The sequence below is a fragment of the Acanthaster planci genome, linkage group LG16, assembly GCF_054643075.1.
Source record: "Acanthaster planci isolate LZ-2023a linkage group LG16, COTS_SCS, whole genome shotgun sequence".
Classification (NCBI taxonomy): domain Eukaryota; kingdom Metazoa; phylum Echinodermata; class Asteroidea; order Valvatida; family Acanthasteridae; genus Acanthaster; species Acanthaster planci.
In genome coordinates this window covers 8,578,638-8,639,585 of record NC_141792.1, presented here as the reverse complement: position 1 = coordinate 8,639,585, position 60,948 = coordinate 8,578,638, and the positions used below count along the sequence as shown (strand labels likewise).

The 60,948-nt window shown below is 41.3% G+C and overlaps 5 protein-coding genes across 8 annotated transcripts in view; 3 read left to right on the top strand and 2 right to left on the bottom strand.

Annotated features, from left to right (window-relative positions):
* Positions 1 to 691: 691 nt before the first annotated feature.
* smg8 (SMG8 nonsense mediated mRNA decay factor) lies at positions 692 to 20,493 on the bottom strand. Its single transcript, XM_022253585.2, has 22 exons — positions 20,323 to 20,493; positions 18,406 to 18,511; positions 17,966 to 18,004; positions 17,141 to 17,263; positions 16,593 to 16,676; positions 16,121 to 16,188; positions 15,615 to 15,726; positions 14,733 to 14,798; positions 14,385 to 14,473; positions 13,858 to 13,988; positions 12,528 to 12,733; positions 11,948 to 12,087; positions 11,414 to 11,501; positions 11,020 to 11,175; positions 10,074 to 10,217; positions 9,188 to 9,392; positions 8,822 to 8,980; positions 7,875 to 8,021; positions 7,151 to 7,318; positions 4,974 to 5,157; positions 4,272 to 4,454; positions 692 to 3,817 (listed from the first exon to the last, which is right to left on the bottom strand). Exons 1-22 carry the CDS (start codon positions 20,448 to 20,450, stop codon positions 3,697 to 3,699), a joined length of 2,847 nt encoding a protein of 948 aa, XP_022109277.2. The 5' UTR covers positions 20,451 to 20,493; the 3' UTR covers positions 692 to 3,696.
* A 2,009-nt stretch (positions 20,494 to 22,502) lies between these two features.
* On the top strand, positions 22,503 to 29,860 carry LOC110989307 (OTU domain-containing protein 3-like). 3 transcript variants are annotated; one of them, XM_022253600.2, is made up of 10 exons: positions 22,503 to 22,579; positions 23,545 to 23,683; positions 24,170 to 24,277; positions 24,896 to 25,044; positions 25,479 to 25,591; positions 25,979 to 26,095; positions 27,180 to 27,353; positions 27,786 to 27,888; positions 28,458 to 28,606; positions 29,186 to 29,860. In XM_022253600.2, exons 2-10 carry the CDS (start codon positions 23,580 to 23,582, stop codon positions 29,372 to 29,374), a joined length of 1,206 nt encoding a protein of 401 aa, XP_022109292.2. In that variant the 5' UTR covers positions 22,503 to 22,579; positions 23,545 to 23,579; the 3' UTR covers positions 29,375 to 29,860. The 3 variants fall into 3 exon arrangements, with proteins under 3 accessions (XP_022109292.2, XP_022109291.2, XP_022109293.2); XM_022253599.2 differs by having other exon boundaries at positions 22,503 to 22,660; XM_022253601.2 differs by having other exon boundaries at positions 22,518 to 22,767.
* On the bottom strand, positions 29,861 to 40,245 carry LOC110989308 (uncharacterized). 2 transcript variants are annotated; one of them, XM_022253602.2, is made up of 5 exons: positions 40,111 to 40,245; positions 37,326 to 37,643; positions 35,432 to 36,255; positions 33,568 to 33,816; positions 29,861 to 32,103 (listed from the first exon to the last, which is right to left on the bottom strand). In XM_022253602.2, exons 2-5 carry the CDS (start codon positions 37,627 to 37,629, stop codon positions 31,756 to 31,758), a joined length of 1,725 nt encoding a protein of 574 aa, XP_022109294.2. In that variant the 5' UTR covers positions 37,630 to 37,643; positions 40,111 to 40,245; the 3' UTR covers positions 29,861 to 31,755. The 2 variants fall into 2 exon arrangements, with proteins under 2 accessions (XP_022109294.2, XP_022109295.2); XM_022253603.2 differs by lacking the exon at positions 40,111 to 40,245 and adding an exon at positions 39,771 to 39,984.
* An 8,729-nt stretch (positions 40,246 to 48,974) lies between these two features.
* LOC147796465 (metabotropic glutamate receptor 5-like) lies at positions 48,975 to 54,085 on the top strand. Its single transcript, XM_087147632.1, has 2 exons — positions 48,975 to 51,168; positions 51,976 to 54,085. The coding sequence occupies exons 1-2, from the start codon at positions 49,120 to 49,122 to the stop codon at positions 52,522 to 52,524; spliced, it is 2,598 nt and encodes an 865-aa protein (XP_087003758.1). The 5' UTR covers positions 48,975 to 49,119; the 3' UTR covers positions 52,525 to 54,085.
* A 6,263-nt stretch (positions 54,086 to 60,348) lies between these two features.
* Positions 60,349 to 60,948, top strand: part of LOC110989311 (putative methyltransferase DDB_G0268948) — a 2,867-nt gene continuing 2,267 nt past the window's right edge. The window contains exon 1 of the mRNA XM_087147591.1: positions 60,349 to 60,754. Within this exon, the coding sequence (XP_087003717.1) occupies positions 60,644 to 60,754 (111 nt within the window). The 5' untranslated portion in view covers positions 60,349 to 60,643. The remainder of the gene's footprint in view (positions 60,755 to 60,948) is intronic.

Genomic DNA, 60,948 nt, shown 5'->3' with positions numbered 1-60,948 from the left:
TTACATACTCCAACCCTAAAATTTAGTGCCACTTTCCTTTTATTTTGTCTCATCTCATAGTCGAAGTGGACCACTTTCTGAAGTGTTTTTGAACGAGAAGAATGAGGTAGATGTAAATAGTCGAAGTGGACCACTTTTTGAAGTGTTTTTGAACGACAAGAATGGGGTAGATGTAAATTTTCACAAAATGTTTTTTCAGAAATATTAATATTTTGAACCCTAATAAATGTCTCTGAGTATTTTCAACTGAAGTACACATTATGAAAATTAAGTTAATAAGATACAATTTGTCTCACCTCGTAAAAACAAATTGACAAAACTATTTCAAACAGCAAACAATTGAGGAAAACTGTTTTTCTACCAAGTGTATATAAACTTTCTACCCAAACTGTATGTTACATGTTTCTACAGATAGAGTATGTAACATGTTTCCACAGAAAAGACATAATAAATGTGAAGTTACGGGTATTATTTGGTGCTTCCAGGAACTCCACAGTAAATTTCCAGTTTTGCCGTAACACTTTTTATCTCTTGATTTCTACAAAGAGGAAAAAGAGAACTAAAATAAAATACAAACAAATACGCGGGCAGCACAAGCTTTATTTATACAACCTGTGAAGAATGAGTCAGATGCACTCTCAACTACTGACGACTGATGGAAAATAAGGCTAAACAGATATCACACCCACTCTTGTCAGTTTTATGCTTCCACAAGCTGTTTTATTTCCTTTCTCTGACAGAAAAAAATAACCATCACTGAATACTCCATGATCACTTGATTAAAGTGTTAAGTGGTTATAACGATCACTTGAATTCATGATGCTATCTCTTTTCAACTTTGTACGAGTGGCTAGCTTTGCACGTATACAATGATTTGCAGCAACTGTAAGGTCCTCTATGGGTTTGACCGTGCAGCAGAGATGGTGAATATATCTGAATTAGATGTTTGCATCAAAATGTTCTCTGGGGATGGCCCAATGATGCGGGGATGATGAAGCACCTTCAACACCAACAGTGGCAAGTATGGATTCTGACATATGGAGATGGTCATTAACCTATATCTCCTGAGCACACTTTAAAGTCCTGGTCGGCAAACCTGAATTTATGAGTTTTGAAATCCTCAGGGAAGGAGCAAACTTGTTCTTTCTGAAGAGGAGCAAAAAGTTTGCAGAGGTGAAGCTACATCTGGGGGCTTTTTACACAGAGAAATGCAGTGGACCAAAAATGACTTTCTTTTATTATTCCCCCCCCCAAAATTGAACTCTTTTTCTTTGGAGAGGGGTCGTGGTCCCTATTATCCCCCCTCCTACACCTCTACAGGGATCCACATGCAGTAACAAGAACATATTAGAGCTCAAGATTGATTTCTACAAAAGTCCTGTAGTGCCATTAAGTATGTATGTTCAAAAAGTGAAGGATATTTTTGGAAGTTCATTTCGAGAGATATATTTTTTCTAACTTTGTTTTTACAAGATAAATTTCCCACAGTTTGTTTCCAACATTCTCTAGTTCGTTCTAATGAGATCTATATCTAGAACCATTGTTCCATTTCTGGTAACTAATAATTTGTATGAGATATGTTTAATTTTAAATTCAAGAAGATATACATTTTCAGGTTTGGGTTTATTTCTAAAAAAAAAAAACTTCAAAAAAATATAACTCATAAAAACGAATTTAAAAATATTTCCTACAAATGAAATTGGAAAAATATATCTTGTAGACATGATTTGTTTCAAACCTACCGGAATGAACTGGAGAATATATATCTTGAATAAACAAGGTTCGGAAAAATATATGTAAAAAGGAAGTTGAAAAAAAAATGTTCTTCATAAAAACGAACTTGGAAAAAATACACTTCATAACAACGAACTTGGAAAAAAATATACCTCACTTTTTGAAAATATATACTTGACGGCACTCCTGGGCTTTCACAGATTTCACTTTGGTAAACTACACGTCTGCAAGGTACTATAAAAGAGTGCATATTTCACTGTCAGCAAAGTCGGCCATCTATTGGTCAGTGGCTATGACTGGACTGTCATCCAACATGGCCTCAACTTCAAATCTTACCAAGGGTACACTATGTTCACCACATGTCACAGTAAGAGCTCAATGCCACATTTACCCTGATTTCATGTATTGCTTAGCAACAATGATTATAGGGTAATGTGGTTATTAAAGTACATGTACTTGAAGCAAATTAATGTTACTTTTAATATTTGTCACCAATTTTTAGTCTTCTCACATACTACCAACTAGATTGTCAGAGAAATTGAGGATTACATTACACAAACAACACAATATCAAAATCTCTCCCGATCTCACAATCTTGGGCAAAGGTAGTTTCCTTATCCTCTGGAGATGGCCAAATTTGTTGTAGATTATGATCGTGTGTATGTCACAAATAGTAGCTGTTGAAATGTAGCCACAACACTGGAGAAGAATTCCGAATGCTGATTGGTTCACAGCTGGATGATGAAACCTTGTGCCACAGTGTTTTAAGCACATGAATCCAAAGGATTGGGCATCAAGCTTCGAAGTTGTGTCTGTTGGTTGGGATGAGGCCCACTGTTTGGCTGTGACAGCCCTGTTAAGAAGCCTGTCATTTTGGATTTACATGTAGACCTTCCTACATCTTGAGCTGAACCAAGAGAGAGCACAATTTCCTTAGCAATGAAGGCTCCTTTGGTACTACCTTGCGCATCGCTGGTTAAACAAATAGGAATCACAGATGTTGCAGTGGCATCACCACCAACAAATCAATACTCCAGACCAACACGGCTTTTTTCAACCAATGAGGGGGGTGCTTATGCTCGAGGCGGATACAAACTTGGAGTTGCTGTTGCGTTGAAACACTTTCGTCATTGCTTATTTCAACAAAACTACGTCTATGAGGCAACTATTCCCACTAGGACAAGAAAGGCAATTTTGAGGGCTTTCAATCAACTTGTGAAGACAGCAGTTGAGAAACGCCACACAACATGCTCGTTTTCAGTTTGAAACACGTGGTGAACAAGAACGGTAGTTTAGCGGTGCCAGGTACTGGCATATTGGAACTTCTGAGTAAAGTATACATGTGCCTGTTTCTGCTAAATACATTCATCCTGTGGTGGACAGTTTCTGAACCTTTGCTGATGGGAAGATTCAACATCAGACGACGATTCTGTGTTTGTTTACATCTGTAAGCCAATGATCTGCTTGTTGCTCAGAGGGAAGCAGGCAGCTCTGAAGCAGTTGCGGACTTCTTTGGATGAGAAGATTCATCACCGCCCATATTGGAGTTCAATCTTGTTCATTATGAACATCAATGGCCTGTAGTACCTTTCGTTGTTCTTGACAGCTATGACCCCTTCAAAATGCTGCCTTGATTCAACAAACAGAGGTCACATTGCCATTTTGGTTAACTAGTGCAACATCGGCAGCAGTATTCTACTGCACACGCCCACAAAAAACTAAACAAAAATAAAATCCCCAGATGGAGTTGTTCAACAAGTGAGTTTAATTTTGTGATATTTTCCCAACTCTGGCAGGTATTCATTGAAGCTTCACTGCAATGACTAGCGCATTGTGGTCACCTTACCGGATCAGGACACGCCGCTGGGAAGCAACTGACGTCACAGGGAATGACATCTCAGTATCATCGGTTTTCTTTTAACCATGGAAGGAGAAGGTGTGTGGAGCTCACAGGGGATAGTTTCAGCTGTCCGGAGGTTTCTCCAACGTGGTCAGGTACATGCCCCTCAGCAGCTTGGCAGAAGGGAGGGGTTGGTTGTCTGTTGGGGTGCGGACAGGTCCATTTTCATCAACATAGACATAACTAAAAGACAGGCAGTTAAGGGCAGAAATGCACTACACTAATGATCTATTCATCATGAGTGATGAAAACAAGTTGATCAACAATTAATGGACACCCACCTGTAAATTTTTAAAATCCTGGTACTAAAATGGACAACATGTATTGTACATGTAGAACCAAACAATCAACACAGATGATTCAACTTTTATGACAATGCCAAAAACCTTTGGAAGGTAAAATTTTTTGCCTGTTTACTTACCTTCGTTTCTCTTTCTTTTTCTTGGGGTGTTTTGTCTTTGGCAGTTTTTGCTTTATTTTTATTTTTTTTCATTGCATCCACAAGGATGGTGGGAGGAAACAAGACTTAAATTGTGTTTTGAACTGATCATTGAATAGCTAAACAATGTCCAGGGATATGAAACCGGGGGTACTGCATTCCGTAGTCTGGGACCAGAATTGTTTTTTTGAAGGATACGGAAAGCGCAGGACCCAAAAGCTATTGCCGGTGAGTATGATTCCATCTTCGCTGACCTCTGGGTGAAAGATAGGGCAGGGGTGCTGGTCAGGCCTGAGTCGGGGGTTCAGCTTGATGTAGAGGGGTACATCAGGGGTGACAATGAAGGCCCTCATCAACTGACCCAGGGGAGGCTTGGTAGTCCTATTACATGAATGCCAAAATATGGTTCAAATGTCTTATTTGAATTATTCGACTCTTGAAACACTGTGTGCAGTTCATACACGGCAATGTTTTTTCATAGGAATTTCATATAACCATATAATACACAGATGTGTTCTCAAAGTCTCAAGCATTTGAAACCCAAATGCATGTCAAGTAATGGAAATGAAAGGGACCTTTTTTCACCAGCGGCCAACTTCATAGAGCTGCTTTAGCACAGAATTTGCTTAAGCACAAAAACCTTGCTTAAAAAAAGGTTACCAGCTCAAAATTGATGTGATTGTCATGCTAACCAAAAGACAGGTGAATACCATTCCAAACCAATATATAACACATGGAGTTTTGGCTGGAAACCTGATTTGTAAAGCAAGGCTTTTTCATGCTCAAGCAAATTTTGTGCTTAAGCAGCTCTATGAAATTGGCCCATCCCAAGTTGAAGCAGCACAGCTACATGTGTTATCATTGTTATGTGGGAAGGGGGTAAAACTGCAGAACACTCACCGGCATGGGCAGGGAAAGTACAGTGGCATATCTGATGTCACCAATTTCGTCCCCGTGTCCTTGACGATCCCACTGCCGGTCGCTTTAACGATCTTGTCTGGGCCAGAGCAGATGAAGCGATGGCCCCGTGGGCATTCGTACTCATTGCCGATGTAGGCCCGGATGCTGGGGTCAGTGTTGGAGTCTGAAACAGTTCCGATAGATTCATGCCACTGATTAAGAGAGATTATGGATAACCACATCTGTATGAGGATCAGCTCACAGATTGCAAGCAATCAGTGCAGCAGTTCTACACTCATGTGTGGGTCATGTGTATGCACTAATTGCCTCTTTAACCCACAGGGCATTTACAACTTGGCCAAATGCAGGGAATATGGAGCATTGCCAGTGGAAACCAGTTGTGTGGTCTGCACAGTCCTTAAAGGGGGTAGCCCATGTAGGGTTAAATTGATGTTATATGATAATTTCCAGCTGTCTTATAAACAAAAAGTTGGTTTAACCCCTCTTTTATGTCATTAAATCAGCAAAACTTGGCATTTCCTGTGTGCTTTTTTCAGTCTCCGCCTCGGCTTTTCGCAAAAATTTACCGAAATCGGTCGATGAGGGCAGCAGACAAATTGGCAAAAAAATGACGTCATAGGATAGACTCGACTTTCCAGACCAGAATGCATAGTTCCGGCAAGAAAGTTGATTAGTCCAAGCAAGTAACTCGCAGTGTACGGTGAAAACAATTGTCGGAATGGAACACCAACTTTGAAAAATTAGGCTAGCCTATAACCATGGACAAAAACTACCCCCAAAACTGGTGAAACAAATAAAAGACAAGGAAGGCAATCTAGCTTTCCCAGTAAGCAGTAGTCCCTGAAGACAAATCCCATTCCAACGTCAACCTGTTTCGCGTCACCTGGTTCTGGTGAAGAATATCAAAAGCCTTAGTGGTGGCTCTGACGTTATTTTACTCTGTGGTATTGTTTTCTTACGGTTCTGGTGCTAATATTTGATACATAAAATATTTTCATTAATATTTGATAAAAAAAAATCTTTTGGGGGTGGCAAGATTCCTCCCCACTGGACACACTACTGTATTTCAAAGTCCCAGCTGGAAACAGCTGTTTTTAAAATAATACAAACTTACAGAAAGAGTCTGTATCTCTAGCTAGTGGTGTTAGGTGAATCTAACATATTCGGTATCAATTGTAATTCCATTCAAGAACTGCAATTCCACTCAGAATTGATTCCAATGTCCACTGGTCACTAGTGACAATGACATGTACAGGATGCCACCCACAGGTTACATGCAAAGCATGGGTCACTCATTAGAATTCAACATGACATTAAATCACAAAATCACATAGTGGAGCATGACTGACTGATAACCTACCTTTTCCGAAATGGGAAATATTAATATGACAGTAGCATAAGATTAAGGACAAGATCATAAATCTGTGAAAAACCCTTTTTCTTATTTCTGGTCATTTTGGAAATGTGACTGTGTTTCATTCAATATACTGGCTAGAATGAACTATTTCCAATTTTAATACAAAGCAATACAATACAATTTTGGCCAATTTTAATACAAAGCATTAAAACACTCCTTGTTTAAAGGCTGTTCTCAGTTACATGTACAGCTGATATTCGGAATTCAGAGTATCTTTCAGTGGAGTGTTCCCCAATTATCAATTTTGCACTGGAACAGACTTGCTTAATGACAAACACAGAAGAAATTTAGCTGGGTGATAACCAAGCCAGGAAGGTCCTAATAAACTTTTTGCGAGTTAAATTTGAATTGAAAATGGTACACTGAGAATTCAGGTGAACATAACACTTTGAATTCCCCATACTAAAAACACTGTTGCTATACCTCGGGATTCAGGGCAAGCTTTTGCTTAGTTCCATAAGAGACGCCTTGCACTAATAAGACACAGCTTTCAGTAGATAAGAAGGGCACAAAGGAACCAGCCCTTTCCAGAGATTGTGGTCGCTATGAAAAAGCTTGCCCTGAATCACAAGGTAAAGCAACAGAGTCTTTAGTTTGGGAAATTCAATTTGTTATGTTTATGTGCAAACAGATAACTCAGTGTACCAGATTTTATTAAAATTAAACTTGCAAAAGACATATCAAAATTCTACCATAAAGCACAGAATGAACAACAAGGCATCAGCCGATGGCTACCCACCTTTGGCCCCTCTCTTGTCCCGGTGTTTCCCACCTTTCCGGCTACTCGCTCCAGCCGAGTCACTCAGCACCGGCCAAGAAGGATCCAGGGCGCTTCCCTTGGGAATGGGAATGTCCCAGGGAACCAGAAAATTACAGTCCCGCAGGAAACCAGGCTGCTGCTCCAGTCCTAATAGCAATATACAAATTAAAGGATGCAGTGACTCCCAATGGTAATTCAAATCTGTTTCCGTCAATTATCACCAGGGCTAAAGACCTGAGATTGGATATTTGGACACACAACTTCGTTAAATTTCAGTTTTCAGTTAAGCTCAAAATCGCACTTATTTCCCTGTTTCTATCAGAACCACAAACATTACATACAATAGTGTAAACAAGTGAGCTACTTTATATATATCGTAAAATCAGCATAAATCAATTAACATACTTGTATGAACACCAAGGAGCATTTCAATTAATATAGAGTGTGGGGATGTTCAATATAGAAAAGATAGAAAAGCCTTAAAGTTGATGGAAACAAAAATAAAGAGAATAAAGACACTAACAGGCAGATTACACTTAGCTAGGACCCAGTCTCAATTGGGTAAGAGAGACAGAAACACAGAATAATCAGTAGGCTCCAAGAGCAAGAAATCAAGGGCAAGGATTCTTGGTTAGCTAATCTCAAGGAGGTCTTGCAGAGCACAGACTGTCTCAAACTACCCCCAGAGGGAAGCTGCACCAACCTTTGCTTGGGTTGTACAATGAAGCCTTGCCCAAGCACAGCAGGGACCAGGAGGAGAACAGTGGTAGCAGGCCGTGGGGGGACGTGGAACACATCATTCCCTGCAGGTAATCGGCTGTCGAGGACTCACGGTAGTACACAGGCTTCTCTGCAATAAGGGGGAGCAGAGGGGACAAACGGTGTGCTGGATGAAGAATTACCAAATGAACTCTGCAAATCTAAGATCCTTGCTTGAATCTGGGAAATTTTACTACACACTCTTGGCACAGAGACTATCTCTGGCACTGTGGCTGAGGCTTCAAAAAATAACGAATCCTGAAATGAACTCTGCAAATACATGAGTCTGGGAATATCATCACTGCACTTTTCCTATGGCTGTGAAGTGAAGAAGATACTTGCTTAGGAAAAAACCCTGTACCTATTAAAACATTCTGTGATGTAGAATTCTCATGACAGGTTCTATTTATAGCCATTTTTGGCTTGGGAAATAAATTTTGTAAGCAAGAATTGCTACTTAGCAGGTCTATAAGATTGAATCCATTGCTGCTGAAAAAACTGACTTTATCAATGGGACCTGTGCTCAGCCTTGACACACGAGAGAAGACCGTACAATCAAACTGAAATCTGTCTTAGCTTAGCGTGTCCTGTGTCAAAGGCATATAAACTTGCATACCCATACAAGTTGAGTTCCTAACGAAATCTGTCGTTGTTCTACTCTCTTGTTCCCACTCAGAGCAGATGGTGCTTGGCAAATGTGACTAAGCTGTCACTTCAGCCACATGGAAGTATTCACGGTTTTCCCTTTTTTCACTGCTACAGAGACTAGTTAAACAGAGCTTATCCACTATGAGGTCTTTGAGTTCAAAGGGGACTCTTTACAGGCATGAAAGACTTGGCCAGGGCATTCAGTGACAGAGGGGTGGTCCACACTCTTTTTGAGATTTTTACCTCTGATGGTGTCATGCACTCCATCGCCCATGCTCAGCAGGCTGGCTGCACTGTTGCCGGGCAACCCACTGTGGGCATCATGGGACAGCAGATCGCTGGCCCCAGATTGGCCAAGGCTAAGAGCAGGGCTGAAGGTATTAGGAATACTTGCCGTGTTATCTGAAAACAAAACAAGTTAAGATGACGTGACAATTGGTATTTTTGGGTGATTTCTAAAATCCAGCCTTGACGCAATCATGGACTCCATTCAGTTCAAATCCTGCACGTGAACACTTCTACATCAACCAATTTTTCAATTCTAAGTGTCTATGTCATCTGCCTTCTGTCTCAATTCAATCAAACAAATATTCGAATGACAACCCCTACCGCTCTTCAGCTTTTCGGTGGCCATTTTGCCCAGGCCATCCTCCTTTCCACTCTCCTTCCCAGCACCCTTTGCCTGGTCCTGGCCAGCCAATGCCGGCAGCACCTTGGAATCCCGTCGCTTAGGCTCATACAGCCGGAATGTGTGGTGTTTGTGCTTGCTGCAGCAGCGGTCCTCCAGCTCTTGGAAGAAGTCATAATTGGCAAGCTGCGAGGGGGAGAGGTCAGATTTCAATCTTGAGAGCTATCACTTGGTCTAGATTTTGAATTTGTCACTACCTCCTATGCTCAAAAGACATTGACCTTAAGTCCGGTCTGAAATATAGGCAGGGCATTCTCTTAATATCAAGTTGTTTTTAGTACCTTGCAATTACTTTTAGCAACGTCTTTGGGGTCAAGTTACTCCCACTGACTCAAAAGGTAAGCCCAGCACAAAGCAAGTGCCTTCTTCAATAGGGTTATTTAAAAAAACCAAGTCTTCAACCATGAGATGCTCAAAACAGACGACAAACTAGACTGGAGTATGCTTTAAAGTCACACTTGACAAAAGGCACCAGACTGTTCCAATATTTGGTTTGCAGCCTGAGGGTTCTAAACATCTTTGGGGTTAACTTGCTTCCACCAAATGAAAAATGTCAGCACGGCGCAGAGCAAAGCACTCCAATGGGGTTATGTAAAACAACAGTTTGCCCTGAATCACAAGATATAGCAAGTGTCTTCGGTATGGAAAATTCAAATTGTTATGTTAAGTAAAGAAAAGTACCAGATTTTATTCAACTTAACAGCTTAACTTGCAAAAGGCTTATTGAGTCGAGCCAGAGGAGCTGATTTGACATTCTGGCCACCCTCCGTCAAATACTTAAAACCATTTGCAGCAATTTGGTCTCACCTTCAGCGTGAATGGATCATCCCTCTGCCCGATAGTTCGCCCACAGTTACAGGCACAGGGGGTGCGGTTGTTGTTGGTGTGGGGCATTCTGGGAATCACAGCCTCTGTTTCAGGGTCAGTTGGGCTGTCCAGCAAAAGATGTGCCTGGAGGATACACAGATTTACAATTTAAGTCCTTATAACTGTCACTCACAAATTTTTCTGAAACTCTTTAAGGTCAGTTTTCAAGAGGGAATTGTATCCAATGCAGGACACTGAAATTGTAAACACACCGGGGAGTCAAGTTAGCGTAGTGCTGCTTTCTTTGCCTTCCACTTCTGTGGTCCGAGTTTGATTCCGTGCTCCGTCCACATGTGGATTGGGCTTTCAGTCTCTACCTGATTCCGTGGCTTTTACCCAGAATATTCCTCTGGGCTTTTCCTCCCACTTCTATAACTGTAATTACTTCTCATTTTCTCCTCTCTACAGGATTCTTCAGGCTTGTGAGCTACAGTGGGGCCCTTTTTTGGAATCCTTGGTATCCTTTCTGGAAATAAATGAATAATACCAAATAATAATCCTTTGACTGCACGCAAATCAAGCATCTACACTGTATTAGCCTGTTTGTGAGTGTGTATGTGTGTGTGGGGGGGTGATTTCAGCCACAAACTCTGACCAGGTTTGGCTCTGTGCTTTTGTGGGGACCAGGGAACTTGTCTTCACAAACCAATTCAAGTTCAACAACAATATGGCAGAACAACAATTTTCCAAATCTGATCAATATTCATACTAGTGTTGCTGTCAAGGCTGTACAAGTCCATTCACAAATCCAGTCACAAGTAACATATTGAAGAATGACAAAGGAATGCTTTTGTTACAGTTCATTTGAAACAGCTCAAGACTTCATTTCAGACAGGATGACTTGTGACAGACTTTTGATGGGCTGGGCTACGATGCTGGCCAATACCTTGTGGATGCAGTGATGGCCAGTCAGACTGACCACCTCGCAGAGCTGGCGTCCACCCTGCCAAAACAGCTGGCACTCTGCCTGTAGCTGGTTGGCGTACTTCTCAAAGGCCGGCCCCCGGGCATGCTGGGAGAACACCTTCATGGCTTGGGTTAGCTGCAATGTCAAGTAAGAAAACAAATCCCAGAAGGTCAAAGTACAAATCAAAAAATTTGGAGAGCCAATATTGCACTGCTAGACAGCTAACAGCACACCGACTGTACCAGCCTCACAACATTATAGTTTAAAAAAGCTTTATACATTACCACACCTATATTGGAACATAAAAATTTACCATTTTAAAATATTGCCTACAAAAATGGACATGTTGGACATGTTTAAAGATTAAACTCACCCTGCTAGCATGGACAGTGCTTGTGTAATGTGATGGGGCCCCATCTTGGTATGTCCTGGTTGCTATGGGCAAGACTTTATTACATCGCCTGTTGTCAGAATAAAGGCAAATATTCTTGGAAATATTCTTCGGAGAAAATAGCATCAAATACAACAAAAGCCACATCCAGTATTGGTTCAAGCACAGGCTGTAATCCCTTGGCACAATGCTACCCATTTTTTTCTTTTTAATGCTTTGTGCACAAATGAAGATTCAAGAACAGCTTTGATGATACTTAAAAGTGAAAGACAAAATATATACTTATAATACCCATAACTCTAGTCCCTCTTTTGTCTGATGTACTTGGCATTTTTGTAATGAACGTTGCTGAATGAGCCAAGATCAAATGCTTTCTACTGAAGTAAAAGTGCATCCTCTACCAAAATAATGGTGGTTGTGATGTTCAGCTCTAAATTCATCGGAATGCAGGAAAAGTTCTTACAATGGCTATCAACAGATTCTGTGAGTCCCTTGGGTGGAACCATTCATACTTACGCTTCGGAGAACCGCATGTCCAGGTCGAGGGCCGAGGTCATGGCATTGAAATGGCTGGCGATCTTCGGCTCAGACAAGTCAGTCATGAAGAACTCGTAGAGACGGTCAGACACGGACCTCCACTTGCTGAAGCCAAGAGCCTGGAAAATTGCAAAAGGATTAGGCTAGCTTGTACGGGAAAAATAAATCAATACTTCCTGCTAATTGTGCAAAAAATTCACTCTAGACAGCATCCAGGGACTGCAGATGCACCTCTAAATAGGGCCACCTCAAGGAAAAGGACATTGTTTATGCACCCGGTATGTGTACACAAGTTTACTTAAAGTAGGACATGGGCCATTGTAAGGAATCAAAAGCCTCTTATTTGAAAAGAATATACCTGAGAGTAATACATGAACCAAGGGCAAACATAATTCCAGTAATGTTTAGATTTTTTACTTCATCACAGTTGAATCTTATAGGGCAAATTTCTGCTATTACATATCACTGAATCTCTTCCTTCATGGTTGGTGCTAACAATTATTGTTAGAATGTGAAATCACATATACATGTTTTGTTTGTGTTAATAATTTCCACTGACCTCAAAATGTGGTACTCCCCCTCGTCCAATGCCATCATCAAATCCCTTTCCATCAAGCACCAGCTGGACATGTTCCCAAAGAAATGACCTAAGGTCATCCGGCTGTTTCGTATCCTCCACAGACGGTACTGTGTCCGTGAATATCTGGAACTGTTCCGAGGGTACTGGCGGAGAAGGGCATGTTGTAGGCTGGGATTTGGTGTCACCTTTTTTCCAAGTTCAACAAAAAGAGAACGAAAGAAACAGGTGAGGAAGAGGCTTTTGAAGACTGTAGAGATCTGGCTAAGTTCAAAGATTTAACTCTGCATACACTGTGTGGACCCTCTTCATTCTTAAGTTCTGTCACATAAAGTCAGCAGGGTTTGCACATATTTGCTCATGTTGTCGTCACAGGTTTTAAACAGGCTTACTCAAGGTGGCCCAACTGGGTCAAGAGGTAATGCAGACACTAAGTTTGCAACATGAATTTGAACTTGTATGAAATCGGCTCAACCATGTTTAAATGTATTCATTGTTCCACGCTTAATGTCTTCATTGTACAGCATTAGAACACATCTATAAGAAATTTGCACTTTATAAATGAATAAATTAGTATTATTTTATAATTATTAACTGTCAAAAGCAATGGACATCCACGGGTATATTTCCGACCTCTCTTTCACAGAACTCACTTGATTCGAGCCAATTTACCACTACAAGCAATGCGTTTCTGAACCTTTTATAATGCCTTTAACTAAATCATCAATGCCACTGTTTTGCATTGTGGGAAACCCTCCCCCAGTCAGTGGCATATCCAGTGGGGGGGGGAGTGGCAATTTACCCCCACCCATCAGATTTCTTTTTTTTTTTTAACTATGGAGACTTCATAGTTGAGTAGGAAAGTAATTCCTATTTATTAAACATTAGCACCAAAACCCTGAGAAAACAACACTGCGACATAAAAGCAAGGATGTCGGGACCGTGAGTAAGGTATTCGATATTTTTTACTCCCCAAACATCATGTTGAATAAGCCCGAAACGGCATTCACTTTTGAATTTGCCCCCCTCCATCCCAAACACTGGATATGCCGCTGCCCCCAGTAACCGGCTTGGCAGGCCAGTAACTTCGACCAGGCCTGCGTAAAATGCAAGAACTCACTTGAATGTCAAATTGAACGCAGGCACGCCTCCATGAATAAGCACGAGAAAGGCAAGAAATGAATGCTACAATACTGTGGCGCCACCTATCAAGTGTAATCTTAGGAAAAGGGCAAATTTACATTTTATATCTGTGACAGTGTTTGCGACACTTGCACCTGGAAATGTGCAACAAGCCACTTGCAGTACTTACCTCTCTTGAATGGCTGAAAATTCTTGTTGAGTTCCGATATCATCAATGCAACTGGGTCTGTGGCCAGACACTGCTGATCCAAGAAATACACATAGGCCTGGTTTCCAGGTACGGTAAATAAGCAATGAGATCTGAAAATATGATTAAAGCAATGGTTTGAGAATTTCTGAGGAGTTCTAGTGAAAAAGTGCATTGTAATTTGACACAAGCAATGAAATTATTAGAACCAGAATACAGCCAAAAAAGTAAAGTCAATATAAATAGAAGTAGGTAACTGATCCTACGTGTAGGAACATCACATTTACAGTGGCTGTATTCTGGAAGAGTGTATAAATTTCCAAATTTAAGCCTGGTACTTTCCTGTCCTTATCAATTTACCACTCTTAAATTCTGTGTACAGAGATAATGGTCTTTAAGAAAATATTTGTTGCACAACTGATTCAGGGGTATTGGTGCTCGTTCCAGCTTAGAATGCTCCTGTGATTGAGTTTTGTGAACACCTTGCAGATATAAACGTTAACGCTTACAAATTATTAGTCAAGATGCGGCTCTTGCGTAGGATTCTGTAGATCTGATCCTCCAATGAATGTTGCAAAAGCTTGCGGGCAGACCATCGCTGAAAATAAAATCAAGACTGGTGTCAAATTCTGGAATTAGATTAAGGTGTGAAAAGAAAAGAGAGAATTTTACTAATTTGTGATAACTTGAAGTTGATATCACATTGTGGGATTACATCATTGGCTGGGAATTCTCACTTGGGCACCGAACAATCATTTGGGCATGTCATTCTCATTACTTATTCCAGTTTGGCCAGTATGGTTACTAAGGTGTATAATTCTTCCCTAGGGTGGAAGGCAATGAAGAGGGATACTTACTTTGTACTTGGATTTTGCATTAGACACAGATGCTGTTGAGTTCAGCTCTTCTTCTGTCATATCAGTCTGCAGGAGGTAATAACACAAGATGATCAATAGATACCCAATTTGGTACACACATTTTCGACAAGTAAATGCTGATTTGTAATTGTTTCTCCTTGTTGACTTTCTCCTTGATGACAAGTGATTTCTTTACATACCTCATAGGGCAAAACCTTTGACAACCGATAATGAAACAAAAATGAGTTAGATCACACCACCCCTTCTTTTTTTATCTCTTAACCCTCCTTTGGTTTTTATAGCCCACAGTCACTGGTGAGCATGTATTTTCTATATGGAACTCAAACATGCACAGGTTCAGTGTGTACACAGTAAATTGCCAGCACAAAATGACCCAGGGTCTTTTGTGCAGTCCTCTTCACTGCATTTGGTTTACTGCACAATGATGCACATGAAACAGTGAAGCACAGTTGTTGAGCAACACAAAAGTGCAATCTGATATTCCTGTGAGGGACTGTTGGTGCAGTGCACAACACAACACAGCTGTGCTTCTTTGAGGTCTTCACCAAATGACCCAAAGAGTGACTTCAGCATAGGAAGGTTAACGTAGAAGAGCATGGTCGACTTTCACTTGTGGTTGTCCTTCTTCCTACTGGGAAGTGTTGCACTTGAATCCATAACAAGTCCTCATCAAAGTCCATCATTAGTTCATTACAAAAGGAATCCAGCTACAGTACATGACTAAGTCATGCACTGTTCAAATATGGTGACAAACACATTCCTCTGTCTGTCATGGTCCATCTTTTTACGAAGATAGATCCAGTGAATGGACCTTCTGACTGGACACATCAAAGGACGAGAGAGAGAGTTCCCCCCAATAACCTGTTGGCAGACAAACAGCAGCCTTGGTGTACAGAGTCGGCCGTAGGTCTGGCACTCCTTCCCTACGGATGCTTCCTTTAGGAGGCTGGAGATGGAAGGAATCAACTTCTCCCTGCATATGCAAAAAATGCAAGCTTTTCTCAGCATTTCATGGAGTTAAGGACGCATGGCACACGATTATAAATTGATGCTACTGTTCAGGATGTAAACACTGCAATTTCCAGGCTTGGTTCAATGTTCATGCTTCTGTGTCCATCATTCAGTACCTTTCACCTGTCTTCATTCTATACACCCTATTCTGAAATCGTAAAAAAATCCAGTTTTTATCTTCTCATTTGTTTGTTCGCTGTTACTCAATCTATTGTTAAAGAGTCATACAATTTGCTCTGTGTGATTATTCTGCCATTCTCATTATGGGATGCCCCTTTTACCACTTTCATATTGTATTTACTGTCATGTGATTTTTATTCTATAGCCCTTTCTTCTCGGTTACTCTCTTTGCTGACCTCAAGTTCTGAAGAGCTCTGAACAGCTGGATGTAGCTGGTATCAAAAGTGTTCTTGGGGTGGACGACCTGACGAAACACAGAAGATAAAGAACAACAAACAAAAGTCAATAGAATGTTGTGATAAGCCACAGAAGACAAATGATAACTTTACAACTTGCAGTGGAAAGTCATTTGACAGCTTTTGGAATAAAAATGTCTTTGTGGAGGATTTTCTTTCTATCCATCTGCACTGTGTTATTAAAGTAAGGTACTGTATGTTAACTGGTTTCCTAGTGGAACACTGTACAACACTGCACAAGATCAATTCCAAGAATTCAAAAATTGTACAAATTCTTTCATATACTGAATGAACCTGTTTGTTTTCTATCTGCACCAAGTGGGATTTCTTTTTAACACATTTCCATTTTTGTAAATTCTTCTAATACTGCCCAATGTATCGCATTGTATTGAACTTCATAGCACAGGCTCACCACCATGAGATGACACACAGTGAACATGAACAGCAGAGCCCTGGCATGGCTCGTCCCGTGGTCCTTCCAAAACGCATGGCAATCCTACAGAGGAAACATTTTGAATTACATGTACATATAATTGTTGAAAAAATAATGGTTATAGCTGAAAAGTAACCAGAGTGCACCATATGTACACTGTACATGTGTACACAACGGTGCATTGTAAACATGAACTAATATACATGTACAAAAAGGCGAATGTGAGTTTTCTGCTCCTGCAAGAATGGAAAAGGAAAACTAAGTACATGTATGTTTTTATCTGCCATATCATGGACCTGTCTCGGATGTTTTTCGAATATTTTTCATGTTCTTGACATATTTTCACTGCGCTACATATCGGCAAGTCTCAAAGAAGAAAACTGACCTTTCAAAAAGCAAACAAATCATACACTAAAACACACCAAACAAAGAACTAAAAAGCTATATTGGCTTTTAGCTATCTTTACACAGTGCTAAAACCTGTTAAAATATTACCAAAAAATAGGTATATTTGAGACTAAACTTACTGCATGTGAAAGGTTCTGCTGCATTTGTTGACAGATGCGTGAGAGTATCGCTGTGTCATGGATAGACAGAAGGTGAAGGTAGAGCACCCTAGAATCGGCATCATAAAAGCACTCAATGTTGCACTGGTTCAAAGAATGGAAAAACAGAACAACCGTATCAACTACCCTATGTCCACAAACTTATGTTTTTTAAATCGTATTAAACTAACAAGCTGATGTTAATTAAAATAAGCGAGAACAATTTAATTCCAACTCTCTTGTATCACATGCTGCAATAACTACCACTATTTTATGTACCTTATAAACAAACTTGTGACGTCAAGTCTCATTTTCTTTCCATGAAGTGAGGGTGCTTTGTACCCGAACAACAATAAAGTTCAAGACACTTGATAACAAACACATTGATGTGTTGCAAAACAATATCCAACGGCCCTTCAATGGTCGTGGGGGAATATAGTTCCCCCCTCACTTTTTTTGGGGGGGGGTTGAGAAAAATGTATAAGGTATTCATCAGCAATGAAAAGTGAGAGTAATGAAAAAAGCTAATATGCTGCTATGGTGTAAGGTTCAGGGGTCAAGAAGTATATCTGTGTCATGAACGGTGACCCCAGTGTCATGGCGTCACCACTGACTACATCTATCTGGTTTGGTGGAGTTTGGATGATGAGGGCTTGTTAGTCAAGTTAAATGATATTACAACAATTAGTGATACTTGTAGCCATCAGTAATGGCTAAAGGCATGTTTTTACCATGAACAGTACATGTATCTCTGTAAAACTTGAACAAAATGACTGCAGAACATGGTCAATGTGAACATGTACTTACACTATCAACCTCTGTCTTCTGAGGGCCGAAATCAGGATTCTGTTCAGATTAAGAAAACAAATCAAGTGTCTTAGGTAGCATGTTATCCTCAATCAGATTGTTTATAAATTAAAAAATCAGCTAGAAATTCTGCCAGAGGATGACTACATGAGATGTAACCATAATAACATTTTCCCATGGTCAATCAAAGCGCTTTTGGGCCAGAATACATGTTCAAGTCTTGGCACTCAACAAGATTTCCCATGTCAGGTAGTTTAAGAGACCTCTGTACTGACGGCACCACACTTTGTTTGATATGGTTTCATATGGCACTCAGTCGACTGTGGGCCCCATTGGTTCCACAGAAAAAGATTTAAACAAACTGTGGCATCGTCGTCCATAAAGAAACTCTGGGTTATTCATGTACCCATGATGCTACATGTACCCCCCCTTGTCATTACCTGGAAACTGTTTGTCGTGGTGATGCCATTTAGCATCAGTCCTTTTGCCCTCTGGCTCTTTCCAAAGACTCCGACGACACAGATCTTTTCATTAGACTCTGGTGGGCTGCACAGGAGGAACAGAAAATGGAAAGCCATTGGTAAAATGCTTTCACATGATCAGTGGCGAGTCCCCACAAACATTCTCAACAGCATAATGCAAGAAATGATGATTTCAATTTAGTGTAAAGCAAGATCCATGAAAGATCTTTGCAGTAAATTACATTAAAATTAACCCAAATTGAATATGTTGTGTGGGTTAACCAATTCACTGATAGTTGGGACGATCTCAACTGGAGTGTAGCACTTAGGCTAGCCAAAATGTATACGCAGTTAAAAGTTTTGATCGATGTTGACAGCTTAAGGCTTCCAACCTTTCTCACAGACACGTGTGCTATCCATCATATGCCTTCTCCTTGTACATCTCATCGAGGACAAAACCACATGGGCTGACATTAACTAGTGAATGATTTCACTGACATTTACAATCTCAGTCCAACAGTTTAAGACAAAATACACTGTACTGTATATCATCTCTCTTAGCCCCAGTTTGGGGCAAGTCTACTGGACTCCCTCTGCATGATACAAATGCCGAGGAAGTCCAGCAGACTGGACCAACTGTAGGCTAGTGCCTGCCAGTTAACATGGCAGTTAATAGGGACGCGCATAAATGATGAGGGCACTGCTCATTTGGGAACTCATTTTCTCCAGCAAGAACATGAGGAAATCGTGATAAAATTTTGTCTTTTTCTGCATGTTTTAGCTCCTCTACTTAATTTCCGATTTAATTTTTTTTAATTTCAAGTGAAAAAACCATTTATTTTATTTAAATAATGCATGAATGAGAACAAAGATTTCATTCTTGCAGTCAGAGGTTGTTCCATTTATTGCACTTACATTGTACGTCTGAACAGAGGCGTAACTCTCCATTCACTTTGTACAGGGATTTGCATGTTTTCTTACTTTTTTGCTGCAACATGATAAAAATAACTGAAACCTGTTCGGTACAGTGTGGGAGATTTTCGTAGTGCATAAACACGATAAACAGTGAAATTTCAGGAACATTTGATCATGTTGATGTAAAGGTTAAGGTCAGTGATTCAGTTTTTCCCATGGACCATGATCGCAACACTATATTTGCCCCTTTGACGAGTTTGAGTTTCGAGTTTTCAATATTGAATAGCCACTAGTAGGCCTAAGCCTTTGTTTACGTTTCATGTGCAAGCTCAAAAGACTTAATAGAGCAGAGGGCAACAAATTTATGACTGGGAGTGAGGTGGACATCAGACCCCACAGTTCTGGGGGTAATTCATAACAATGTTGAGTAACCAAGGTAACACGGAACCATGGTAACACTTAGCGAATGGATGCTCACGATTGCTATTGTTGTTTTTGTAGACAATTTGTTCCCGTCTTTGTTCACTTAGGCCTAGGCATGCCCTACATGCACCTCAAATGTAAAGTTAACATGGCAGCAGAGTGGGAAATAGGCTTATTCAAAGTTATTGTTGACCAATCAGAGAGAAGAATCAAGGCTCAGTGATGACGTTCCAACCACGAGAACGAAAAAATGAATTTTTGCTTTTCGGTAAAAATCAACATATCCACACTCACCTAGGTCACCTGACCATGCTGACTTGTCCTCCTGCTCTAGTTCTAGGCCTACAGAAATTCAGCTTGATCTGCATTTGCCCCTAGCCCCACTAGTGTGGCACGGACTATCACTCCCGATCTATCCTTATGGATTGGGAATGAGAGTCCGTGCCACACTAGTCGGGCTACATTGGCCCCCTAACCATGCTAACCTTACTGGGATAAGACCTACAATACGTGCAAATCATCCCAAAACATCATCATACAAAATCCAATCGTACTCACCCAGTATTTGAAAGGAATGAAAGGCGGAACCAACATTTCTTAAAATCTACAGCCATTTTCAAACACGTGTCAAACTCCTTTTTTCTTGCAAAACCGGCTTTGATCTTTCGGTCAATGCGGACATACATGTACAAGATGTTGCAGGCAGATGATCATGACGGAAGGTCAAAAGTATAACCTTTGAACTCTGTATATTCGATGAGTCGAATATGAGAGAGGTGTGTTTCAACGAAAGCAATAATTGATCATAATTAATTATATCCCTTATGATACCATACTTAACACTCTTTACTGAAATCTTGTATTACTTACTTTTATTACTTTTAATATTGGTTTCTTACTGTCTTTTCAAGTTTAATGCATCATCGGTTATCAGTTTTTTCCCGCATGATTTCGGTTGTTCCATTTCTGACACACCGAGTTGTCAGCAAGTTGTGTGCCAGGCCTCAGGCAGCATGCCCGGCCGGTGTCACAACACTGTGTAATGCTTACCAATATTCATCTCCCTCAATGTGAAAGGATCCGAAAAACACGAGTCTCATACCACACAAGGGCGCTGTTGAATACGAAGGACTTGCCCGAGTCCCTTAAGACAGCACTAAATTTCTGGGTTTTTTTTTTTTTGAGAGAAATCATCGTCCTACAACTGCTTGTTTTGTCTCTTTGTATGCACATAGGTCCAAAACATTAAAACAGATTGTTCAAAACCCACAGCGACCCCGAAACAAATGGCTCAGGCTACCCATATGCATGGAACATCTAAATTAATCATCAGCTGCAACAAAAGAACGGACAGCTTATTAAGCCAGGTACATGCATATTAATGCAAATGTCACGGTGTTGTAAATTACTTGTCGTTTTATTGTTTTTGTTTGACAAAAATAAGGCATACAGTGTAATGTCAGTGTAACATCACATTACACTGATGTGTAGCGGGAAACTAAAACTCGGAGGATGTAATTTGGCACTTAATTGCTTTTACACAATTTACAAAAGAAGTTATGAGCATGAATGTTTCATTTGCCTAAGGCTAATTTAGTACTGTCTCCCTGGTGGATGGTGGAATGGTGACTATGGAAGTCAGTGTTGGTGTTAGTATTGAGTGGTTGTGTTAGGGTGATTGAACTTTTGAGGATTTTTGCCCAAGCCAAATGTAACATTAATATAAATCCTTGGAATTCATGGCTATGCATGCCTAACTTTTTTATTGTACCCATCTACAATTGCTTGTACTTATACAGGTAATTCCTGCTACATAAATTTTCTATAGACGTTTAATATAACAGTGGGTCGGTCGACATACTGTACATCAGGAAAATCAGTTACCTGATTGGTGGGCTCTTTCATACTAAACGTAAAAGCATTGCAATTTTTTTTAAAGTCCATCATAAGTCTGATTGCTTTCCTATTGGGAATAGGCTCATTGATATCAGGGATGAAGTCAATGTTGTCCTGTGCGTATATAGCTATACGGAGACAAACAAATGAGCGGAGCCCTCCTTTCACAAAACACCACATCTGTTGGACACCACAGCAAGCAAATAGCAAGCTCACTGACTGATGAGCCTGATGACCAGAAACTCTAAATGTACACTGAAATTCCTTTGGGAAATTGGTGACGGTGTTAGAAAGTCTTGAAAACTTTATTCACCGAAAAATGAAAACAAAATATTTTCATGGACCATCATGCCTTTTACATTTTAAAAGTGAGTTTCTTTACTTTTGCCACATCACAATAGACTCTTATTGATCACATAGCTCATGTGTGTACGTGTGTATACAACTAGTACATTGCACACTTTATGGGAAAAACAAATTTCCAACCGAATAAAGCGTTCTAACTAAGTACTTAATGAAACTGTCAAATCCATAACCCATATGCTCCAACAACCAAAAGAAGATGAAAAAGTAGACCAATGGATGCTCAGTCTTCGACTGTCCTCTTTCTTCGCAAAAAAATACACTGGACAAATAAAAAAGAAAAACTCCGAAAAAAGTGATGAGTGTCAAAATCTGAGATTCTTCAGCATAATGAGCCAGTTCGGTATTAAGGTCTTTCGGAAATAAAGTGCGCGCGAGCCAGCGCATGGTAATACTTAAAAAAAATGCATCACACTCGCTTAACTGGTGCAAGTCTAATTTCGCTCACAAAATGCGTAGGCCTACCGCTTTCGTGCGCCCATGCCTGTCTTTGTTCGGATCGTTTTACGCGGACAGGGTTGAGCCGATCGAAAAGTTTTTTAACATGTATGTACATGTAAGTAACATCGACCGTCGTTTATGTCATGTTTAACGTTAGAGAGGAATGGTGATTACCAGAATCCACATTATTGTCTAAGTAAGTACTCGCACACGTTGTTTATCTACCTAGTGAAAGATTGAGGACTTTCTACCGAATACGAAGCATCACCACCAGTGCTGTGTCACTTAGCCCCACTAACACTAGTAAGATCCTAAGGATGGATCAGGAGTGAGAGTCCGTGCCACACTGGGGCTATGTGTCACTGTGCATCATGATCATGTGGCTGTGTCAGTCATGTGTTCGTCCGTTGTCGGTTGTGCCTGTTTACCAGTTCGAAGATGCTCATTAAATTCTGTGTGCTCCGCTGCTCAACTTTTATCAAATCATCTTGATTATGATAATAACTATTATGGGCGTTTCACAATAGTGGGCCTCCAAGAGTTTGCAACACGTTGGCCAATCACAATGTGCATGGCAAGCAAAATCTGTCAACCCAATCATGCCAATGCGCGTTTGAAAAGAGTCGACAGATTTTGCATGTTGTGATTGGCCAGCGCGTTGCAAACTCTTGGAGGTGTACTCTTGTGAAACACCCGTGTTGATCAGTGCTAGCCTTTGATGGTGGACTGGAGGAAGGGGCATGAGAGGGCAAGGGCAGACATGGCCATGGGGTGTGGGTTGCTCCTGGATGGGGTGCATGTCCTGTACATGCTGTTATCTACAACGGTGTTTCACCTCACTGTGACCGTGGCTTGCAAAAATTCTTGGATGAACCCTTAAATCCGTCCGTAGGCCTACACAGACCAAAATGGAATTGCATGCCAAGCTCACAGTGGGGTGAAAACACCGTTCACGTGTCACAATGTAGCTGTAAAGGTCACAAAGCTCCCGAATGAATGCATAAAGTTATGTCGGTCCATTTTTAAAAGTAGGCCCAGGCCTACATGTACATGTATACACGTACAGTACTCTATCAACAGCTTGCTGAAGACATGGAAGACTAAGAGAAAAAGAGATGAGCAAAGCGAACCGCAGACAAACCAAAAACCTCTCAGCCAACCAGCGACGAGATGCTCAGGAGAGGAAACGAGATGAGAGGGCAATTCGCAACGGTTACAGGTGCTACTATTTCATCAACTCTATTTTTATACCCCATCAGTATTGCTCATTATCATCCCTGTCCGCATCAGTTCTTGAAGGTCACAAGTTTGAATTTTGTAAATTTCGTTTTGAGACTTGGTTTCCTATATCTGTGTGCATGAGCCTTTAAAAAGAATTTGCCTTGTTTTTACAATGCCACATACCGCATGTAGTTTTAGGAGGGATGGACATTTTTATACAGGATGTAAATCTGTTGGGCTGTCGACCAGGGTTTCAAGGGAGAAGGTGGCTGCTTACCTCAGCTAACATGGAAGTAACATGGCTTCAAATCTGTACCTTGCATAAAACCCAGAAAGATATGTCATGGCTTGTTGTTTTGGTTTCCCTGAGATGAGATTAAGCACTTTTATTTTGGAATAATTTTGTTTAATAAAAACAAGCTTAGTTATTCGCAGGGACAGTGAAGTGATGTGCATAACTTGTTTGTGTTTCATTCCCCCCCAGGAAACAGCAGAGAGATGCATCATACCTTGCAGATGATGAGAACTTTGCAGGCTTCGCCACTCAGATACAGACGGTGGGACTAGAACTGAGAGATGTACCAGGGGATGGGTAGGTGGCCAGTTGGCTGTACATTTCTGGTTTAAGTTGCATTCAAGTTAACCTCTTCAATACTGGTGACACATTCAGCACAGACAAATCAAAGTTGATATCAGAGCTACAGTTGTACTACACTTAAGAGCACATAATATGCATTCTTTATATCTGGGTCCAGATAAAGTATTTAGAGATTGCCAGTTTCCAATTAAGTGCAGATCTGGGTTCTCATGGTCATGGGAAATCCTGAAAAAAAAAAGGCCAAGGAGTTTATTGAAAAGTCATGGAAAATTGTGGAAAAATGGTGTCCTGGAATCCTGTTGAAGGGAAAAAAGTTATTGAAAAGCAAAGGAAATAAAGATCATGCAACTTGCAAGGGTTTTATTTTGATGCATCGCTTTAGATGTGATGGCGCAATAGTGGTAACTACAGGCTATCTTTGTCAGTCAGTAGTAGTGGCTATGGCTGTCTTCTGATTGGTTCATAAAACGAAACAACTTTTCTCTGCATGATTTGCATTAGCTTCAGTAGTGATTCTAAATAAGGTGGTTCCAAATCCATAAAACTCATACGTAAGTCTTGTAGTCAAAGAATCGGTCTTGATTTATTTGATGAGCCTTCTTTTTCAACCAGTAACTGTCTCTTCCGGGCCCTGGGTGACCAAATGGATGGTCACGGACGGAACCATTTGAAGCACCGAGCAGAGACGGTGCAGTATATCCTTGAACACCGAGATGACTTTGAGCCATTCGTTGAGGATGATGTGCCATTTGACAGACACAGTAAGACATAAACGAGAGCCAAACAATACATGTATTTAAAAAAATGTTTGGACAATTGTTTCTCCCCCTCTGTTAATTCTCACATTTCAAAGCAACAATTTTACTGCAGAAAGCTTTTGTCAATACAGTAATGAAAGTCATGAATTTGAATTTTCCATGTGTATATTAAAATATTTTCCGGGTAATAGCTTAGTAGAACTCTTCAACCCCGTTTGGAAATGGCCGTCACTTTTAATTGTCAGGCTTTTGTAATGGGCAAAAGTTGGCATTGGACAAGCAGCGTTCTCAGCTGTAATATGAAGGACATAAATAACATTTTGAGAAAAAAATCTGCCCTAGAGATTACATGTATTTTCAAGCAAGCTGTATGAATGACTTTTCAGTAAAATATCCTGTAGTGCAGGAAAGCTTTTCTTTTTTGTCTCTTTTTCCAGTTGAGAATCTTGCCAAGTCTGGTACCTATGCCGGAAATGACAGTATTGTAGCATTCGCACGCAGGCACGGCCTCAACGTGGTCATACATCAACTGAATGCACCAGACTGGAAGGCGAGTGTATCCATCACTCCTTTTTGTGCACGTTTACAGAGTAAAGACCTCTGAAAAACCATACTCGGGATTCAGCCAGTTGACTAGTCCAATCTTATCTCAGCAGTTCCTTTGTCACATCATTGGTCAGTTACTATTTACAGCTGGGTTCTGTTGATATTTCCACTGTAAGTGTACATTTCCACCTCTCGAAATGCTTCAAGACAGCTTACAGTCCATTACAAAGGGTGATCTGATCCCCTCCACAAATATGGAAAGAAGATTCACGGAAGTTACTCTTTAACCACGGAGAGCGTCTAAATGCAACTTGTTTCAGGCATGTTTTCCCTCATCCTGTGATTTTTTCTCAGTCCTTCACACCCCTTGCACCTTGAAATTCTTCCACAGGTAAGTGGGTCCGACAGGCCAGAGGCTAGAGAGCTTCATATAGCATACCACAATGGGGACCATTACTCCAGTGTGCGGAAATTTGGAGACAAGTCGCAAGAGCCAACCAAATTCAAGGTAAAAATGTCATCCATCCAAGGTGGTATTGTAACTATTTAAATGGACCTTGTTGTTCCCTGCTTGTTAGACTCAATGGATAGAAATACCAGTACATCACCGGTATCCACCAGTTCATGTGTTGGAACTCTGTGGTGTGCACTTTTCAGTTGAATGTGTGTGGTCCTGCATTTTCTCTCTGCTAGAGGAATGCAGCTGACGGTTAGTGTAAGACGGACATATCGTGTAGTGGGTTTTAAAACCAATGTTCTGTGTTTCACAGCTTTTTGCAACCTGGAAAAAGGCACACTATGGGGGAACTGGCAAAAAAGATAAGAAACAAAACTCACTTAACTAAACCAAGGATATTCGCAGAAAAAGTCACAAGAAACTGAATTAACAGGGACTCAAATACCAGTATTTGACTTAACAAAAAAGGACAACAAAAATTTATTAATTTAAAGTACCAACAAAATGCAAAAACCAAAAGGACTACAAGCTGAAAAGACTTAACCCAAAGAGACAGAAACCAACATAGCGTGTCATAGTAGATCTCGTGAGAATTTTGGCTTTCAATCACTGACTTTAGAAGCAGACAGAAACCTGACTTGAGCAGAAAATTATACTCCAGCGAGGAGGAACACATACATGAACAGTGACAGTGTCTCTGCTGGTCTGCTCTCCAAACTAAGTGTGGTCAGAGTACAGGGTCAAGTTGAATAGGTAGAAGGGCCAAAGTAAATAAACAGGGGGATACTCCAACAGAAAAATACAGGGGAAATCTGATCTAAACCTGGATTTGTTATAGGGGAACTACACCTATGAAAAGACGTGTATTCAACAACCAACTCATTTCTGGCTCTGCCACATGTGCAACAACTTTTTGTACAGGGTCCATTGAGTATCATGTCAAGTCAAAGAAAAAGATTCACACATCAAAGTAATTGATGCTTGTAGTGGTCTTCAGTAATTTTTTGGGAATTTCCTTATTGCTGTTATTGACAGATTCAACTGTTACAATTTGCAATTTACATTTGCAATGCAATCGGTCATTAGAAAAACCGCAAATTTCCTTTTGAGGCTCTTACCCGTATTGTGACTGTAGTCCTCAGATCCAAGAAAACATGTGGACAGCAGAGAGAAGACCAAGCACAAAGACACAAATGACCATTCTTCTTGTGGTGCGTCTGCTGGCAATGATATCACAGTGGACAGGGCCTGGAGTAATGGCAGCATGGACGATATGGTTGTACGCATCATGGATGCCACTGGGTGTCAGGTAGCCTACTATTAAGAATAGCATTTAAATATATATATATAGTACAGTTCAGTGCCATGACCCGGAAAGGTATGGAACAGAACTTGACTTCTGAGCTCAAAACCACAAACATTCCCCATCTGAACTTTAGCTGAACTATGGCATTGGCTGAGCCTCATACATGTAGCTGTCCCGAATCAGCAGACAGACATGCTTCAAGAGGCCTCATTAGTAGTCTTAACAGGCAACTCACGTCCATGTTGGTTGATCCTAGTCTTGGAAAGTTTGGTCTTGTATCCATGCCAGTCACAGCATGCTGTGCTCTGATGAAAGCAAATACGTAAAGCTACAAAGAAGCACAATGTGTCATCCACTCGTCCCATTCCAAGACTACACAGCACCTTTGTAAAATTATGCAAGATCCCTTAACTGTCCTGGGCTTGTCCTGTACAGGATGCTGGTCTTATCAGCGACACCTTGGAGGACAACCAGTACGATGTAGAGGCAACCATCGACTTTATTCTGCAATTTTTACTAGAGGATATTCAACCTGATGGTAAGAATTGACAGTATTGACTGAAGTTGGATCAAACCCTACGGTCGTCACAGAGCCACATCGCTGTTCTACTGATTTTAGTTGTTTTGAAAGGAACAAATTTAAAACAAAATCGACAAAACCATACAATGCACATAAAATACACAACATCAGATATAGTGTAGAATACCACAAGTCCACAAAGTTGATGTACGTACATGCCTACTTTCAACCAGCAATGTGTTTTAAGAGATGCACATTAAGGGGTGCAAGGTTGTTAGTAGTCACCCAGTCTTAAGCCATGACATTAGGTATTCAAACTGTATCAAGAACATCAGTTAGTCATCCATTTCATGTTGCTGTGTGAAAGGACTTGTGATAGGACTCACAACTGAACCTGAGACAAGCTTGAGTTGACTGCAGCCCTGATGAGTTTACATCTGAAAATGAAGAGAGACTCAAGTTTAGGTCGACATCCCTTTACGTAGCATCACAAAAACCAAAAATCATGGACATATGGTATGTTGGTGTGAGATGTAAGAGAATGTCTCACTTGCTAACACAGAATACATCTTCTCTCTTTTCTGAAGATCAAACAGCGTCCAAAGACGCTACCGGAAATCCTGAAAGCAGCATCTGGTTGCCAGGAGGCACAGGGTCTCGCCTCTTTGGCGCACCTGTCGAAGGAGACTCAAGGATAACCCAGCCAAACAGAACACATGGCAGAGGAAGAGGGAGGGTGAGTATCAGGAGTTGGAATAACGGGCATAAGACAAAAAGATTGCCTCTGACATGCAGAGGCTATTACAATAAGAGCAAGGGGTAATCTATCAAGAGTCGACAGGCTGCAAATTTATTGCAGTTTTTGCTGACTCAACATACGTCTCTAGTTGTACAGAGTGATTAAAGTGAATCCATGTTCTTGAAATACTAAATGCATTGGATCAGCTGGAAAGGCAAACGTTACTGAAAATAGCACTCCGGCAGAATCCAAGGATTGAACATTACTGATCATCGTCATGACTGTTGTGTGACAAAATTTTTAGCTGCAGGTTATATTTACATGTAACACATCCATAGCCATTAGTGGGTTAAGGGTGCTATGCAGGGTGACTCTAAAATCCCATTTTAGAAATATGAAACTGAAGCAAACTTCTAACACCCACAATAACAACCTTAACATACACATCATGTTTCGATTTTAGCAGAACCTTTCTGAAAGAGAAAATTCACGTGTTCCTGTAATCCATGCCTCATGCTTTGGGCCCTTTTACAAGTTAATTATGGCACATTCTGACATGACACATTTACTTTTCAGGGTCAACGGCTGGCCGTCAACAGCCGCACTCTGAAGCAGCTGAAGAGGGCAGAGAAGAAGGAACGGCAGACGGAGAGGCACAAATTGAAAGTATTGGGCATTCAAACAGAGAACAGGGACGAGCATGACGAAGACGCTCAGAGCATCGTGTCTGTTCCCATTGGGCAGATGGGAGCTCTCTCGATATGATAGTTTGGAGCAGGTTACCTTGCACAGACTGTTTTGCATTTCGCAAGCTGTTGAATGGCATTAAGATTACTCCAGTAGTCACACAGTGTAATTGGGTCTTGGAGCTTTGCAGGCAGTAGGATCACTGTGGAATATTGAGAGTGGTGCAACTGGTATAAATTTGCACTCAGTCAAGTGAAGATCTAATGCATCACTGAAGACGTCACACTTTGACCAGCTGACACAACATACCAGTAATTTGTTGAAGGCGCAACATTTTTTGCGCAGGCTGGAAAATTTCCAGTGTGCATCATCCACTGACATGCAGGTCCAGCTGCTGAGGCTTACATTCTGCATAGGATCTCCCGTGCTTCTTTGTACTAGGAAGGAAAAATAATGACATTTATAAAAGTGATCTATGGAGTTTGAAACTGATATTTACCAATGCATTGTACAGGTATATTTTCAGATGATAATAAAAGTATGATGGTTAAACACAACACAAAATGCTAGCTATACTTTGTTTTATTGATTACGTCAAAGCATTACTCAGAGGACAGTTTGTAAATGGATACAGATCAACAAACGTCCATTATGCAGCACACACCGAGGTAATATCAAGGCGTTTGCACGGCTAAAACATGTATAAGTACAAGTAAAACACCGTTTTTCAAAAGAACGTGTCAACTCGTACAGACCAAGTACTCTGCCCTCGGTGAGTTTTGGAACATCATCAAGGTGACGTCCAGAGCTCTTGTGAGTCTAGATCCACACTGCTTCGACTGTTTATTCTACAGGAACATCAGATAGCATTTTTTTTGCATGGTGGTTAGAATTCCCTAAGAAGTTTCTGGAGTTAGTACCAAAGCAGTGTTTTGACATGCAAAGTCTGACATGCTGGGGCCAATTTTACAGAGATGCTTACGCACAAAATTTGCTGATGCATGAAACAACCTTCCTTAAACAAAGGTCACCAGTTCAAACTCTATCTGATTGTCATGCTAACCCAAAGACAGGTACATGTAAATACGATCCTAAAACAATATACATGTACATCACAGGGAGTTTTGGCTGGTTACCTGATTTATCAAGCAAGGTTTTCTTGCACTTTAGCAGCTCTACGAAATTGGCCCCTGATTTCCAGTGTCTGCAACATACATGTAGCTACTTTGCGAATGGCACATCCACATCATTGTTAGCAATTTCATCAATACAATAAAATGGAATGGATAGCAAGAAAATTAAGTCATTTAAACTTACGTTTGAAATATACATGAATATATGACAAGGGTTACACTTGTCTAATTCTGACTCAAATCATACATGTAGACACAACCGTTCAAAAATATGTCTAATACTTAAAAACAGCAACAATGATTTAATTATCGGCAATTATTAAAGGCATAATGTCAATTTACACAAGTTTGAGTTAGTAGCTTGTCATCTATCCTCTGAATTAAACCTACACTTTGCAGTGAATTGAATACTTGAACATTACACCACATGAAACCATCCACTGATCTACATGAATACCAATCCTGTATCTGGAACATTACAAAATGTCTCTGGCAAGATCTAACTTGTTCATTTCGTAATTTTTTTGTTCAAAAAGCAAAATTGTTGTGTTTTCCGTAAAACTTTCCAACAGGGTATTAACATTGGCTTTGAAAATGTCAATGATATTTTATTCTGAAATGGGATTTATCAGACAAGCAATAACATGTACATATACATGTTTGCACTTCTCAATCGATGACCATCATACATGTAGATGTACAAAGCTGTGCTCCAATGTAATCAGGTACACTTTAGTATCACTTTTGAGTACTGCAGTTTTTACTGAACTTGCCATTTCAAATATGACTGTTTTTTGGTTTTTATGAGTATTTCCATGAAAATGAGCAAAATTGTAATGTCATTGTGGGATGAAAGCCTACATGCAGATGTTACAATGATTCGTGCACAAAATGATAGCTTTATGCTTTTAAATTTTTCTAACCCAAGTTTTTTCATCTTTAGCAATTGATTAAGTTCACTGCAATAAGCAATGAAAAATCCCTTCCAAGAAATGTTTGCAGTGGGTAAAACCTGGCCTCAAGCTTTTGAATAGTAAAACCTATGTCTTTCCTGGATAACATCACAGGAACAGAGCCCTCAGTTGTCCAGGAAAGTTGGATTCAAGTGTTCATAAAAGTGCACTTTTCAATACATTCAACCTAGGAATGTCAAATAATTTTCACAGATTGTAGAACTTTAAAAAAATATTTTGTCTAATAAAAATCCATTGCTGCTACACCCTCAAGATGACTTGTGTTGGGCTTGCATGGACTTGTGATGGACTAAACCTACAGTCCTCTGTACCCATTACCATGGATGCTGGTGGGGAAAAAAAAAGAACCTGATCAGCCCAGCTTGAGATGCTCGTAGTACTTGGTGATCATCTTGGTGACTTCCTCCATCAGCACTTTCCTCTTGGCCTTGTCCTCTTCACACTCCCCCGCCTTTTCCTGGATTTTGTCCGGGTGGAAGTCCTGGCACGCTTTCAGCAGGAGCTTCTTGCGAGCCTTGCGGACATCCAAGTCCATCTTCTCTGGACATTCCTCGTTCTTCTTCAGCTCTTCCAGATGCTTCTGGGAGAACTTTGGGGTCTTGGGAGGGGCGTGATGCTTGTACAAGTGCTCCAGGAGGCTACTAGCACTTGTATTGGCCTTCTCAAGGGCAGCTAGCTCATCTTTTAAAGCATCCAGGAACTAATTAGGAGAAAAAACAACAACAACGACAAAACTTGTCATTTACGAATTTTACTAGCTCCCCCCCCCGGCTGGTATAACTACTCATACAAACTTTCTCTGTCTCTGAAGCCAAATCCATGCAAACGTGGTTAGAGTCCTCAACAGGAACACATTTTAGGAACGAAGTCAAAATGTCTTCGACAGTAACATGAAACTCACCCCAAAGGCAACAAGAGTATTACCCCAGTTCACAAACCCTACCTACCCAAAACTCAGATATAGTGTCACCTTCAATGTTAGTACCACTTACATTTAGGTTTTATCTTGCATTTCAACAAGTGCCAGTTCTCTCATTGACCAATATGTAAAATGCAAACCTGCCATTCCTTTTATACCACCATGACGTCAGGTGTCCAGCAATATTGCTGAGAGAAATGAGCTACATATAAGCAATGTTGCACAGTGTAACACAGCAGCAAGTAAAGAACATTCTAAATGCAGCCAAAGAAAGTTCATCGAGATTTGGGGCAGAGATCACAATTACATTTCTTGTTATGAGTTTAAATTTTGTATATATTTGAATGCATTCTGAAAACACTGCATTCAAGAAATCAGAAAGAATTTTGAAACAGAGCAAATTGAAATTTACTTACTGCATTAGTAAGTTTGAACATAAATTCAAACACAGGTTGATTAACCACTTCACACTGAATGGTATCTACATACACACAGGTATTCTCTGTGTGGAGAACTGGTAAACACCTGATAACGAATTCTGCCTTGCAATGTCTAAATTTATTCTCATCCTTGTTCAATTCCAACTGAGTTTGCACACACAGAGACACTCCAAAGTGGCTTTAGGGGTCGAGCACGTTTGTTGCCAAACACAGCTGTGGCCATGGCCGGGCACAGTAACAAATACCACTTTGCAACACAGTTTCTGAAATTGGATAGAGCAACAATGCGGTGAAAAAAGTCGCAAAAATACTTACTGGCCTCTGAGGGTCTGCATTTGTAAAGTCCAGCTTTGTGAAGGACTGTTGTGGTCGGTATATATGTTTAAAAAGTTGTTATTTTGGATTGAAAATTATCCCAGTCCGGGGACAAGAGCAATGTGGAATGATACCATCTGCAAGTAGTCAATATGAAAAGTATTTTCTTTGCATTTAGTCTTCTGTGTGGATGGATGCCATGCTGGTTTCATTTAACATGTACAATACTCTCACACCTGCATGGCCATACATTGCATGAAAATCTGTTTTTATTGCCTTGGGACAAGACTGAAAGTACTTTCCAAGATTGCAAACAAAATTTATCATTTGTAACTGTCTTTTAAGCAAACAGCCTACAACTCTTTGTTCATCCACAGGATGCGGTGGAAACATAACCAAAAACCAAAACCCACGAACAGCAATCCGCAAACCCCAAACCACACTACACTACACCATATGTACATGTACATGTAAATCTTGATTATCTGACCTTTCGTCTTATCTTCTGCTGGGCTGCTTCATCTCTGCTCCGCTCTCTATTCTGGATGACCTGATAGCCCTGTACACACTGCTGGTACCACTTTTCTGTCAGGAACGTCTTGGGCTGAGCGGCATCGACGAGTTCCAGGCACCGCTTGTAGTAGCCCTTGGCCTTTGTCACCGAAAACAGCACCTTCTCGTTGATAAGGCCGAGGAAGCTGAGAGCAGCCGCCTCCTGCTCAAGGTCCAGTTCAGCTGCCTGCAGAGGGAAAGAGAGCAGCAACAACCAGTGCTCTGACCTATGACCTCCAAGGCTGCAGGTCCAACACAAAACCCTTTGGCAGGTCCAAGCAGTCACAAGGCCAGTCACAAGTAACAGGATGGCCAATGACAAACGTTAAGCTTCTGTAACAGTTCACTTCAATAGCTTGTGACTTGGCTTGAGGCCAGAATTCTGGCGATGGAATTTGATAGACTTGTAGAGTACTTAACTGGTGAGAGTTTGTGATGGACTCGGATTAAAATAAAGACTTCAATTTGAATTTACCACTGACTTATCAAGTGCTGCATCCTAAACCTCTTCTAAAAGGAAGAAATTAACCTGTAAAAGAACAATACAGTTGACCCTCGTTATTATGAAATCCTCAGGACCACGTAGAAACATTCATTGTATCCGAAATTCGTTGTAGGCGGAACACAGAGCAATGGCTTCGGTGCATTGTTGTACAATACCATGTACATGCACGTGTATGCATGTATGTGCATACCAATGAACGCGTGGTTGATGTTACATCAAAAAGATCTCTTGGTTATAATTAATCAAATATACTGTGATGTGTTTCGAATAATAAAATTCAGTGTCACATGAAAACATGTTTAACGTGCATGTGAGATTAAAAAAAGCAAATACACGTACATGTGAGAGCATCGACCCAGGGATTTTTAAAAGGCTTTCAATCGCCATGGATGACAACGAAGCTAAACGGCATGCACATGTAGGCCTGTGTGTACCTTCAAGAATGTGAAGACTCATCAACTGGAGCCTCCATTCATGTGAGTAGTCTTTCCAACACAAATTGTGTCATGGAGAGACATTTTTATTAAATTTTCTGTCTGTCTTATGATTTTTGACACTAGTTGCATGACACAATTGATCGATAGTCCGAGTTCATTCGCCCACTGTGCCACGGCTGCCTGCGTGCGAGATGGTTGCTGAAGGAGCATGATGTAATGAAGGAATATGGCGATTGGATAGTTGTGTCTCGCAAAGGTATGTCATGAAAACGCACAGTCTCATTGGCCGGTACACTAGATAATTTTGGAGCAACATGAATAATGCAGTGTTGAGCGATTAGTTCGGCTCATGAGATGTGAGAGAAGTCAAGCGAATTAAATTTGGCCGTATTTTTGACATGAGACCAATTTTTGTGAAGAACCTACACAAAATTTGTGACGGCAGTATGTTTTTGACTTGCAACAGTAGAGCTGCATTCGTATAGGATGTACATGTACTGGAACACTCGCAACCCTTTTTGGCAGCAACTGTACATTGACTGGTTGCCCCATTTCCCTCATGCCTTCTTTGGCAACGGTTCGGCCCGGCAGGCACCAGTGTGATGCACTGCGCACATGTTTTCACCGCTGCGATTTGCAAATGTTCGTTAAAAATGGGTCGTCAACAATGGTTTTGCAGGCAACGGAGTCACAAAAACCATTCGTTGTAACAGGAATTTCGTACAATGCGATTTTGCTGTAACAGATTTTATCTCCATAGAGATGTGCACGACTCGTGTTTGCAATAACCCGAATTTAGTTATAGCCGATTTCGTAATAACGACAGTCGACTGTATCTGGCTGAAGCCATGAAAGCTTACTTTTAGGCTGGCTTCCTTAAACCAGTCCACAGCCTCCCAGAGGGCAGTCATGTTCAGATTCTCCTCCTGGTACAGGCTTTCCAGAATCTTCTCACCACACGTCCGTGCCTGGACTGACTCGGCCGTTGAAATGTGGTAGAGAGCATCCTGCTTCAAGACCCGGAGGTCTGACTCAAGATCCTGGGCTTCCTGGTCCAGGTTCCATCCTCTCAGGAGGCTCAGTGCCTCTTCCACTGGCTGATGTAGGTCATGCAAGCACTTCAGGCACTCCCTGTAGTCACCTCCCTCAAGTAGGCGGATGGACTCTTTGAAGAGGATGTCAGCGATGTTGTGCTTTGCCCTAGCTTGGACCAAACCGGCAGGCAGGGTGCCAACAACCTGGTACAATTCTCGCAACCTCTCCTTGACATCACTGAGGCTGTCGATGATCTCTAGGACTGCATAATAGGACAACTCCATCTCCTTCCGGAGTTTCTCCTCCCACGCCCCGCCATGGACATCGCTCCCCCTCAGCAGAGCCTGGCTCATATACTTTAAGGACTCTTTGAACAGCTCCAGCGCAGCAGCCTCATCTGTGCTGCACCGTGCCATTCGTTTTGTGGCCATGCCACAGTTCTTGGTGGCAGATGACCAATCTGCTTGTTTCGCAGGACCATCAGCCAAGTTTGCAGCCCTGGTGTAGAGCTGTAAGGCATCGTCTAGCCTTGACCTTTTTATGATTGGTGCTATGCCATCCTGCAGGGCCTTTTGGTACATTATGTTGCCCTTTTCTCTGAACTGGGTAGACATTGACTTGCCACTTATAGAAGAACCTGATGCTGTTGCTGTGGTATAAAAATAAAATTCAAACATTTATGTACAGGTAGATTTAATTAACTGCCTGCATAACAGTACCTAATTCACTTTAAACTACCACCACACGGCTTGGTACATGTATAAACTCTTATTGCAATTAATGTAGCAAGTGTTATTAACTTTCCCCAATCCTACTATAGGTGTGAATGTCATCATGATCATAGTACTTCAAAGTCTTGGCTCCTTGTGGATTGTAATTTATAATTTAGCATTGAAGCTAATTCAAGCCAAGAATGCAACATGCTTTTGCACATCTCCTAAAGCAAGTACCCACTGAGACAAAATTGACACCATTTTGAAGCTCTTGAAATGGCCTTCATTCATAAAATAAAATCAACATTAACCCACATACTCTATCAAAGAAAAATTATGCAAATGTATGACCTTAGACCTTAATTTGTTAAAATACAAATTTATCAAAATTTTTTTATTGTGAGCTTAAGATGTAACTTACCTTTCCAGAAAGATTGATTTGAACCTTGGCAAAAGCTGAAAATGTTATTATATGCATTGTACATGTGCAGTGTAATGTACATGTACACATGTATGCGTTATTAGGTATCACACAAACGCGAGAGGAACAATGTGCTAGCACGCATAAAAATGTTACCCTGGTAGTACACAGTATAATTCATGACATGACTCATGAGGTCATCCCTCTCAGAGTTAATAGCCCCAGAGTTAACACGTTTTGAGCCAAACAGGATAGTTTTTGTATTTCTTGATGGTTGCATATGTACACCCATATTCAAAGTCTCAAGCTCATTTTTTCAAACATTAATTTTACTTACCTACCGACAGTGTTTCCCCAGCTGTGTCTGTAAGAAGCAGCTCAATATTTTACAGCAAAAAAGGACTTTAAACATGTTCACCTTTATCTCTAACTGGTAAGTTAAAAATATTGGTTGTGCACTTGTGCATCACTGCCAAACTCACCATTCCCTGAGTTCAAGTCATTCAAAAAACAGTTTAGATCAACAAATTGGCCTTTTCATACGTATAAAGAAGATGTGTCCTCAAAACAGAAGAAGTCACATACCAGTGGGCCTGTTAAGGGGTACTTCATGAAAACCACTCTTGGCTGTAGACTCAACATGTGGTGTTTTTGCTTGGTCCTGTGGTCTGGCTGAGTCTGCTCTGTCATTCCGTGGATTGCTACAGGTTGCAGTCTCGACGTCTGGTGATGAGTCGGTCCGACTTCGGCCATTTGAGGATTTTTGTCTATCCTTTTCCAACTTCTTTGTGGGTGCTGCGAACGCGTCCTCACTGCATGCCTGAAAGGAGCCCCGTCTTGCAGGGGGAGGGGAAACTGGCCCGTTGGCAGATCTCTTTTTCCGGGGCATCTTTTGATGGCACTCTGATGAAACAGCAGACAACATGTCTCATTAGATACCGGTACATGTACAAGTATACATGTATATGCAGTTACATGTATACCTCGGTGGGGGGAAGCAGGAAGTAGGAGGGTTTGGAGTGAGGAAGAGGGTGCAACAGGAAATCACTTGCATGTCAAAATCTGGACAGCCTGGATACCTGTAAGAGAGGTATTTTTAAAGTACAGGGATTTATCACTGGTGTCTATGTGGGAATTTGTTTACTGGGGTACACCCTAAGCCTTTCTCATTGTCCAGAGTTCTTTATTATATGGCCAGTCTTAATAAACCACTGGCTAGCTGTGCACCACACGGACTCATGCAGTACATGTACATGTTCACCAGTCTCCATAGCAGATAATTCACAAGAATATACCAAAATTGAAAAAAATAAATAACATAATTTAAAAAAACGAAGTACCGGTAACACTGTTGGAATTTTTTTAAATGTTATGACTTTGTGACACAAGAGGTACATGTACATGGTATTTATGAATGGGAATTAAATAATAATGTCCACCGCCTTTGGCTTGGGTGTTATCAGCATCTTTGTCTTGATTCATCTGGTTAAGACCAGCCACAATACAAGAAGGGGAAGGTTTGCATTGTAACAATACCGGCACTGTCAAATTTAATTTTTAGACCAAATGCCCAAGGAGTGTCAGGTCTTTGAAAGGTAAAACAGCTTTTCAAAACTTAACAACTGAAACTGTAAATTTTTGCATCCTAATCAAAGCAAACACTATCCACCCCTCATGGATATCACAAGGGGTGGGGAACATTTGGGGCACCCCCCCAACCCCCCCCCAAAAAAAGGAAAAAAAGGTGAAAAAAAAATAAACATAAGAGATAAAAATCACCACTTCGCATGAAAAACCCCAAACTCTCATGTTATGTGTTTGTTAGTTCATAACAGATGAGTAGTCCCTCCCCCAAACCCCCATCTCCTCTCTCCCTCTCCTCTCCCCCTCCCCCCGTGAAAAATTGAAACAAAAAATTGACAATCGTCCTAAGCTTGAATTTAAATACATACTGGTACATGTACACAGCACATCAGGGTAGAATGTAGGATTTTATGCACGTTATAAGTATCTGTTGCATCTGAAATTAAGTGGACGAATTGCAATTGAGTAATTTACATTTCAAAACATGTGTTGCACATCATAGAGAGTTTTCCGGGGTACTGGGTACTTCTTCCAGAACTATCAAGGTTTATACAAACCTCTATGCAAACTCCCATAAGCAAGTGGCTGTTTTCTTGCGAGCAAATTTCATACATGCCTTCTTGGTGAAGTTAGATGTCAGATGAGGAGGTTTATTGATCTTATAAAATGGTGAAATTCCGGAGCATTTTGCCCATCCACACTACCACTGACTACAGAAAATCTGCAGCATGAACTCTCCATGACTGTCAGCTGTGTCATAGCTTGACCAATCACAACACTATCTTTTCCTTTTGATTTCCGGACCCCATCCAAACGAAGGCTGAGCTGTGATTGGTCGTTGGAATGGATGCAAATTGAATTAATCACAGAACACCTTTCATTTGTGGGTGACGGGAAAACAAAAAGAAAAGACAGGAGCTGTGCTGCAATTGGTAATGCTATCACACAGCTGACAGTTATTGAGAGTACATGCTGCTGATTTTCTGTAGAGTGAATGGGCAAAATGCTCAAGAATTTCACCATTTTAATGAGGATATAAGGTAAATAAACCTCCCCATCTGACCTTTAACTTCACCAAAAAGGCATAATGTATGAAACTGGGTTGCACAAATAGCTGTGGTGGAAGATTGAGTTGGCACAATCAGAACAACCAAGATGAGCTGTGTTGAGGAAGCCTAATGGGAGTTTGTACATTGTACATGTATATGGCTATCTGCAACGCATAAACCTTACAGTTCTGGAAGTACATGTACATGAGCAGTTTTCTTGAAAATCACAATGCAATCGTGATTTCCACTTAATCATAATGAAAGTGCAATTTGTAAATCACAATGAAATCAAGATTTACAAGTTTAGGCCTAGGCCTATTGCCTAGCATTGTAGCAAGGCCTAATCAGTAATCGCACTGAATAAAATTGCAATGGAGGGATCACAAGATTACGGTACCTGGATTACTTTTTCAAGTTTTTGTTGTTTCAGTTGGAAATCTATGATCAGAAAACCAAATTCACCCAGTAGTTGGGTATTATTTCCAGTTCTCGTATTAATTCAAGTTCTGCTCGTTCACTGTTGTTGTCTTGAGCGCATCTACGTCAAGGGAGGGAGCACAACATGCTATCAGAACACGCGCAACACACGCAACACGTATATGGTGGCCGCCCATACGCCATGTAAGTTCTAGGCCAGTAGACGAGGCCGCATGCCAGTGGGACAAGTTACGATAACGTTAATTCGAATTCTTGTCCGGAGCCCAGTTTACTACATAACTGTGATATATATTACTTACAATTAATATTAGCCTATGATGTCAGAGCTGGGGATGCCAATATATCGGGAAATTCTGGTTAGTTTTTGTACTCCTAAAAGAGCTGCAGGGGTTGTACCTGTCAAAGGTTCCGAGTCAACTCGGACCCAAACCAACTCGGACCCATGCCAACTCGGACTTATGCCAACTTGGGCCCACGACCAACTCGGACCCATGCCAACTCGGACCCGTGATTAACTTGCTGAAAATTGATTTTGTCCACTTTTACATTTAAGCGTTTGGTAAATGACACTTTTGCACTGCATGCTGCCGAGATATAACGTCCTCTTGAATAAACGTAATGCAGGGAAACAATGGTACAGGCTTCCCAGAATTTCTCAGTTTTCGAGTTTGAACAGGCATGGTGGTTAGAAAACCGTACAGGACTAGATTTGATATCAGTGATGTCTTGGAACAAGTGATAAAGTAACCAACAAGTGTCCGAGTCGTATTTTTATGGAGGCACATTTCCTTTGATTTCTTATTTGCCGCTTGTAATCTGGAATCTTAATCGGTTATTAGCTTCCGAGGTACCGGCGTGATTGACCACAAAGACTGATTTTGTCACCTTCCATTCTTGGAACCCTATGATCGGGGAGTGGGGGCTTGGGACAAAAAATGGGAGCGACTTTTGGAGAGTGATCGGCAGTATCAAATCATTGACGCCCTTTCTCCAACGTTTTTTTGGCACCTCCGTCAGATCAACAGAAGAAATCCAATGAACTTTCAGCAAACAGCCCCCAAAGTCTTTGTTGCAATGGAAAGCCACAGGTAGGCCTTATGATGTACATAAGAGATGCTGCATGCGTACAACACATACTGCAGATATACCTCAATATTTGACCTTTCATAGTGTCTCATGGTGTTATCCCCCACCTCACTTTTAAAATATTTTTGGCCTGGCAAGTCTTACACGTCCACCTCCACCCCCCCCCCGAGTACCGGCAAAATTTAGGCAGATGGAGGAATTCTTCCATACAGGCCTAAACTGACTGTCCGAATAACGCAAATAGATTGGTAATTTCGAACAACGCAAATCAAATCATTTTAAAATAAAAATGTGGAATATTTCCTATTGTCTTAAACTTGGAGACGGTTTTGAAGCGTCGTATGTCTGCTCACGAGCTCATGATTAATATTTTGTGATCCCACTTCCATAATCACGAGGGATCATAGAATTATTTATATAAAACCCAAATTTGGGATTGATAGTTTCCAGTTCAGAGTATTTCTTTCACATCATTTAGGAAAGCCCCACATTGCGGGCCTATTTTCGACAGAGGCGGGCGGCTACATTCAGAGCTGAGCGCATAGTTTTACTACTATTAGGGGGGTATCTTTGGGAAAAGGCGAATAAAAAAAAGTTCATAAAATTTAAACAAAAAGTGATCGATCTGACCATACCAGTAATTTGAATTTCCAGCAAAAAAAATGAAGGCCAACCTCTTCGCAAGGTTCAAGAGTCGGCGCTATTTTGGTCTACGGGCGCGTATTTGATGTAGTGCAACCATAAGACTCATGCAGTGGGTCCGAGTTGACTCGAGGTGGGTCCGAGTTGGCGTGGGTCCGACTTGGAATGGGTCCGAGTTGGTTTGGGTTCGAGTTGACCTGATCCCCTGTCAAAAATGCACGGGTTGTAATGTGCCGCACGTACGTACGGGCAAGCTCACGGGTGAAGTGCCCCAATTCAAGGAAAATTCTCAATCAGACGGAGGCACACAAAAGGTACCCCCCCTACAGATTCTTTCAAAAAGAGGGGTCTGTTTGGGCCAAGAAATGGTGACAATGTGCCAGTACGGCCCGGGATCATCTCTGTAGATCCAAGGGCACCCATCGTGGGCAAAGCAGACAAAAATGTGATTGAAATTTTGTCAGAAGATCCCTAGAAAGTGAGGGATTTCATTTCAAGTTGAAAAATGGCCGCTGAGAAGACTTGCGAACGTTGACTTTTCAAGGGGGTGAGTTTGTTTTGGGCGGATATTTAAAAATTCATTGGTTAACCTACTAAAAATTGAAAATCAAATGAAATCTGAAGGACCAACCAACACATTGTTTTTTGTTTTGCCATGGGGCTCCAAAGCTAACGGCCAGCAGACAGTACTCACTATTGTTTGTCCGTTGGTATTCAAGCTAGTTTTGCAAAAGACTCCAAATTGTTTGAAATTAATCATGCACTGTTAGTTAATGTGTAGAACAAGCAATCGGTCAATAAAGTTAAATTTACCAGATGTAAATACTACAGTTTGTTTCTTGCGTCATAGGGCCCTTCCGGTACCCCTCTGCCGAGACACAACGGGCTCGGAGGTACATGTATGCGAAGGAACCAGCTTATGGGTCTTCTTGACCGTGAGTTGAATCCCAAAGTATTTCTGCAATTTTTTATGTTATCTTACATGCCGCCCTCTGTTGTCTGGCATGTACTTTTAACTTATATATGATGTCATCTAAATTCCTTGTCTCTGTGAAGTGGAAAAGACTACTGGAAAAGTACTGTAAGTTCGAAGTTAAATTAAATTACCTTAAATTCAAAGATCTACATGTGCTGTTTCAATTCCAAACACCACTACAGGACTTGCTCTCTCAAATGTATTTAATGTTGCAAGTCTTGGCACATGATATAGATTTCAAAGAGCGGCATCTGCATTTACTTTAGGCACACAATGCAATCGATCCACTAAAACGTCCCCATCCCTGTGCACAAAAAGAAGTAGTTTTGATCGGTGAAAGTTGGTGAAAAACTGTGGGAAGTAAAAATAAAATCATTCCCAAAAATTCAGCTGTATAGCGGTCTTCCAGAAATCTTGATTCAAAGGCTTATAGGTGGTGTGCATAAATGGAAGGGTCAAGGAGTACAACTGTTAAACGTACGTACGTAGGCCCTGCATCTACATCTTCGCCAAGTGCTGACGTGTTACGTGCAACGGCCTTGTCACACGGGGCAACTTATGGGCAATTTACAGGCACTTAATCAACGGCATCAAATTGATCCCATATTGCCCTGTGAAGCTAACTTCGTAACAGCAAGCAAACCCTAGGGAAGCATCAACACGCTTGGGAAACCGGACTTGAATAAAGCATATAAAGCGTGGCTGTGGATTTTTTATTCAAATTAATGGCTGCGCAGTAAAGTCTGACACTGTTCGTCAAACCTGAGAGATTTGCACGGTGCATTAAGAGTCTCCTCTTCCAGCTGGCAACATTTTCCATAGGAAAGTACGTGGTGTATCTTCAGATTGTTGTGTAATTAAAAAAAAAAAACCTCGTACAAATTAAACCAGCCGGTATAAAAAAGGCACTAGGGACGGATTTTAGGGAAGGCCTTAAGAGTCATTTTACGTAAATACCAGACATATGTGTCAAAAAATCATTTTTTTCCCTATACTTTGTTGGATGAAAGGACTTGGGGTGCAAGTGAGCGAAATACAATTTTCGAATCTATCCGTATCCCGTTGCCATGGAAACATCTCATGTCTTTAGGGAATTTTAGACCGACTTATTGCTCTGAAAAACTGGGTTTTGTAGCTTACATTTTAAAGTCAACTTTACCAAAATGCAAAAAATATTTCACAAATCCACTTATATCACATTAAAGTACCATCCTTGCCTCTACTTAATCCAAAAAGTATCGCTTTAAGTGTCAACCATATTCTGTTTGCATTATTACATAAAAGTACGTTTTTAGAACTAGTCTTGCAAAATTCACATTTTTACCATATTTTTGACCCTCAAAACGTCAACTTGTCGGGGTTTCAGAACATTTTCCTTTTTGGTTGTGATTAGTACAAAATTTGAGAAAAAAAGAAAGGTACGGTTTTTGATCCTGGTACTGTTGCGTAATGAATACATAACAAATCCCACCGAGCCCTCGCCCGTGATTTGCCATTACTTACAAATCTTTAAAATATCAACATGCCTTTCATACAGGCTGCATTACCCCTTGCCCCTTTATCCAGCCTCCAGCTTTCTTGACCGTTCCTCCTGCATTCGTCCATGCTTAGTTGACTCCCCGTTTTCTTGTTTGTCCCTGTCTACATGTCATTTTGCCTTTAAGAAAGATTATGCTAAGATTGAAATGTCAGGCGCTCTCCGTATTTGTTCTCTTAAAAAAAATACGGTAGTTTTAGAGGTCCGAACAACTCAGACCAGTAAGGGCCCCCATAATATGCATTGTTAAACCTGCGTGCATTCGTCCATAGTTCAAGAGACATCGCTCGGCTATTTATTTCAACTCTTTATGAAACCGTTGTTATCCAGCCTTGCTAGACGAAGTGGCACTGATTTGCTGCTGACATTTTCCATCAATAGTGGAAATTTCGGTCTACCTTGAGCAGTCAATCGAGCCAGACCATCTTTGCGGGGATTAAAATTAACACGCGATACCCCTGGGAGGAGGCACGCCGAGCGTAGGTGGAAGGTTGTCAGTGACAGTAGCCTCGACTCGGTGTGCAATCGGATAAAAGCCTATGAAAACTCTATGAAGGGAGGTAATACCATCAATTGATTTTGGTTTCGCTGCGAATTCCATATTTTGTCTTTGCATGTGGTTCTATTTTGTTTCGGAAGTGTGAAGAGGAGCGGCATTTGAACAGAAAACGTTTCGAGCGAGTTAATTAAGGGAAGCAACTGTGAGTTCTAATGGCCAATATTTTGTCTTTTACAAAATCAGCATCTGACAAATCACATTTGGAATATGTAAGAGTCTCTCCTCCCTACCTCATGGCTTGTATAAGATTTATAATACTACAGTCGTTGGCGGGGGAAACAGGATGGGTGGACGTTTTTATAAATCCCCCTCCTCTTTCTCGACTGGAGGACCCCCCACACACACACTTTTTGAAAGTCCTATAACGAAAGGGGCTCAATGGATCGCTCTGATGCAAGACTATCCGGCATGTTCCCCGCTTTCATAATCGTTCTTCCACCGCTGAATGCAGGCTGTGTCCATTATTTGTTTGTCTGAAATTTATTCCTCCATGGTAAGACAGAAGTTTATTAACTTCTTCCAAGTCAATAATGCCGGCACACTCATGATTCGGAAGGACTTCGCATAGACTGCAGCTTTGCCATCAACTTCTTTAGAAGTGCCTAAGGGTGATGTGGACATCCACCCCCCTCAGCATTTCTTTGATTCATGTCTGAATGAATGTTTCATTCGTTTGCTGTTCTTGAGGTGATTGTTTAAATTTGTCACTACAAGGCAAGAGGAATTGCCTTTGAGATGGTGCCCCAAGCTTACAAACAAGCAGGAAAATTAAAATGGAAGTTTGAGGCATTCCTAAAACCATCCATCACAAACTAAAGGGAATAAAAATTGGTCCAGCCTTATATCTTACCTTGCAAACGTAATCCTTTCAGAAGCATACGTCACCAAGTTCCCATGTGGCACTTGAGACAGTGACCTAATATCAATATATAGCAATAAAGAAGGGAAACAATGAGTCTGCTAGGAATCTATAGAAACAAGACTACATACATCTAGCCAAATAATGTCTCAATTTTTTTTCAGACTACAATAGTACCTCGCAAGTAAACAGTGCCTCCTGGCACGAGCGTTTTAAACAGTATTTGAAAAACTTTGGTTAAACATTGAAATTAAGTCCTCCCATTGCTATAACTCAAGCTGTTCAGGGTTCTCCAATATTCTCCAATAATAAAAGGCCTCTAGAGAAGTATACAAAAAATTTCAACATATTTGCGTTGCCTTCAAACACACTTGACCTTCCTTTACACAACAGACGGACTTCGTCTAATGACATAGGATTTCCAGCTACTAAGGATTATCACTGTTGGAAACTATAAGCCTAAAAGTGAATACAATGTCCACTTCTGTGATTCGAAAGAAAGGTAAGTTTTTATGTGCTTTCGTAATGAAGTTATGTCTTATACGACAATGTAATTGGCCCCACTGGTGTTCAGTCATCGCTGTTGTTTCATGCCTGAACCTGTTCATATCAGGAGAGTATTATTTGTATAAACTGCTTTATTGTTTTCTAACAGTCTCAACCTTGACAAAAAATCTTTCTCTCCACCCAAGGGTTCAAAACTAATTACATGCAGAGAAATGTTATTAATACTGCTCTGTATTATTGTGTTTTGTGGTTGTCGATGTTGATTTTGTGGTCTTTCTCCGCTACAAACATTGTGGTTGTTGCCATCGTATCGATGTCATTTCCCTTATTGTTACGGGATTTTAATAAATAAGGTGAGAAATTCCCAACTGAGAGTGGAGCAGAATTGTAATGAGTCACTTATGCTTTTTACTGAAGTCGAGTCATTAGGCAAAAGGTTGAGCCTAGTCGAGTCAAGTATTTAGCTCGAGTCAGTGTGAGTCAGCAATATTTGAACACAATCCGATAAATAAAACAAGGGAGCAAGTCATTTATCGGCTTTTAAAAATTTCTTCCTCGGTTTCTACATGTGGTGACACCACTTCTTATTCTTGATGATAATAACATAATGATAAATATTATAAAATAGCAGATTTGTTTCGCAAGGAAGTTTGCTTTTATTTTGGTACTCGGGTCTCATTAAGGATCCTTCGAGTCAGGTCCTCTGATGAGGGGCTCTAGTCGAGTCGAGTCATTTGCTCACCGTGACTCAAGTCGATATGCCAAAAACTATATCTCAGCTAGACTCGAGTCGAGTTATTGACTCGAGTCATACAACTCTTGATCAAAATTCAGGTCAAAAAGAGATGAAGGTAATGGGAATTCTATACTCCATAACACTCTCAGTTGAGTGTTCCTTCAACAACCACAAAGACAGACTTTGTTGCCGAGGTTGTCTGTCTTCCACAGAAAAAAAAGCAATATAAAATGTGAGGACATTTTAGATGATCAAAAGTCCCGTTTAATCAGTAAAAGTGACATTACTTCGGCATGCTTAACAAACAATGCATCCTTGATGGTTGTGCTTGCTGGATGAAATAATTGAATAACACCTCCCTTATGAGCGTAGTGAGCAAACTGCAAGCGATGTTGATTCCTCCTCGCGTTAAACTTGCAGACGCAGGGGGAATTGACGACGACGACGGGTCAGGAGCTGAGCAGGGCTAGTCTTCGTAACATCTATGGTTGTTTTGATACTGAAAAACATTGTACTGACGGCCTGGCGGGAAATTATCGTCGTCCTCATGCCATTGGATTACATCTGCAGTCGAGGGGATACTTTTCTGAGGATGAGTGACGTCTTTTCTTCGAGCTGTAATGGACAGAAAGTATTCCAGCACGGTGATAAAGATCAACACATCCACGTACGCGAGCAAACAGGCCCCAGATACAAGGCCCACAATCCTTTCCAAAGGCTGTACGCCGTGTGTACGGTGTAATTGTTGACAAGCCAAAATTGTAAAGGTTGCAGCTATACGAGATATAATAACCATGAGCTCGATTAAATTCCTTTCATCGTGACACGAATGTAAACACCCAATGTGAAATTTCTCTCGCGAAGTTTTGCTTGAACAAACCCGTTGCCAAAGTCCTCACCTTAAAAGGGGAGAGGGAAAGCACATCTTTAATCGTTTGCACCACAAAATCGTTTGCACAAAGATGTTCGCTCTGTTTTCTCATTTTCTTTCTGGTTGAAATTCTTTTTAGTGTAATGGTGAGTATAAAATACATGTATTGCGTGGGAAGAACATATGCACACACTGATCGAAATTCAGATTTCAAAATGGTCGTGTATGGCTGAATGGTTATCTTCATTCCCTAAGATTTAATCTCTTGTTTGCTGAATGTGGCACAGAAGACATCTCTCACTGATTCAGGGAGGTTTGTATGCACTGAAAGAAATAATTCTCTGCTGCGAGGCAACCATGCGCAAGGCAGTCAAGGACCCTATTTCCAGTCATTGCAGGATCATGATAAATAACAAGCAGTTTCCCTCGTGATCAGCGTACCTTGATTTAATGTCACTTACAACAAGGGCTGATTCTTACATTGAATTCTTCTTTCTTTTGCCCATTTGGAATCGTTCAGGGTGTGTGCGTGTAGGGGGGAGCACTTGCTCCCATGCCCCCCCCCCAGTTACGCCTCTGACTGCAAGTTGAATGTAAAGTTAAATTGTAGTGTCTGAATTGGAGATGTAGGCTTGGAAATTTTCTGTTACGTGCGTGCTATCTTTTTTTCCTTACATTTAATTGAAAACACTCCAAGGCAAAGAATTCCCTTAGGCCTACGTTAATATTAGCTCAAAGTTGTTTACAAATTCCTGAACGCAGGATTACTGGACATTTGTCTCGTGAAAGGAGTATCAAAAAACCTAAATGATCAAAAGCGAGGCACTTTCCACGATGGACTTCACGATAAGAATTGGGGCTGAGTACACGGCCATTTCGCCCGACAAGCACATCGTGAGCTGCCCAGCCACGCGGAAAGAAGTCTGTGTGCGAGTCGACTGGCTGTGGCTATACCCAGTTGCTACCTTAGGCGAATGCGTCAGCTCCAGCCGCAGACATAACATTCAGGTGTAACTACAGATAAAAATATAAAGAAATGCCTGGTACTAATATTTATATAACGACGTCACAGAAGACATTTGCTTTTGACACACTTTCTGAAGATGTGCTTTTTTTCTTTTTCAATTGTGCTACATCTCACTGATTTGTTGGAGAATATGTCACAAAATGGTATTCGATTTTTGTCATTCTAAGATGTGACTTTGTTTTATTTTCCATTGTGCCGCATGCAGAAATGATGTTACACATCGCTTGTCCGTCCAGATTCAATGTAAATGCCATCTACATCATTGCTGACGTAGACAGCTTGATGAAGCTGCGCAAACAGCGCTCAAGATTTGTATATAAGGTACTACGCTCACCGTCGTTTTTTCACTCGGTCACGATGGTGAATTGTAGCACGTTTGTACGTACGACTTGTACGACTTCATCACTCAATCAATATTAAGCTTGACTGTTGAGGTTTCTGTAAATTCAGATTTTGTTTGTTATTGTTTGTTATTCTGGTTTTTTAAGGTGCAGCGACATATGTGGATATGTTTTGGGGCAGAGGGTGTGGTATTTTGGGAACGGTCCTCACCATCACTCTTGTTGTCGGTTCAATCCCGCCCGACGTGTACTACAGCTATGCCCAGCCTGGCGATTTCTTCATCGCTGGCCTGTTCCCGTTTCATATTTATAACCCCGGCAGTGCCCCGTGTGACTCGGCGCTGTCTGCCTGGGCTGTAGAGCTGTCACAGACTATGGTCTATGCGTTGGAAGGCATCAACCGGCGATCAGACTTGCTCCCGAATGTAACCCTGGGGTTTGAAATCAGAGATGACTGCTACTCGGAGTCCATGACGCTCTTCACGACCCTCTCACTGCTGGCCAGCAACGGTAGGCTAATTGACCTGGACGCCCTGGGGCAGTTCAGGCCAAGCAACAGGCATGAGAACAGCACTTTCCTTGGTGCAATCGGGCCAGTATCAAGTTCCAACAGCATCATGGCCGGAATGACCGGTAGCCTTTTCCGGGTGCCCATCATCTCGTACCTGGCCACGAGTGACGAGCTATCCAACAAGAACAGGTTTCCCTATTTTCTGCGTAGCACTCCGCCGGACATGCTAAACGCTCAAGCAATCATCGATATATTACAATGGTTCGGCTGGGACTATGTCGCTTTAATCTACTCCTTGGACAGCTACGGGATCCGTGGGGCTCAAGAGGTGCAGAAGCTAACCGAAAAGAACGGCATCTGTTTGGCGTTTTCGTCGCCGATAAGCAACAACCCTTCAGAGGAAGAGATCGAAGAAGTCGTGCAGAAACTGAGGACATACAGATATGCGACGGTAGTCGTCGTCTTCGCAGCCTCCGGTGCACCTTACGCAATTCTGGACGAGTTCCACAACCAACTCCCTGACTCGAACCTCACTTTCATCGGAAGTGCTGCCTTTGAGTCGGTGTACAGGCTGAAAAAGATAAGCTTGTCGGAGAACACAGTGGGCGGGATATTCGTCCCACTCCTCTATCGCGATATAGACGGGTTCGAGCAGTATTTCCGATCCATCGGCGCAGAGCCAGACGTGCATGTAAGTAAATGGTTTCACGAGTTTCAGACAGCATGGCTAGCGGAAAGGAACTGTACCCAGTTTAGCGAGTGCCCGCCGCTGACTAATAACGACGAAATATTCGTAATGAATGCGGTGAACATCTTTGCCCATGCGCTGCATGAGGTTCTAACAAGCGTTTGCCAAGAAAATTTGACCTGCACCTCAGAAATTGTTTCTGTTGGGGAACGATTTCTTCCCTACTTGCTCCAGGTGGATTTCGTAGGGGCTGACGGGCCGTTTCGGTTCGAGAACAATGGCGAACCAACTGGCCGTTACACGCTGAAGAACGTGCAGATGACGGATGAAGGAAAGATCCATACCGTTCAAGTTGGTATTTGGGACTCGCTGAAATCAGAAGAGCGTCTGACGGTCGAGGAAGATGATGTGATCTGGGCAGGAAAGAAACAAATGCCTCCCCGTTCTACTTGTCGACAGCAATGCCGACCGGGTTACATCGAGGTTCCTTTGGAACAGAAGTGCTGCTGGGGTTGTCGACAGTGTCCTGTCAATGCCATCACTAAGAACGGTGAGTGTGTCACATGCGAGAAGACCCATTGGCCCAATTCAGCTCAAACCCAATGTGACGCTATCACTCCAGCGGCTATCTCTTGGAGCAGTCCTCCTTCGATTGCAGTCATAGTCTTGTCGGGTGTCGGCATGGCCCTCTCGACCACAGTTGCCGCCGGCATGTATTTTTATCGAAACCATCCGCTAATCAAGGCGACCAGCCGAGAGCTCAGCACCATTCAAATCGGGGGTCTCTTCTTGGCCTTTGTAACGGCCATCGTCACCCTGGTTCGACCTTCCCGTGTTTCCTGCCATAGCATGGTAACCATGATATCCCTCTGCTACACAGTGATGTTCTCAACCACCCTTCTGAAAGTAAACCGCATTTTTCGCATCTTCAAAGCCAGTAAGAAGTCTACTAAGAGACCACCGTGGACCAGTCCGCGTACCCAGGTCACTATTGCCTCCATTCTCATCTTTACACAGGTAAACACCGCATATTATCTCGCTCATCGTTGGTACAATGATTTAGACGGCACTATTGGTACAGTGAATCAAACGTTCTGTTGATATTAACGCAGTTGAGACTTAACAGACTAAAATACGTTGCAGTGAGAAGTTGGTATTTCTAAATGAATCAATGAAAGCTTCTAATCGTTGGGAATTTCAATGTTGGGCAAAAATGTCGAATTTCAGGAATGAAACTTTAAGGAATAATTCACAGAACATCTTTTATCATCAACAATTTTCTTTTGAGTAAGCTTTTGGATTACAATTCATTGTTATCTGCACCATAGCTTAGACAAATCAAGCACGTTGTGACGAGAAAAGCAATACGAACAAGAATGTTTACGTCGATCACTCATTAAACTGTTCGCTGTAAACAAAATGGGAACATCTAGTCAGAGTGCGCCCACTTCAAAATCTTCTAGCAAAAATACGGGCTTCACAATATTGCGTCTCCAAGAGTTTGCAACGCGTTGACCAATCAGCGCAAAATCTGACGACCCACTGCGCGTTTGGAAAGGGTTGACAGATTTCGCGCACTATGATTGGTCAACGCATTGCAAACTCTTGGAGGCGCACTATTGTGAATCGACCTTATTGAAGCTGCTGGAACTGCATTATCCACAAAGAATGATGCAATTATGTAGTTTACATTTTTGTTGACCTGGTTTGTACTGAGTATGGCTTGAATTGAATTAGGAATCAATATTGCCGAGCCTTTCAGAATATTTTGTTAAGCACACAAGCCTATTGTGTCTGACTCAGTGATTTTGGTTTCCAATCAAGGTCCTGATTTCCATAGTATCCATTGCCTTGGACTCCACCAAGCCCGACCTGCTTTTCTCGATCCCAGCGCAAAACCACATCGAGCTGTACTGCCGCTTAGGATATGAGGCTTTAGCCAGCTGCCTGTACAATCTCGTCCTGGTGCTGCTCTGCTGCTACTACGCCTTCCGGGCGCGCAAGGTGCCCAGCAACTACAACGAGTCCAAGTTCATCGCGGCCAACGTCTACTCCACCTTGGTCTTCAGCGTGGCCGCCTTGCCCGTATACGCCACGGCCACCACAGCCAGTCAGAGGGTGGTCACCCTCTGCGTGGTGGTCCTGCTCAACGCCTACGGTACCATCTTCATGGCCTTCCTGCCCAAGCTGTACGCTGTACGTTTCGTGGATGACATCAACGTGACCCGCGAGGGCATGGGAGTGTCGTCGTCTGGAGGGTCTCGTCTGTCCAGTAACGTGCGTGTTCATCCTTCTCAGTTGTCTATCGACGTGACGGCGACGGCTTCACAGCACTCTAGCTCTGTCCCTGCAGGCCCCTCAAACACAAAATGAATTGAAAGTCCGTCAGTTCAGAATCTAAAAGAGAAGGAAAGTCGCGCCAATTCATTTTGATCGTAATTTTCCACTACCAGTACCATTTTTGTCAGATTGGGTGACAAAGTTATCAAAATTTTACTTTTAATCCTTCATTGAAAATTTAAATCATGTTCATATCTGTTTCAGGAAAAAACAAATGAAGCAAATAAACAAACACGCCAAAAAGAACCCCACGCCCCCCAAATGCATAAAAAAATCAAACAATAAAACACACAAGCAAGCTTTGACACTAACTCAAACACACAAATAACTCTAATATACTCGTGTACCTCCGGCACATAATTATGCATTGTTCTTTAAATTGAAGTATTGACAAACCAGATGTAGCTTTGCACTTTCATATGTTGGGTTTGATTTCAGTTGGTTAATCAATATAACTGATATACGCGTCAATCCTGTGCCGTCTGGTTGTGAGCAAATACGTATACACAATGAGTATTTATTAACAATTAATTTTTCCGAGCAAACGGGTAATCGGATATTTTATTGTGCGAATACATTAATTAAGACTCACAATACTTTAGTTTGCATTCGCTATTAAAACACTTTACACTTTGGGTGATCCAAAGTATTAATTTTTATTGTGAATGAGAGTGATTTATAATGCAGATCCACACCAATGGGTAAAATATGTTAGAGAGTCTCTAAAATGAACTTATTGTATTAATACAGATTAGAATTAGTATTAAAGGCGATTGAGTATAAGTCCTATAATAAAAACGAAAGGAATATTGTTTAGCGCGGAAATTCAATCTCCTGAACAGTACGCTTTGATCCTCTTTTGTGCTTGTATATTTCTCACTGACTTCTGTTAGACTGTTTTAGTCGATATCACCAGCGGGTGCTTGTGTTCTTGTTTATAAACACTGATCACAGCGTTTCAAAGGGAAGGCCGCAGTTCGCTTGCAGTTTATTTGAGCGCTTATTATGCACGCCGTTAGTGTTCCACTGTAATGCAGTGACGTTAATTTACGTCATTCACTATTCAGTGTTTAGCTGTTGGTGTTCTTTCGCTTCAGTTTACATCGAATCGTTCTTACGTGTTTCCACTTATATTCATTCCAAGTTTGCCATCATCAATTGGCACAGACGACACTTACAGTTTAAAAAGACTAGATGAGGGTCTGTGAGCACGACCACCCCTCCTGTATAAACAACACGTAGAAAGGATATGCGCGGTTGTTATCCCTATGGTATTTTACTCGCACGACTTCGATAGCCTTTTTATTTTTTTCCCTAGGGTGAAGGATATCGACACTATAGGATTACATGTATTCAAAAGAGGGCCACTACGCTGACGATTTCGTTGGCAGTAGGGAAAGCAGAGCGGAACAGAACAGTCATAGTTTATTTGTTCATATATTTAGGTATGTGTAGGTTCGTTTCTGTAGCTTGTATGGGGTGCTGGTATCCATCAGAAATGTCAATTGTCTTTACAGCACCGCGCTAACTCTGCACATAAAATAATAATAATTGTGATTACTACTCGTGTATTTCAAACTCATTTTTTCGTTTGTTAAATAGTTTTGTAGTGATGTTTATTTCATTGCCTGAAATTCACTGACTTTGAAAACAAATCTATATTTCTATCATTGGTCCTCCTTTACCAGTGCTCATTGGCGTCGCTAGAGGGAGGGTGTCGGAGGTGTCACCCCAACATCGTTTAGTTTTGTTGGCAATCTCATGGTCCGTCGGCAAAATATAAAAACGAAGAATGGAGATGAAATAATTGAAAGGAAGGTGATACATTACACTGGGCAAGTTCATGTGGCACCAACCGCCACCCAAAATGGTCTGGCAACGCCCGTGCCGGTGCAACGTTTGGTTGTAGAATAAATAATGTGCAGATGCGCCTCCTGACTGCGCCCAACATCATTACCATTCTGTAGATGTTTTATGGGTGTAAAATTTTTAAATTTGTTGTTTCCTACGGGATTTTCGTATAGTCTTCGGCATTTTACATGCTCGTCTCTTCACTCTTTCATGACACCATTGTGTTAATTGCTGGAACTGAAAACGTGGTTTGACACGGGTATCCGGTTCGTAAGTGTGACGTCACTTCAGTTTAAACCACACCCACTGCACATGCACTGCATAGAGTTACGTGCATTGATCGCCGTTTACATGGAACCATGGAACCGGAAGTTAACGCGCAACTTCAGCGATCGTCCAGTGTCACATAGACCTGACTCAAGTAGGGATCTCTGTGACGTCCTCATTGCTGCTTTGGATACATTATCGAAACGTGCGCCTTACTTGCTTTGAGCCCTCTTGTGTCCACTTATTACTGTGAGTTCAACTACCAAAAGTGGGAGCAGCCAATCACATTGCCAGACATGTTTTTACGTCGTTCATACCTGCATTATAATGAGCAGATCTGACTACTTTGATTGGTGGAAATTCCGTAGACATGATGCAAGATCATGTCGTTCATATGCAATTATGAATAACTATACATATCTCCGACGGGGGTCTGATTGGCTTACCCGTCAAGAACTTACTGACTGGTGACTATGACACACGTAGTACATGTGCAGTGAAGACTATCAAATGATGGGCGCCTTATAAGTGTTGTGCGAGCTGCAGGGCTCGAGCGCGACGACCGTGTAGTGCGTAACGGCTGAAGGGATGGCTTAATTCAACTTGATTCAAATCACATTGGTCGAAACTGGTAGGGCCGTAAAAGGACATGGAGCAGTTATCTGATCCACGAGACAATCTGACAAAACCGCAAGGGTGTATGAATGAAAAAGTACAAGCGAGGCAACTGGGCATAGATGTATTAGTGATCGTTATCAATTCCCATAATATGGAAGAAACACCGTACAGCCATTGCAAAATGTACAATAGTCTTGGAATCAAATTAGTAATATTGCAGTAGTAGCTCAAGCATTTAACGAAACAGCGAGCTTAACGCGGTCAGTCCTTTTGACGTCACAGTCGTTTTTTCCTGCAAGTGGCTCAAACTGTGGCTGGCTATCGGTATAAAACGTGATAGAATAATTCAAAAAGTGTTAAAAATCCCACGCAGCTATCAGAACACCAGATAATGATACACGTACTACTAAATACTAAATGAAAATGCAACGTGATATAAAGAGGACATTTGCCCATTTTTAACAAACAGAGGGTGATGTTTCTGTAGATGTTGGCATACAATATAGAGGCAAATGAGAGTAGGCAGTAAGACAAAGTACATGTATGGGCATTTCGTATGCCTTCCCCAGGATATACAAAAATATTGAAAAAAAAAGAAAGAAAAATAAGGAAAAAGGAGAAAACATTGAAACGAAAAGATGACAAGGGATGAAAATCACCAATTTTTTTGAAAAAAGAAAGAAAATAAAAAACAAAGAAAACCCCAAAACAAACAAAAAAATAAACAAACAACCCCCCACAAAAAAAACCTGTTAATTTGCTCCCCCCTCCCCGAAACTCCTTTGTTGGGGAAAGCAAAAGGTGATTGCCCCCATAAAAAGCTTAACAACAGCTGTTAGTAAATGGTACACATTAGAGAACTGAAAGTTAACCGAGTACCGCACTTTGCATTGATTCCCAGCAACTTAGAAATAATATGTGGACATACCATTTGTTTTGAGAAATATAAACAAAAAAAACTTAAAGAAGAAGATAGTAACTGAGGGCAAAATGGACATTCTACGTAATAAAATCCAGCGGAGTCCGGCTATTCATAGGCCTACTAGCAGGGGTGAGCAATAAATGTATAAAGCACTTTTATTTCGAGATAAGCCTGGTGCAATGTCCAATATGCACGGTCGGATGGTTTTGGGATTTTATCCGGCATCAGATTTCTCACTCTTGTAAAGTCGATACTACACTTTGGTTTTGCTCTGTTAAATTTGAATATGCCCTTGATGGCTCAGATTAGGTGCAGTGCACTAACAGTAACAGCGATAAGCACAATCAATAAACCAAATAAAGTAACAGGCGTCCGGTGGGTATACAGCGGGCAAATTCTTTTGAAAACGTGGAGCAGTCTCTTTTTCTTTCTACAAACATCAGGCTGTACGAAGGTGAAAACATGCTGCTCTCTGCCTGAAATGCCGCCCCGTCTGGCCTGAAGATATCATTACGAAAACTTTGGCTTTTCTGCACGAGAAGGACGACCATTTTTAATAATATATTTAATGATGCCAGGTAGGTTCGGGTCATGCAGTAAATGGTCTAAAGGCTGGGTCTTACCTAGTGCTAAAGGGAACAAGAATGTAATTTTCTGATGTTTTATCAAATTACTAATTAGCAAAAGGAAGTTATCAAAAGTTGAACCATTTCAGGTTAAAGCGACTTTTGCTGCAAACGTTTCTCGACATCAAATTTGCTTGGCTTTCGAGTACTCCTGAATTATGACCTGGCTTTTAGGTGAAATTCGCACGAGTTGTATGGGTTCAACTTTTGCGAACTCATTGCAGCACGGAAATTTTATCTGACTTCGCAAGTAAGCAAGCTAAGTACCTGAACTGCCATTATACGCAATTTTTGAAAGAAAGCACATAGGCTTCTCTGGAAGTTGGGGGCTCTCTTCAAGACCACGACATTTGAAATTGTCAACATATTTTGGACCATGCACCAATGCACTGCTGTTTCACCTCGCCAAAATTCCACTCAATGCCCTCAGAGCGCTCAGTGGATACATTATGCTGCATACGTGGGCTACGCTTACGGAAGGAAGAGAGGAGACCTTATTTTGCGCATCCGATGCACGAGTTTTCTGAAGTTGATGAAAACAAAAACAAAAGATCAAGGCAACATGGATGCATATCGCTAAAGAAATTTGCGGAAATAAATTTCTGACGCGTGAAATGGTTAAATGTCACGGCAACAATGTTGTGATGTCATGATTTTTTTAATTAGTTTTTTTTAATTAACCATTCAGGCGACACAGATAACAGTGTAGGGTTGACGAAAGAACAATATACCATGCATCGTATGTGTGTGTGCGCAGGTGAATACGATGCTGGTTATAGTCCCAGTACCGATAAGCTTTAAAGTTCTTAACAAGTGAGAAACTTGAGTGCGACTTTAAACAAAGAGTTAACAGCCTTTTATGATTGCGGTTGATGTCGGCTGTGGACCTTTTCAAAATACACGACCTCTGTCCTCACAATTTGAGAAAGTCATAGGTTTTGATGTGAGCAGAGGAGCAGCTCAAGGTAGCCCGGAGTGTGGCTAATGCTCCCAAAGATTTCAGGTAAGATTATACCTTATGCTCACCTACACCTTGTGAAAAAAAAATTAACTGCTTGAACGGTACAAGGTCACTCAACGAGCTTGCGGAACCCTGGCACGGCCCGCTTATAATGGGTATTTTACGTGGGGACACCCAGTCACGTTCCGTTTACTTTTCCAGCGGCGTATCCAGGTTTTGGTATGTGTGCATGTGAGTGTGTAAACGCCTTCAATCGTGGACCTATAACAGTGGGGGACAATATGGTCCACCGTTGCCGAAGAGTCAACGGTTGGAAAACGTGCACAAAACATATGGGAGGTCTTCCGAAAAAGTGAAAGAATGAACAAAAGAGGAACAATAGGGAGTCCACGATTGAAGGCGTTAACACACTTGGGTGTGTGTGGAGGGGGTTTAATTTTAAAGCGAATACGGCTGCGGGCTTATGCCCATTCAAAATGATACTGGTGGAGATAAAATATCAAAAGCCTTACTCGAAAATCCGTCGGGGGGGATTCCCAACCCTGCCCCCGCTGGATACGCCAGTGATTTTTTCGAAGAATCATCTCCGAGGCCGACCTAAGAAACAGCAATGTCAGCGTTTTATCTTTGAGTCTTCAAATTACATTGTGGGAAAAACACCTAAAGAAAATAGAATGACTTCATTAATTAATTAATTTGAAGTTTCCCTGAGGTAACGATAAAGTGCTAAACTGATTTTATTCTTCTGGTTTTATGTAAGATTTTACCTAAAGACTGCTTCAAAATAATTTTGTTACTTTAAATCTGCGTAGGAAAACCTCCACTTGCACTTGTGGTCATGTATTTTAGATTTTCAAAAGTGAGAGGTCAATTATAGCACGATATTTCTCTTTCCCACCAGGCAATCTTTCAGTTTTGTTAATGTATTAACGCCTTTTAAACGCCATCCTGGTAACATTTTATGAACGTGTTGTGTTGTTAATAATACAAAGTTGAACACGTTGTGGTGTTTATTGTTTTTGAACAAATACGTGTGGATGGGCTGATAATTTTAGACAAACACGTTTATTTAAAAAAATGTTTCGTTTTAAATGGTTACACTGTTTACATTTAACGCGAAGACGCGTTTATTGAGGGCGTTTCTTTCGCTGCAGGAAAAGAAAACGACCAAATCTCGCGTGACATAAGGTCTTTCCTTCTCGACCGGTCATTGACCTCATTACTCGGACAATCTGCCATCCGGCTGATCTTTTAGATACGTTCAAGGCGATTAAAAAATTGATGTGTCCAAAACATCGGCACGATTTCCTTAAAGTGCCTTCCTGAGAGATTTTGCTAGGATCGAACAAGTCGGGCCCTCAAACTGTTTTGACAACATATCCACCTGTCTATCTGTCAGTCGTGTCGTTTTCTGTCACTTATGCCACTTTCAAATTGTTGTTCATCTCTTGTGACAAGAAGTGGCAGCACAGAGAGAACCCCGGTATAGGACAATTCAGCTGACCTGGTCACCTGTGCAGAGGCAGTCCACTGGTTGACTTGAGCGCTTTCTCTCGGGAGGTGGACAGAGTGCTGAAGCTGGGTTAAGGTACTCTACAGCTACTACCTCCTGCAGCCCTGGATGGACGGAGAGGATGAGAGAAATGCACAAATCGAAGAGGTCATGAGTCAGGTGAGCTGAGAGATAATAGAAACGTTGGCATGCTAACAAGAAGCTATGGACATCATTCCTTTGTGCCCCTTCAATGACCTACTCCTAAGCAAAATATATACTGCATAAATTCTTCACTTCGACTGTGTGCACATTTAAAGAATGTCAGCGAGCAACACACCTTTAGTAAATGAAATTTGAGGTGGCGTCTCTTTACGGGATGGGTTTTGTGGGATAATCATGTGCAAAAACCAAATATGCAGTGTGGTTGCTTATGAGCATAAGTTTGTTATTCAGAAAAAAATTGGTATGTGTTTTAAATAGCAGCAGGTTTGTCAAGTGGTATTATGACATGCCCCTTCTGTAATTAATGTATACTTCACAACCTGGGCAAACTGAAAGAAAGACAAGGTGATGGTCAGTTGACTAAGTTATTTAAGTGGTTCCATAGTGAATACAGGTCAAGACTGGCAAAGAGAGTGATGTTCATGGAGGACAGGTCAGGACAGGGCTAACTAATAAGGATTTACGACCAATTGCTTGGAACTTGAAATTAAGTAAAGGGGATTGGATTTATGGCTTATTGGCTACTCTGAACTTATGAACTTGTGACCTGCCTATACTGCTCACGTTTGGAGGCAGTAACGTTAAAGGCCACTGCAAGTTAGTCTTCCAATTGGTATTGCGAATTGTAACGAAAACTTGGCAAAAGTGTGATAATTGGGTAACAGATTTGTTATGATATTTTGTTCCACGTTTATGGTCCTACAAACCACTCTCTCCGCTTCATTATTTCTTTGTCTTCATTAATTATTTCTTTGTCTATTTCATTAATGAATCAAGTCGGAAAACAGCGGAGCAAACCCCACACGTGTAAACATCGATGAGTATCGTCTGCTAGAATAGTCTTGCTCAGATAACCTGTAGGTCACCATCGCACAAGCACGAACACATAATTCTGAATGTGCTCAAACATGCACACGCATATACCCATGCACACACTCTACAGGACCTGAGGTCACGTTGTCGATTTCTTTCCGTGGCAGTTACTCATTCAAGCACGACAACGTACAATATCGCTATTTACTGTTCATTTTATTTGTGAAAGCCGGCATCGCTTGCTCTTGCAGTATATGTAATCACACGGAGAGCAGCAATATTTCGTGCTTAAACGGGATTGATTTTTCACGTCTGCTGTTTAACTCGACGAAGTTGAGCCTTTATAATCAGGAGTCAGTTTGATATTGCCAGTGAAAATGAGCGCCAGGCTGTTCGAAGAAGCTGACCACGCCGAATGCTACCAGGAAAGTCGTCCGGATTGGCCGCAGGAAATCATCCAGACTTGCTTGTCCTTTCTTCGCGAAAAGGTATAGTGAATCTCCGTTCACTGCATGTTGTAAAAATCGTCTACTTGATTCGTTAACTGTTACAAGAGGGAAGAAAGCCTCGCTGAAAGCATTCAATGCGTGGGTTCTGGTGAATGTGACTAGAACTGCCCTTGTCAGCAGAAAACAAGCAGTTAATACGTCAAGTATATCAATAGGATATTTACCAGATATTC

Excerpts from the sequence above, each read along its gene's own strand:
- smg8 (XM_022253585.2), bottom strand. The coding sequence starts at position 20,450 with ATGTATGTCCGCATTGACCGAAAGATCAAAGCCGGTTTTGCAAGAAAA. Across the intron at positions 11,502-11,947 it reads GACATGCGGTTCTCCGAAGC|GCGATGTAATAAAGTCTTGC; the intron begins GTAAGTATGAAT and ends TTCTGACAACAG. Across the intron at positions 5,158-7,150 it reads GGACAAGAGAGGGGCCAAAG|ACTCCAACACTGACCCCAGC; the intron begins GTGGGTAGCCAT and ends GAACTGTTTCAG.
- LOC147796465 (XM_087147632.1), top strand. The coding sequence starts at position 49,120 with ATGTTTTGGGGCAGAGGGTGTGGTATTTTGGGAACGGTCCTCACCATC. Across the intron at positions 51,169-51,975 it reads CCATTCTCATCTTTACACAG|GTCCTGATTTCCATAGTATC; the intron begins GTAAACACCGCA and ends TTTCCAATCAAG.
- LOC110989307 (XM_022253600.2), top strand. The coding sequence starts at position 23,580 with ATGAGCAAAGCGAACCGCAGACAAACCAAAAACCTCTCAGCCAACCAG. Across the intron at positions 25,045-25,478 it reads TGTGCCATTTGACAGACACA|TTGAGAATCTTGCCAAGTCT; the intron begins GTAAGACATAAA and ends CTCTTTTTCCAG. Across the intron at positions 28,607-29,185 it reads ATGGCAGAGGAAGAGGGAGG|GGTCAACGGCTGGCCGTCAA; the intron begins GTGAGTATCAGG and ends TTTACTTTTCAG.
- LOC110989308 (XM_022253602.2), bottom strand. The coding sequence starts at position 37,629 with ATGCCCCGGAAAAAGAGATCTGCCAACGGGCCAGTTTCCCCTCCCCCT. Across the intron at positions 36,256-37,325 it reads ACCCCTTAACAGGCCCACTG|CAACAGCATCAGGTTCTTCT; the intron begins GTATGTGACTTC and ends TTTATACCACAG. Across the intron at positions 32,104-33,567 it reads AGCAGAAGATAAGACGAAAG|TTCCTGGATGCTTTAAAAGA; the intron begins GTCAGATAATCA and ends TCTCCTAATTAG.